Raw genomic sequence first — 72,089 nt, forward strand, 5'->3', positions numbered from 1 at the left:
AGCTGTGAGAAGGGGACCAGATATGCTAGTTACATGTAGAGTGCCACTTCTACCAGGATCCGCACCATACCTGGTTAGCATATGTCCTAAAGTTGAGTCATGCCTATAACCGACCCCATCACTCATAAAAGTATGGGACTGGTGGGGCTATGCAATAATAGCCTCTACTCCTCCACATTTTAAAAATAACTGAATTGGTTGGATACTAATACCAACAGGCTTAACATTTCTTGAAAAAATATGTATATCAATGGCAACAAATGGCATGTTGATGTTACACTTTTTAATAATAAAAAAAATATATGAATTGCCGTAGTGTATGAAATGTGTACTCAAAGTGTCCTTATCCACTATGTACAGTGGCTATAGTCTTGTTTTGTGCTGAACTTCAGTAATGTTTACAGGGCTGGATTATAGGTGGGGTGACAGAGGCTGCCATCCTGGGGCCCCCACATAATAGGGGCCACTACACATTCACCGTGATGGGGGGAGTGGAAGCGGTGTTGTTAGATCTCCTGTGTTTAACCTTGTTGGCTGTAGAAGGGAAGTCACAGGGAGATCGGGATGGGCTCTGACCAGTGCATGATATTTCTAAACTCACAGCGACAAAATCGGTACTGCAGGGAAGCAGCAGCAGCCTCAAAGTGACCGCCATCAGCCGGGGACAGTTTTGTGTGCTGCATCCCCCCCTCCCCCCACCGAGTGAGTCCTCCCATCCATCACTGCACACCAGTGTCTGTATCCCAGTGATCAGCACCAGTACAGTGCGACAATTACTGGTAATAATGGGGGTGTCCCGCCCCACCATACACTTGCTATTATATATATATATATACATATAGTTAATAGAGGCACTCTCCAGATTTTTCTAATATGTAAAAAATATTCTCATTTATTTTGATATACGTTACATAGTCCACTTGGTCTCATGAGATAGTGTCCTCAAGCGCTTTCGGCCCACAGCGGGCCTTCCTCAGGAGGCTATACACAGTAACTGCATAACAAGTGATGAAATCAAGCAGCAAATAATCCCAGGCATCCAGCCAGGGCCGGCTCTACCATTAGGCAGCTTTAGGCGGCTGCCTAGGGGCGCCAGCTCCTGAAGGGCGCCACTGAATTCATCTAGCAAAAAACTGAAGGATGTCCCTGTATGCAGCCTCCTCCTTCTACACTGTGCTGGCTGCTGCTGCGGGTCTAATCAGGTGCAGCTACCACTATCAGGCTGTACCACATAATGCCTCAGCGCTTCCTTTGTGCCGACATGAGTTACATCAAGTCATGTGAAGGCACATAGGAGGCAGATGTAACTATGGCTCCCGAGGGGCGCCCCAATGGCCGCTCCTCATAGCCCTGATGCACCTCCTGCAGGGGGGCTGCAGGTTAGGGGGCACCAGGTTGAAGCTTTGCCTAGGGTGCATAGAGACCTTCCACCGGCCCTGCATCCAGCAGTAAAGATGGTCATACCTGACTGGCTCTATATACACCTTTTCCCAATTGAAATTGGTGCAAAAAAAGCCCCCTCATGACATCATAATAATGCGACTTATCATACAACAATATATATCCTGTATCCAGGCAACAAGCCGCCTCAGTGAAGAAAAAAATAGCTCAATGCACATTCGTGTTGTATATCAGAGAAATACCACTTACAGAGCAATGTAATCCCGCCACAGAGTCCGTGGTAAGTTCACACGCGCGGCCCCTCCAGTCCATGAGATGCTCGCGTCATCAGGACAGAGGAGGGACAGCACCGCCTCTCACCAACCGCTCCTAGGCAACGCGGACCACTTACGACCCGTGAACCGCATATGTCACCTGGGCAGAAGTGAGGTCGCGCCATGTGGAACGCAAATAGAGAGTGTCTCCGCAGCATCATCATTGTGCAGGAGGTTTTATAATCAGTAAGAAACCAACTGCACTTTATCCATTATATCAAAACACATAGGTATAATTGCCATCCACTTATTTTATTTATATCATAGCAACACGAATGCACAATACTATTCCAGGTGTTAGAGCCAGTCAATACAGTTAAAAACAATCCCCATACAATATTAAACACTACACTGTGGCTACCAATGGGAAGGTCAAAGGGCACTTCCATACTAATCTTGAAGAAACTTTCTACCAAAAAACTTTATATAGCTAAATAGCAAATATCTCATAATGGCGTGAAAAAGCCACGAGCAGGGCCCTCTTCCCTCATGTGCTTATCCTTTCTTACTTTAATAATCTTCAACTGCATCAACTCCAGCAATCTTCTGCCACCTGATACTTATTCCAGTGTCATCTGCTGATGTAACTATGTTTATTTACCCTGTACTTGTCCTATACTGTCATCAACTGTAAGTTGCTGTTTTCCTGTTTGATTATTTATGTACTCTGTAATTGGGCGCTGCGGAACCCTTGTGGCGCCATATAAATAATAAGAATTTACTCACCGGTAATTCTATTTCTCGTAGTCCGTAGTGGATGCTGGGGACTCCGTAAGGACCATGGGGAATAGACGGCTCCTCAGGAGACTGGGCACACTAAAAGAAAGATTTGGTACTACCTGGTGTGCACTGGCTCCTCCCTCTATGCCCCTCCTCCAGACCTCAGTTAGGATACTGTGCCCGGAAGAGCTGACACAATAAGGAAGGATTTTGAATCCCGGGTAAGACTCATATCAGCCACACCAATCACACCGTATAACTTGTGATATTTAACCCAGTTAACAGTATGAAATACAACTGAGCCTCTCAACAGATGGCTCAACAATAACCCTTTAGTTAGGCAATAACTATTTACAAGTATTGCAGACAATCCGCACTTGGGATGGGCGCCCAGCATCCACTACGGTCTACGAGAAATAGAATTACCGGTGAGTAAATTCTTATTTTCTCTGACGTCCTAGTGGATGCTGGGGACTCCGAAAGGACCATGGGGATTATATCAAAGCTCCCAAACGGGCGGGAGAGTGCGGATGACTCTGCAGCACCGAATGAGAGAACTCAAGGTCCTCCTCAGCCAGGGTATCAAATTTGTAGAATTTAGCAAACGTGTTTGCCCCTGACCAAGTAGCAGCTCGGCAAAGTTGTAAAGCCGAGACCCCTCGGGCAGCCGCCCAAGATGAGCCCACCTTCCTCGTGGAATGGGCTTTCACTGATTTAGGATGTGGCAATCCAGCCGCAGAATGCGCCAGCTGAATTGTGCTACAAATCCAGCGAGCAATAGTCTGCTTAGAAGCAGGAGCACCTATTTTGTTGGGTGCATACAGGATAAAAAGCGAGTCAGTTTTCCTGACTCCAGCCGTCCTGGAAACATAAATTTTCAAGGCCCTGACTACGTCCAGTAACTTGGAATCCTCCAAGTCCTTAGTAGCCGCAGGCACCACAATAGGTTGGTTCAAGTGAAAAGCTGATACCACCTTATGGAGAAACTGGGGACGAGTCCTCAATTCTGCCCTATCCATATGGAAAATCAGATAAGGGCTTTTACATGACAAAGCCGCCAATTCTGACACACGTCTGGCCGAAGCCAAGGCCAATAACATGACCACTTTCCACGTGAGATATTTGAGATCCACGGTTTTAAGTGGTTCAAACCAATGTGATTTTAGGAAACTCAACACCACATTGAGATCCCAAGGTGCCACAGGAGGCACAAAAGGGGGCTGAATATGAAGCACTCCCTTTACAAAAGTCTGAACTTCAGGCAGTGAAGCCAGTTCTTTCTGGAAGAAAATCGACAGAGCCGAAATCTGGACCTTAATGGAACCCAATTTTAGGCCCATAGTCACTCCTGACTGTAGGAAGTGCAGAAAACGACCCAGCTGAAATTCCTCTGTAGGGGCCTTCCTGGCCTCACACCACGCAACATATTTTCGCCAAATGCGGTGATAATGGTTTGCGGTTACTTCTTTCCTGGCTTTTATCAGCGTAGGAATGACTTCCTCCGGAATGCCCTTTTCCTTTAGGATCCGGAATTCAACCGCCATGCCGTCAAACGCAGCCGCGGTAAGTCTTGGAACAGACAGGGCCCCTGCTGTAGCAGATCCTGTCTGAGCGGTAGAGGCCATGGGTCCTCTGATAACATTTCTTGAAGTTCCGGGTACCAAGCTCTTCTTGGCCAATCCGGAACCACGAGAATCGTTCTTACTCCTCGCCTTCTTATTATTCTCAGTACCTTTGGTATGAGGGGCAGAGGAGGGAACACATAGACCGACTGGTACACCCACCGTGTCACTAGAGCGTCCACAGCTATCGCCTGAGGGTCCCTTGACCTGGCGCAATATCTCTTTAGCTTCATGTTGAGGCGGGACGCCATCATGTCCACCTGTGGCCTTTCCCAGCGGTTTACCAACAGTAGGAAGACTTCTGGATGAAGTCCCCACTCTCCCGGGTGTAGGTCGTGTCTGCTGAGGAAGTCTGCTTCCCAGTTGTCCTCTCCCGGAATGAACACTGCTGACAGTGCTAGTACGTGATTTTCCGCCCATCGGAGAATCCTTGTGGCTTCTGCCATGGCCACCCTGCTTCTTGTGCCGCCCTGTCGGTTTACATGGGTGACTGCCGTGATGTTGTCTGATTGGATCAGAACCGGCTGGTTTTGAAGCAGGAGCCTTTCCTGACTTAGGGCATTGTAAATGGCCCTCAGTTCCAGAATGTTTATGTGCAGGGACGACTCCTGACTTGACCAAAGTCCCTGGAAATTTCTTCCCTGCGTGACTGCGCCCCAGCCCCGAAGGCTGGTATCCGTGGTCACCAGGACCCAGTCCTGTATGCCGAATCTGCGGCCCACTAGAAGATGAGCACTCTGCAGCCACCACAGTAGAGACACCCTGGTCCTTGGAGACAGGGTTATCAGTTGATGCATCTGAAGATGCGATGTCCAAGAGGTCCCACTGGAAGGTCCTGGCATGGAACCTGCCGAATGGAATTGCTTCGTACGAAGCCACCATTTTTCCCAGGACTCGTGTGCAGTGATGCACCGATACCCGTTTTGGTTTTAGGAGGTCTCTAACTAGAGATGACAGCTCCTTGGCTTTCTCCTGCGGGAGAAACACTTTTTTCTGTTCTGAGTCCAGAATCATCTCCAGGAACAGTAAGCGTGTGGAAGGAACCAGTTGTGACTTTGGAATGTTTAGAATCCAGCCATGCTGTTGTAGCACTTCCCGAGATAGTGCTACTCCGACCAGTAACTGCTCCCTGGACCTCGCCTTTATTAGGAGATCGTCCAAGTACGGGATAATTAAAACTCCCTTTTTTCGAAGGAGTATCATCATTTCTGCCATTACCTTGGTAAACACCCTCGGTGCCGTGGACAGTCCAAACGGTAGTGTCTGGAATTGGTAATGGCAATCCTGTACCACAAATCTGAGGTACTCCTGGTGAGGAAGGTAAATTGGGACATGCAGGTAAGCATCCTTGATGTCCAGGGATACCATGTAATCCCCCTCGTCCAGGCTTGAAATAACCGCCCTGAGCGATTCCATCTTGAACTTGAATTTTTTTATGTATGTGTTCAAGGATTTCAAATTTAAAATGGGTCTCACCGAACCGTCCGGTTTCGGTACCACAAACAGTGTGGAATAGTAACCCCGTCCTTGTTGAAGTAGGGGTACCTTGACTATCACCTGCTGGGAATACAGCTTGTGAATTGCCTCTAGTACAGCCTCCCTGCCCGAGGGAGTTGTCGGTAAGGCCGATTTGAGGAAACGGCGGGGGGGAGGCGCCTCGAATTCCAGCTTGTACCCCTGAGATACTACTTGAAGGATCCAGGGATCCACCCGTGAGCGAACCCACTGATCGCTGAAATTTTTGAGGCGGCCCCCCACTGTACCTGGCTCCGCCTGTGGAGCCCCACCGTCATGCGGCGGATTTGGAAGAAGCGGGGGAGGACTTTTGTTCCAGGGAACCTGCTGCGTGGTGCAGCTTTTTTCCCCTTCCTCTGCCTCTAGACAGAAAGGACCCGCCTTTTCCCCGCCTGTTTTTCTGGGGCCGAAAGGACTGTACCTGATAGTATGGCGCTTTCTTAGGCTGTGAGGGGACATGGGGTAAAAATGCTGACTTCCCAGCTGTTGCTGTGGAAACCAGGTCTGAGAGACCATCCCCGAATAACTCCTCACCCTTATAAGGCAAAACTTCCATGTGCCTTTTAGAATCTGCATCCCCTGTCCACTGCCGAGTCCATAAGCCTCTCCTAGCAGAAATGGACAATGCACTTATTCTAGATGCCAGCCGGCAGATCTCCCTCTGTGCATCTCTCATGTACAAGACTGAGTCTTTTATATGCTCTACGGTTAGCAATATAGTGTCCCTGTCCAGGGTGTCAATATTTTCCGACAGGGAATCTGACCAAGCAGCAGCAGCACTGCACATCCACGCTGAAGCAATAGCTGGTCTCAGTATAACACCAGTGTGTGTATATATAGACTTTAGGATAGCCTCCTGCTTTCTATCAGCAGGTTCCTTTAGGGCGGCCATATCCGGAGACGGTAGTGCCACCTTTTTAGACAAACGTGTGAGCGCTTTATCCACCCTAGGGGGAGTTTCCCAACGTGACCTATCCTCTGGCGAGAAAGGGAACGCCATTAGTAATTTTTTTGAAATCACCAATTTCTTATCAGGGAAAGCCCACGCTTCTTCACACACTTCATTTAATTCTTCAGATGGGGGAAAAACAATTGGTAGTTTTTTCTTCCCAAACATAATACCCTTCTTTGAGGTACCTGGGTTTATATCAGAAAGCTGTAAAACCTCTTTCATTGCCTCAATCATGCCACGAATGGCCCTAGTGGACATTAAATTTGACTCATCGTCGTCGACACTGGTATCAGTATCCGTGTCGACATCTGTGTCTGCCATCTGAGGTAGTGGGCGTTTTAGAGCCCCTGATGGCCTTTGAATTGCATGGGCAGGCACGAGCTGAGAAGCCGGCTGTCCCGCATTTGGCATGTCGTCAAATTTTTTATGTAAGGAGTCGACACTTGCACGTAATTCCTTCCATAAGTCCATCCACTCAGGTGTCTGCCCCGCATGGGGTGACATCACATTTATAGGCATCTGCTCCGCCTCCACATAAGTCTCCTCATCAAACATGTCGACACAGCCGTACCGACACACCGCACACACACACAGGGAATGCTCTTAAAGGAGACAGGACCCCACAAAAGCCCTTTGGGGAGACAGAGAGAGAGTATGCCAGCACACACCAGAGCGCTATATAATGCAGGGACTAACTGAATTATGTCCCCTATAGCTGCTGTAATATTTACTGCGCCTCAAATCTGTGCCCCACCTCTCTTTTTTATCCTTTTCTGTAGTGTAGACTGCAGGGGAGAGTCAGGGAGCTTCCTTCCAGCGGAACTGTGAGGGAAAATGGCGCCAGTGTGCTGAGGGAGATGTTTCCCCCCCTTTTTCGGCGGACTTTTCTCCCGCTTTTTTCTGTATTCTGGCAGGGGTAATTATAACCTCTGGGGCTATATATTGTGGTTATTTTGCCAGCCAAGGTGATATTATTGCTGCTCAGGGCGCCCCCCCCCAGCGCCCTGCACCCTCAGTGACTGGAGTGTGAAGTGTGTATGAGGAGCAATGGCAAACAGCTGCAGTGCTGTGCGCTACCTTGGTGAAGACTGAAGTCTTCTGCTGCCGATTTTCCGGACCATCTTCTTGCTTCTGGCTCTGTAAGGGGGACGGCGGCGCGGCTCCGGGAACGAACACCAAGGACGGGTCCTGCGGTCGATCCCTCTGGAGCTAATGGTGTCCAGTAGCCTAAGAAGCCCAAGCTAGCTGCAAGCAGGTAGGTCCGCTTCTTCTCCCCTTAGTCCCTCGTTGCAGTGAGCCTGTTGCCAGCAGGTCTCACTGTAAAATAAAAAACCTAATATATACTTTCTTTCTAGGAGCTCAGGAGAGCCCCTAGTGTGCATCCAGCTCGACCGGGCACAGAAATCTAACTGAGGCCTGGAGGAGGGGCATAGAGGGAGGAGCCAGTGCACACCAGGTAGTACCAAATCTTTCTTTTAGTGTGCCCAGTCTCCTGCGGAGCCGTCTATTCCCCATGGTCCTTACGGAGTCCCCAGCATCCACTAGGACGTCAGAGAAAAAGGATAATAATAATAATAATAATATACAACCACACATATATGTAACAAAATCCACATATACATAATTACACACATATAAAACTATATGTGTGTGCCAGTGTGTGCCGGTCAGGATCTATAAATAGCAGCTTAGAACATTTCCCTACAAAAAAGAGAGAAAAGAGTGGAAAAAATAAAAAAAAGGTCCTTCCTCAACGCAAAAAGAAATTTAAAGGATTAGATTCATTAAGTCCATTGGGTACCACAGAACCCAGTCTGTGGATCCACCTTGCTTCTAATTTCTTTAAAGGAGTGATTGAGCTCCACCCCTTTTGGGCACTGGAACCCAATCAATAATTTTGGCACCTGAGAGAGGCCACTTGATGTCCTGCTGCCAAAAAATGTTGAGCAACCGGCTTATCAGTACGTCCTGTCTGGAGTGCTTGATGGATCGAACTACGGTGGTTCGCCATCCTTTCCCTGAACGTGCAAGTGGTCATCCTCACATAAGGAAGGCCACACGGACATACTAGCATATATATTACATGATCAAGACAGCAGTGTAGTCGAAATCTGATGTTAATAGGTTTCCCACTCAAGGGATGCGGGAACTTCTCTCCAACCAGCATGGAACGACATGTAACATATCCTAGGCACTTGACGCAGTCCTTCTTCTGTGGATTTAGCCAACCACTTTCTATATTGCCAGCTTGTCTTGCCGGATGCATCAAAAGCTGCTTCAAATTACATCCGTGTCTATATGCCATCATTGGTGGATGTTCAAACATACCTTAAGTTTAGGGTCAGATTTTATTATTGGCCAATGTCGTCTCAATGAGGATCCAATGCTAGTTGATTTCTCATCAAATTGTGTAACGTATATAATTCGTGCCTCCTTTACCGGTTTTGGCTCAACACATCTTAAACGTGCCTTCTCCAAGCAAGCATTGATCGCTCTTTTTTTGTATCCCCTGTCCAGGACCTGACTTTCAAAAGGAAAAAGTTACAGGCTGTGAATCATGATTATGCTACCCATCAGGTGTACAGATGGCTTACAGGTGGAGCTGGTAACACCAGAAGGTTTAGACAAAATAGACCGTTCCGGAATAGGTCTCAATTGAGTACTGACTCATCTACATCACATTCAGCTTCAGACTCTGAATCTTTAGGTACAAGACCGCAGAGTGGTTTTTTAGGCGAGAGGTTCACGGGTAGGTACAACAAAAAAACGTGGAGAAGTAGAAGACCCCACCCTAGGAGGGGCGGCTTTAAAGAGAAGAGGGCGAAGGAAGAAGGAGTAAACAGTCTATTTAATTTATCTGATCATTATCTCACTGAGGGTGAGACTTCCCTTCTGTCACTGGGTTTATCTTTTGTGCCGACATCTAGACGTGATGATTTTAACCTAGTGGTTGATCATTACAAATTTGGATGGAAGCTGAGGTTAAGAGAGTTTTTCAATGATCAATCCAATGACAGGGGGGAGGAAATGATTCGATCCTCGTTCTTTAAAAGGCCTAGTGTGTTTGATACGACGACCTGTAGCCCGAGTATACGCACCTTTTTGAGAATGACTGAAAGTGACTTTAGAAACACTGCTGGGAAGAATTTGGGTAATTTGACGCCTGAACAACGCATTTCTTTATACTCATTACGTAATAATGACAAAATTGTCATTAGGCCCGCCGATAAAGGCGGTGCCGTAGTTATTCAGAATTCTATGGATTATGATGCAGAGGTCAGACGCCAATTATCTGATCCAGGTACCTACATCAGGTGTGAATATAATCCGATGCCACTTATCAAAAAGAGATTTGACTCAGTCTCTGGTTGATAGATCGGTCAGTCAGGGATGGTTGACTGAGCAAATATCTCTTAATGCATGTTATGTATCATTGTAGCAATGCAGTACGTATCCCTTCCTCCACTTGTTACGTATCCCTTCCTCCACTTAGTGTAAAATGTGCCTTATATGAAACGATGATGGTGATACATGCTATGTACTGCTTGGATGTTTTACTCAATAAGTCGTAATATGCTCCTTTTACCAGCTATGTGTCATGGTTACCATGGTGAAGTGGGGTGTGTGATGATGACATAAAGCCCCGCCTGGATGCGGCATGTGATCTGTTTGCATCATCAGCGTTGCGGCGCCGAATGGGTGGGAGGTCCCGGTACCGGCGTCTGCCGCGTGTGGGGATGAATCACTTAAATAGGTGAGTGGTTTGTATTGTATTGTCTGAGGAAAGTGCCGTATAGTCGTATAGTCAATAAAGAGGCACTGAAACGTTACTGTCTATGCCGACTACAGTCTGAATTTGTGAGCCTGCGAGTGCCGCACTTGGAATCTTTGTATATATATTAGAGATGAGCGGGTTCGGTTCTCCGAGATCCGAACCCCCCCGAACTTCACCTATTTTACACGGTTCCGAGGCAGCCTCGGATCTTCCCGCCTTGCTCGGTTAACCCGAACGTGCCCGAACGTTATCATCCCGCTGTCGGATTCTCGCGAGATTCGTATTCTATATAAAGAGCCGCGCATCGCCGCCATTTTCACTCGTGCATTGGAGATTGAACGGAGAGGATGTGGCTGCGTTCTCTCCCTGAAAAGCTCCGTAATCTGTGCTCAGTGTGCTGCAAATATCTGTGCTCAGTGTGCTGAAAATATCTACGTTCTCTGCCTGAAAACGCTCCATATCTGTGCTCAGTGTGCTGCAAATATCTGTGCTCAGTGTGCTGCATTGTGGGGACTGGGGACCACCAGTATAATAGTAGTACAGTACAGTAGGCCATTGCTGTATCTCGCAGCTCTGTGTCACTACAAGTATCCATTCCATATCTGTGCTGCATTTTTGTGAGCAGTATATATAGTATTACAGTGCAGCATTTTGGTGACCAACAGTATATAGTTGTACAGTAGGCTATTGCTGTATCTTGCAGCTCTGTGTCACTGCAAGTATCCATTCCATATCTGTGCTGCATTATTGTGAGCAGTATATACAGGTTGAGTATCCCTTATCCAAAATGCTTGGGACCAGAGGTATTTTGGATATCGGATTTTTCCGTATTTTGGAATAATTGTATACCATAATGAGATATCATGACGATAGGACCCAAGTCTAAGCACAGAACGCATTTATGTTTCATATATACCTTATACACACAGCCTGCAGGTAATTTTAGACAATATTTTTTATAACTTTGTGCATTAAACAAAGTGTGTGTACATTCACACAATTCATTTATGTTTCATATACACCTTATACACACAGCCTAAAGGTCATTTAATACAATATTTTTAATAACTTTGTGTATTAAACAAAGTTTGTGTACACTGAGCCATCAAAAAACAAAGGTTTCACTATCTCACTCTCACTCAAAAAAGTCCGTATTTTGGAATATTCCGTATTTCGGAATATTTGGATATGGGATACTCAACCTGTAGTAGGACAGTGCAGCATTTTGGTGACCAGCAGTATACATATATAGTACAATACAGTAGGCCATTGCTGTATCTTGCAGCTCTGTGTCACTGCAAGTATCCATTCCATATCTGTGCTGCATTTTTGTGAGCAGTATATATAGTATTACAGTGCAGCATTTTGGTGACCAACAGTATATAGTTGTACAATACAGTAGGCCATTGCTGTATCTTGCAGCTCTTTGTCACTGCAAGTATCCATTCCATATCTGTGCTGCATTATTGTGAGCAGTATATAGTAGGACAGTGCAGCATTTTGGTGACCATCAGTATATAGTTGTACAGTACATTAGGCCATTGCTGTAGTATCTTGCAGCTCTGTGTCACTGCAAGTATCCATTACATATCTGTGCTGCATTATTGTGTGCAGTATATAGTATTACAGTGCAGCATTTTGGTGACCAACAGTATATAGTTGTACAGTACATTAGGCCATTGCTGTAGTATCTTGCAGCTCTGTGTCACTGCAAGTATCCATTCCATATCTGTGCTGCATTATTGTGAGCAGTATATATAGTATTACAGTGCAGCATTTCGGTGACCAACAGTATATAGTTGTACAACAGGCCATTGCTGTATCTTGCAGCTCTGTGTCACAGCAAGTATCCATTCCATATCTGTGCTGCATTATTGTGAGCAGTATATAGTAGGACAGTGCAGCATTTTGGTGACCATCAGTATATAGTTGTACAGTACATTAGGCCATTGCTGTAGTATCTTGCAGCTCTGTGTCACTGCAAGTATCCATTCCATATCTGTACTGCATTATTGTGAGCAGTATATATAGTATTACAGTGCAGCATTTTGGTGACCAACAGTATATAGTTGTACAGCAGGCCATTGCTGTATCTTGCAGCTCTGTGTCACTGCAAGTATCCATTCCATATCTGTGCTGCATTTTTGTGAGCAGTATATATAGTATCACAGTGCAGCATTTTGGTAACCAACAGTATATAGTTGTACAGTACAGTAGGCCATTGCTGTATCTTGCAGCTCTGTGTCACTGCAAGTATCTATTCCATATCTGTGCTGCATTATTGTGAGCAGTATATATAGTATTACAGTGCAGCATTTTGGTGACCAATAGTATATAGTTGTACAGTAGGCCATTGCTGTATATTGCAGCTCTTTGTCACTGCAAGTATCCATTCCATATCTGTGCTGCTTTATTGTGAGCAGTATATAGTAGGACAGTGCAGCATTTTGGTGACAAACAGTATATAGTTGTACAGTACATTAGGCAATTGCTGTAGTATCTTGCAGCTCTTTGTCACTGCAAGTATCCATTCCATATCTGTGCTGCATTATTGTGAGCAGTATATAGTAGGACAGTGCAGCATTTTGGTGACCAGCAGTATACATATATAGTACAGTACAGTGCTGTATCTTGCAGCTCTGTGTCACTTCTAGTATCCTGATCAGTGCTCAATATCTGCTGCATTGTTGTGACCAGTATGTGTACTGTACTGTGCGACGTGTGTTATACACCTGGTGATTATACATCCTGTAATCTGTACTGAGCAATGTGTGAGATACACCTGGGGATTATACACCCTATATACTGTACTGTGTGATGTGTGAGATACACCTGGGGATTATACACCCTATATTATTATTATTATACTTTATTTATATGGCGCCACAGGGGTTCTGCAGCGCCCAATTACAGAGTACATAAATAATCAAACAGGAAAACAGCAACTTACAGTTGATGACAGTATAGGACAAGTACAGGGTAAATACACATAGTTACATCAGCAGATGACACTGGAATAAGTATCAGGTGGCAGAAGACTGCTGGATGTGGTACAGTTGAAGATTATTAAAGTAAGACAAAGGATAAGCACATGAGGGAAGAGGGCCCTGCTCGTGAGAGCTTACAATCTAAAGGGGAGGGGTAGACAGACATGGGTGACACAGATGGGGTACATGGAGAACGTGGAACAAAGGGTTAGGATGAGATTTGGCTGGGTTTGGTGAAGAAGTGGAACCCCAGAAGGCACTAATCAATACTTAACATTGCAACATTTTACTAAGCTATGCAGGAGAAAATTAAAAATAGCAGAAAAAAAAAAAAAAGAATCGATAACTTTTACCGCTTTCAAAAAGGTCAATGGAAGCTGAAATAATGGACAACTACCTCATGGAAGCCAGATACAGTATACCAAACAGTACTTAGCAGAGTTAGGAAGGAGTGCTTATGAAATACAGTAACATTTTGTCATAATATTTCAGAAACTGCATGGCTGGTCTCTTGCACTCTTTTGCTCTAATACACCACCTGCTTTAGGATTTATATTTAAAAACATTATGTCTCCATAATCCCCAAAACGTCAGTCTTCTTGGAAAGAGGTTTGTTCCTTTGTAAGGGAAAGAGAACAAAAACGTTCTCAAACAACGGTTTCTCAATTTCTTTTTCCTCTGGGAAGGGATTGAGGATTCGCAGGAATATCTGAGCATTTCTGTAATCAGAAAGCAGCGACTTTCTAAAAATGTTTACGAATAATTCTAGTGATTTTGTCATTTTCTTCCAGTGATTTGGACCAATAATACCATTGATTAGAACAAATAATTCCAGTGATTTTGTCATTTTCTTCCAGTGATTTGGACCAATAATACCATTGATTAGGACAAATAATTCCTGTGATATTGAGGTGTTTGTGTCGCTTAGCTTAGCCGTCCAGCGACCACAGTGCACCTCTTTTTCTCTTTTCTTTGCATCATGTGCTGTTTGGGGCCAATTTTATTAAGTGCCATCCTGTCTGACACTTCTGTATATGTCCAGTGGTACTGCCATTTGATATAATTCCCGACATTACTGCCATTTAATTCCAGTGATTTTGTCATTTTCTTCCAGTGATTTGGACCAAAAATACCATTAATCATGTGCTGTTTGGGGACTATTTTTTAAATCTGCCATTCTGTCTGACACTGCAGTGCAACTCCTAGATGGGCCAGGTGTTTGTGCCGCCCTCTTGGGTCGCTTAGCTTAGTCACACAGCTACCTCATTGCACCTCTTTTTTTCTTTGCATCATGTGCTGTTTGGGGACTATTTTTTAAATCTGCCATCCTGTCTGACGCACTCCTAGATGGGCCAGGTGTTTGTGTCGGCCACTTGGGTAGCTTAGCTTAGTCACACAGCTACCTCATTGCACCTCTTTTTTTCTTTGCATCATGTGCTGTTTGGGGACTATTTTTTAAATCTGCCATCCTGTCTGACACTGCAGTGCCACTCCAAGATGGGCCAGGTGTTTGTGTCGGCCACTTGGGTCGCTTAGCTTAGCCATCCAGTGACCTCGGTGCAAATTTTAGGACTAAAAATAATATTGTGAGGTGTGAGGTGTTCAGAATAGACTGGAAATGAGTGGAAATTATGGTTATTGAGGTTAATAATACTATGGGATCAAAATGACCCCCAAATTCTATGATTTAAGCTGTTTTTGAGAGTTTTTTGTAAAAAAAACACCCGAATCCAAAACACACCCGAATCCGACAAAGATTTTTCAGGGAGGTTTTTCCAAAACGCGTCCGAATCCAAAACACGTCCGCGGAACCGAATCCAAAGCCAAAACACAAAACCCGAAAAATTTCCGGTGCACATCACTAATATATATATATAGCTCCAAAGAAAGAGGACGGCACTCACAGGGTTTTAATTATAGCATTTGTAATCCAAAAATGATAAAACTTCATCGGATTTTTGGATTACAAATGCTATAATCAAAACCCTGTGAGTGCCGTCCTCTTTCTTTGGAGCTATTGTCATGTGGACACGTGTTTGGACTGTGTCACGATCCGGGTATCTGGACGCCATTACTTACCCTTCAGATGCCTCCTAAGGCTGGCTCAGCGCTCCAGGACCGGATTCCATCTGTTATCCTGATGTTTACATTCCTGCATCCTCTCCTGTCTCTCTGAGACGCGGTCACAGTAAACGCCATATTACATCTGGCATGGGGTCTCCCGCGGCCTCCGCCGCCGTCCCTGAGTTTCTGCATGCAAAGTGTCAGAGTGGCGATTACGTCAGCCGCGGCCTCCGCTGTGCCCGCGTGGTTTGGATGTGCATTCATCAGTCTGGCATCTCCTGTCTCCTGTGGCCGGCGCCGCCATTGCTGCTTCAATTCTCACATGGATTACAAACCAAACTTCCCTCCAAGTGTCTGCATGGGCGCAGCCATCTTGGATTTTGTCATCTGATCATTTCCACCAATCTGCTGTCTGTATTGTTGATTTGCATAATTGCCTAGCCAACCCCTTCCTTGCTGCAGGTATAAGTAAGCTGTGCCTGAGCAAGGAAGGCGTCAGTGCTTTGGTTGTCTAACCTAGTTCCAGTTTGTCTCTCTCCTGTGGTTGTCTTCCAGGTTCCAGCTCCTGTCTCCAGACTTCTGCTATAGAGACCCGCACCAGCATTCCATCTGCGGTGTAGCCTGACTCTCCGATCCATTCTGGACTCACCTGTTTCCAGTTATCAATCACCTGCTTCCAGCCCAGCTTCCAGCAGTGTACAGCTTCTCTTAATGGGCCGGTGTCCTTTCTGCAGTTTACCACTCTCCACCGGTATTATTATTTCACCGCTCTCAAACTCCAAACTTCATTATCAATCACCTGCTTCCAGCCCAGCTTCCAGCAGTGTACAGCTTCTCTTAAAGGGCCGGTGTCCTTTCTGCAGTTTACCACTCTCCACCGGTATTATTATTTCACCGCTCTCAAACTCCAAACTTCATTATTATTTCATCGCTCTCAAGTTCGTTTATTATTTAACTGGTTCCAGCCAGTATCCACTCCGTACCAACAACAGTCTGGTTCCAGTCAGTATCTTCAGCAGCCCAGCCTTTCCTGGAACACCAGCTGGTACGATCCTGGGTTCTCTCCATTGCTACAGTCAGGCCTGGTAAGGACTTTCCAACTAGAAGATTATAAGAACTGTCTCACACTACCAGTGCCTGTGGCCCTTGCCACCCTGTAGTACCCAGGAATTGTATTTATCCTCTGTTGACTTTTATGTTTCCTTTACTGCTGCTGTGTTACGGAGTTTGTCATAATAAACATCATTGACTTTTATCCTGGTTGTCGTGGTCACGCCTTCGGGCAGTTATTCTACATGTTACTTACATGTCTAGGGGTCTGATACAACCTCCCAGGTTCCGTTACATCTCAGCCCCTACAACTGAGGCTGCCTCCCGTCAGCTCAGGCCCTCAGTTGTGACAGTAAGCACTGACCTAATGAATCCAGCCGGAGACCAGGATCAAGCGGCCAGGCCAATGCAAGAACTGGCAGCCCGACTTGAACATCAGGAGGCTGCACAGGGCCACATCATCCGCTGTCTCCAGGATCTCTCTACACGGCTGGATGGGATTCAAACGACCCTCCGTGGACCTGGCACGTCCGGTGCGTCCACTACAGTGACACCAGCTGTAACCCCACCCACCTTACCCATTTCCAGTCCACATCTTCATCTTCCAACGCCAGCAAAATTTGATGGATCTCCAAGGTTCTGCAGGGGATTTCTCAATCAATGTGAAATCCACTTTGAGCTTCTACCTGGCAATTTCTTCAGTGACCGTACCAAAATTGCCTATATCATCTCCCTTCTCAGTGGCTCAGCCCTTGACTGGGCATCACCTTTATGGGAGAAGTCTGATCCCCTGCTATCCTCCTATACTGACTTTGTAGCTACATTCAGGCGCATCTTCGACGAGCCAGGCCGGATAACATCTGCTTCATCTGAGATTCTCCGTTTACGCCAGGGAACACGTACTGTGGGACAGTATCTTATACAGTTTAAAATCCTGGCATCCGAACTGGCATGGAACGACGAGGCCCTGTATGCTGCATTCTGGCATGGCTTATCAGAACGCATCAAGGATGAGTTAGCTACCAGAGACTTGCCCTCTAAGTTGGATGAGCTAATTTCTCTTTGCACGAAGGTTGATCTACGTTTCAGAGAGAGAGCAACTGAGCGAGGAAGATCATCTACTCCTAAATCTTCTGCTCCTCCTCCTCGTCAACCATCTCCATCCAAGGATGAGCCTATGCAAATTAGTCGTTCCCGTCTATCTCCCGCTGAGCGCCGAAGACGTCTCTCTGAGTCTCTCTGTCTCTACTGTGCAGCTCCGTCGCACACTATCAATGCCTGTCCCAAACGTCCGGGAAACTCCAGATCCTAGCTCGCCAAGGAGAGGGCCGGCTAGGAGTAATGATCTCCTCTCCATCTCCTCATTACTGTAACCTCCCAGTGTCGCTCCAAATTGCTCAACGTTACAGGAACGTCATTGCCCTCCTTGATTCCGGAGCAGCTGGGAATTTCATAACCGAAGCTTATGTTAAACGGTGGTCCCTACCCACCGAGAGACTGTCCTCGTCCATCTCTTTGACTGCCGTGGATGGCAGCAAGATTTTTGACACAGTCATTTCCTTAAGGACTCTTCCAGTTCGTCTGAGAGTGGGAGTTCTTCATTCTGAGTATATTTCTTTTTTAGTGATTCCAAGAGCCACACATCCAGTGGTTTTAGGCCTTCCATGGCTCCGTCTCCACAACCCATCAATTGACTGGACGACTACGCAAATACTGGCATGGGGTCCCTCCTGTGCTGAGACTTGTTTAGCCAAAGTTCTTCCTGTTTGTTCTTCCTTCCCCAGGTCATCTGATGTTCCGCCTCCTCCATATCAAGACTTCACGGACGTGTTCAGTAAAGCCTCTGCTGATATCCTTCCTCCTCATAGAGAATGGGACTGCCCAATCGACCTCATTCCAGGGAAGGTTGCACCGCGAGGCCGAACTTATCCGTTGTCTCTGCCTGAGACACACTCCATGGAAGAGTACATCAAAGAGAACCTGGCGAAGGGTTTCATCCGACCATCTTCTTCTCCAGCCGGCGCAGGCTTCTTCTTCGTTAAGAAGAAAGACGGTGGTCTGCGTCCGTGCATCGACTACAGAGGTCTGAACGACATTACCGTCAAGAACCGATACCCTTTACCCCTGATTACCGAGCTCTTTGATAGAGTTAGTGGTGCAACTATTTTCACAAAGCTGGACTTGAGGGGTGCCTACAATCTCATCCGAATCCGTGAGGGTGACGAGTGGAAGACCGCCTTTAACACCCGTGACGGACATTATGAGTACCTCGTCATGCCCTTCGGATTGAGCAACGCTCCAGCAGTCTTCCAGCACTTCGTGAATGAGATTTTCAGGGACATCTTGTACCGCCATGTCGTGGTTTATCTAGACGACATCCTCATCTTTGCTAATAATCTCGAAGATCATCGTTTCTGGGTAAAAGAGGTTCTTTCCCGTCTCCGTGTCAATCACCTCTATTGTAAATTGGAGAAGTGTGTGTTTGAAGTTAAAACCATTCCGTTTCTAGGTTACATTGTGTCCGGTTCCGGACTAGAGATGGATCCTGAGAAACTCCAAGCAATCCAGAATTGGCCTATACCCTTAAGCCTCAAAGGGGTCCAGAGGTTCTTAGGGTTCGCCAATTATTATAGAAAATTTATACGAGACTTTTCCACCATTGTGGCGCCTATCACTGCATTAACCAAGAAAGGTGCTAATCCGTCCAAGTGGTCCGAGGAAGCTACACAGGCCTTTCACCTTCTGAAGCAACGGTTCATCTCTGCACCAGTTCTGAAACAGCCCGACACCGACTCTCCTTTTATCTTAGAGGTAGATGCCTCCTCCGTTGGAGTAGGAGCAGTGTTATCCCAGAGGGCCAAAGATGGACATCTACATCCTTGCAGTTTCTTCTCCCGGAAGTTCTCCCCAGCTGAGCGCAACTATGCCATTGGCGATCAGGAGTTGCTAGCCATCAAGCTCGCTCTGGAGGAGTGGAGATACCTGTTGGAGGGAGCTTCCCACTCAATCACCATACTTACCGACCACAAAAATCTTTTATATCTCAAAGGCGCACAATGTCTGAATCCTCGTCAGGCCAGATGGGCACTTTTCTTCTCTAGGTTTGACTTTAAACTCCAGTTCTGTCCGGGTTCTCAGAATCGTAAGGCCGATGCCCTTTCCCGCTCATGGGAGCAAGAAAATGAGTCCGAGTCTGCAGACAAGCATCCTATTATTAATCCGTTGGCATTCTCCACGGTAGGGATGGACTCTACGCCTCCACCAGGGAAAAGTTTTGTTAAGCCAGTTCTAAGGAAGAAGCTCATGCATTGGGCCCATGCTTCCCGTTTTGCTGGACATACAGGCATTCAGAAAACCCTTGAATTTATTTCTAGGTCCTACTGGTGGCCAACTCTGAAGAAGGACGTTATGGAATTTATTGCCTCCTGCCCAAAGTGTGCCCAACACAAAGTCTCCCGCCAGTCGCCTGCGGGGCAACTGGTTCCATTATCTGTTCCCCGTCGACCTTGGACCCATTTGTCGATGGACTTTGTTTCAGATCTACCTATCTGCAACAAGTTTAATACCATCTGGGTGGTAGTTGACCGGTTCACCAAGATGGCACATTTCATCCCTCTCACCGGTCTTCCGTCAGCTTCCAAGTTGGCTCAAGTGTTTATACAAGAGATCTTCCGACTTCGCGGTCTTCCTGAAGAGATCATCTCGGATCGTGGAGTACAATTTGTAGCCAAATTTTGGCGAAGTTTGTGTCAAGCCCTCCAAGTCAAGTTAAAGTTTTCCACGGCTTACCATCCTCAGACCAATGGTCAAACCGAGAGGGTGAATCAGGACTTGGAGGCCTTCCTCCGTATATATGTGTCTTCCTCTCAAGATGACTGGGTTCAACTCCTTCCTTGGGCCGAGTTCAGCCACAACAATCAATACCATTCCTCATCTTCTTCTACACCATTCTTCATTAATTATGGATTCCACCCTAAAGTCCCAGAATTCCAACCGCTTCCCGCAACTTCTGTTCCAGCAGTGGATGTCACCTTGCGTCAGTTTTCAAATAACTGGAGGAACGTCCGCGCAGCCCTGCTTAAAGCCTCATTCAGGTATAAGAAGTTTGCCGATAGGAAGCGTAGAGCGGTTCCTGCTCTCAAGGTGGGTGATCGTGTGTGGCTGTCCACGAAGAATTTGAGGTTGAGAGTTCCCAGCATGAAATTTGTACCTCGCTACATCGGACCCTTCAAGATTGAACAAGTCATCAATCCTGTTGCCTATAGGTTACAGTTACCATCCTTCTTGAAAATACCCAGGACATTTCATGTTTCTTTGTTGAAACTGCTGATCCTGAATCGGTTTCATTCCGCACTTCCTCCAGCTCCCAAAGTTCAGACTCAATGGGGAGTCGAGTACGAGGTGGCCAAGATTTTGGACTCACGTTCCCGTTACGGTCAGTTACAATACCTCATTGACTGGAAGGGCTATGGTCCTGAAGAACGCTCTTGGACCAATGCCTCAGAGGTCTATGCTCCTGCCTTGGTCCGAAATTTCCACGCAAAGTTTCCTTTAAAGCCTAAGAAGTGTCCTGGGGCCACTCCTAAAGGGGGGGGTGCTGTCACGATCCGGGTATCTGGACGCCATTACTTACCCTTCAGATGCCTCCTAAGGCTGGCTCAGTGCTCCAGGACCGGATTCCATCTGTTATCCTGATGTTTACATTCCTGCATCCTCTCCTGTCTCTCTGAGACGCGGTCACAGTAAACGCCATATTACATCTGGCATGGCGTCTCCCGCGGCCTCCGCTGCCGTCCCTGAGTTTCTGCATGCAAAGTGTCAGAGTGGCGATTACGTCAGCCGCGGCCTCCGCTGTGCCCGCGTGGTTTGGATGTGCATTCATCAGTCTGGCGTCTCCTGTCTCCTGTGGCCGGCGCCACCATTGCTGCTTCAATTCTCACATGGATTACAAACCAAACTTCCCTCCAAGTGTCTGCATGGGCGCAGCCATCTTGGATTTTGTCATCTGATCATTTCCACCAATCTGCTGTCTGTATTGTTGATTTGCATAATTGCCTAGCCAATCCCTTCCTTGCTGCAGGTATAAGTAAGCTGTGCCTGAGCAAGGAAGGCGTCAGTGCTTTGGTTGTCTAACCTAGTTCCAGTTTGTCTCTCTCCTGTGGTTGTCTTCCAGGTTCCAGCTCCTGTCTCCAGACTTCTGCTATAGAGACCCGCACCAGCATTCCATCTGCGGTGTAGCCTGACTCTCCGATCCATTCTGGACTCACCTGTTTCCAGTTATCAATCACCTGCTTCCAGCCCAGCTTCCAGCAGTGTACAGCTTCTCTTAAAGGGCCGGTGTCCTTTCTGCAGTTTACCACTCTCCACCGGTATTATTATTTCACCGCTCTCAAACTCCAAACTTCATTATCAATCACCTGCTTCCAGCCCAGCTTCCAGCAGTGTACAGCTTCTCTTAAAGGGCCGGTGTCCTTTCTGCAGTTTACCACTCTCCACCGGTATTATTATTTCACCGCTCTCAAACTCCAAACTTCATTATTATTTCATCGCTCTCAAGTTCGTTTATTATTTAACTGGTTCCAGCCAGTATCCACTCCGTACCAACAACAGTCTGGTTCCAGTCAGTATCTTCAGCAGCCCAGCCTTTCCTGGAACACCAGCTGGTACGATCCTGGGTTCTCTCCATTGCTACAGTCAGGCCTGGTAAGGACTTTCCAACTAGAAGATTATAAGAACTGTCTCACACTACCAGTGCCTGTGGCCCTTGCCACCCTGTAGTACCCAGGAATTGTATTTATCCTCTGTTGACTTTTATGTTTCCTTTACTGCTGCTGTGTTACGGAGTTTGTCATAATAAACATCATTGACTTTTATCCTGGTTGTCGTGGTCACGCCTTCGGGCAGTTATTCTACATGTTACTTACATGTCTAGGGGTCTGATACAACCTCCCAGGTTCCGTTACATCTCAGCCCCTACAACTGAGGCTGCCTCCCGTCAGCTCAGGCCCTCAGTTGTGACAGACTGGGAGCACCGAGGTATTTGTGTTTTATTATATTGAGTGCCGATCTGCTGGAAGATATATATATATATATATATGGATGTGGACAGCCGGCACTCACTCCAACCACATGAATAAACACCTAGGTGCCTTCTGTATAGGTTTGGCAACCAAATGTAGGAAAGGAAAGCAGCGGCACTCTCAGGTTTTCGATTCAAAGTAAACTGGACACAGTGGTCTCTGGTTCAAATTTCAACGTTTCGATACTTTACTATCGTCATCAGGATAAGAACATAGTGAACAAAAAACATTTAAATAGCCACTCACCCCACCTCGTGTAGACGGACCATCATCGCGGGCACCGGGTCCAGTGACGACACTGCATAGCGCCGCGCACTTCCTGTGCGCCCGGCCGCACAGACGGTCTCCTAGCAACCAAATTAACAAATAAACAATGAGCATATGCGTGTGTTAAAACATCAGAAATAAGTCAACCCACAGCGGATACAACAATAGTACATAGCAGACTGTAACAGATATAGGCTTGGTACAAAAAGCGCTAAACATAAAGAGAACTATCGTGATCGGCAGGAATTAAATGAACAACCCACATCAATATTAGTAAATGTGACTAATGGGCAACACATATCTAGATTATCCGCGGATGGTAAGAGTAATATCTCAAAAAGCATAACTTGACACATAAACTTTATAGGAAGCAATTTAAGGGAAGATACTCATTAAGACCTTTAGGTGCTATGGTACTTAAACGATGTATCCATCTTGCCTCTCTTTGTAGAAGAGCTTTACTCCTATCCCCCCCTCTCAATCGCTTCGGCTCAGCATCAATGATTTTATATCTCAAAGTGGCCAGACTATGATTTAATAATTTGCACACTAGACATTGTCAGTCTATACACCAATATCCCACACTCTGGGGGGTTGGAGGCTGTCTTTCGACTGCTTGTTGCTAGTCCACTATACTCAGGCCCGGATTTGATGTTTTTCATTAAACTTCTAGAGCTAACCCTCAAGAGAAATTATTTTTTGTTTGATGCCCGCTGGTATGTACAACAGCAAGGCTGTGCCATGGGGTCTTGCGTGGCCCCGGCATTTGCGAACAGCTATATGTTCGAGATGGAAAAACAAGCCTTCTTCAGTGATGAAAAGATTGCCAGTAAAATACCATTCTACACACGCTATATTGATGATTTACTATTAATATGGACAGGCTCGGAACTAGAATTTGTAGAATTGATGACTTCCATTAATTCTACCGAGAGCACGATCAAGTTCACGTACCAAATGAGCACGCAGTATGTTAACTACTTGGATGTCAAAATTTCTTTGTCCAATAGCAAAATCAAGACGGCTCTCCACAAAAAAGAGACGGACAGAAACACCATTCTACACTACAGCAGCCAACATCCTGTCTCTACAAAGAAGGGGTTACCCTTCTCTCAATTTCTACGGATTCACCGTATTTCCGATGATCCCAGTGAAACGGTGAAAGAAATAGACATTATGATCAGACAGTTTTTGGCCAGAGGATACAACTATGAGAGCCTGGTTGCCGCAAAGGACAAGGTATTGGCCATTCCTCGGACAGAGACATTGACTGGTACAGTTGCTGCAAGGAAACAGAAAATGGACATTGTACCGTTTGTCCAACAGTTTAACACTGCCAGCCCTACCATCTCGAAGTCAGTGAAGAACCTGTGGCCAATAGTCACCTCGGACCCTGATCTTTCTATGCTGAAAAACTCCAAAGTGATGGCCAGTTATACCAGGAATCGTAATTTGAAGGACTGGCTGGTAAAAAATGACATTTCTGAGAGAAAAGCAGTGGGCCCTACCACCTTTCTGACCAGAAAGGCTGGATGCTACCGGTGTACAGGGTGCATTACGTGCAGCTACCTGGAGCATGGCAATTCCTTCTCCCACCCACATTCGGGGGAGCGGATAGCCATTCGGCAGGTGCTGACATGTAGTAGCACCTTTGTGGTGTACATCATCCGCTGTCCGTGTGGTCTTCTCTATGTAGGGAAGACCACTAGACAGTTCAAAGAGCGCATGTCGCTCCACAGGTCAGCCATTCGACATGCCTTAGAGGGTGGAAAGGATGCCATGAATCAACCGGTGGCTAGACACTTCAAATTATTAAATCATAGTCTGGCCACTTTGAGATATAAAATCATTGATGCTGAGCCGAAGCGATTGAGAGGGGGGGATAGGAGTAAAGCTCTTCTACAAAGAGAGGCAAGATGGATACATCGTTTAAGTACCATAGCACCTAAAGGTCTTAATGAGTATCTTCCCTTAAATTGCTTCCTATAAAGTTTATGTGTCAGGTTATGCTTTTTGAGATATTACTCTTACCATCCGCGGATAATCTAGATATGTGTTGCCCATTAGTCACATTTACTAATATTGATGTGGGTTGTTCATTTAATTCCTGCCGATCACGATAGTTCTCTTTATGTTTAGCGCTTTTTGTACCAAGCCTATATCTGTTACAGTCTGCTATGTACTATTGCTGTATCCGCTGTGGGTTGACTTATTTCTGATGTTTTAACACACGCATATGCTCATTGTTTATTTGTTAATTTGGTTGCTAGGAGACCGTCTGTGCGGCCGGGCGCACAGGAAGTGCGCGGCGCTATGCAGTGTCGTCACTGGACCCGGTGCCCGCGATGATGGTCCGTCTACACGAGGTGGGGTGAGTGGCTATTTAAATGTTTTTTGTTCACTATGTTCTTATCCTGATGACGATAGTAAAGTATCGAAACGTTGAAATTTGAACCAGAGACCACTGTGTCCAGTTTACTTTGAATCGAAAACCTGAGAGTGCCGCTGCTTTCCTTTCCTATATATATATATATATATATCACCATTCCTCTGACCCAATTGGACATCTGGAGCTGTGTTCCTTTACAGTGCTGTTAAGCTCCATAGTTGTCCCTGTTTTTGATATTTTTCTTTCTCATCTCTCTCTCTCGCCCTCATATCTCTTTCTCTTGCCCCCATCTCTCTCTCGGCCTTATCTCTCTTTTTCTCATCTCTCTCTTTCGTCCTCTCCCTCTCATCCACTCCCTCTCTCTCTCGCCCTCATCTGTGTCGCCCTCATCTCTCTTTCTTGCACTCACCTCTGTCTTGCCCTCATCTCTCTCTCTTGCTCATCCCCATCTCCCTCTTTTCTCCATCTCTCTCATTCCCATCTCCTTCTCTCTCTGTCTCTCTCTCTTTGTGTGTGTTTGTGTGTGTGTGTGTGTGTGTGTGTGTATATGTATGTGTGTATATATATATATACATATATATATATATATATTCACTGGGTGTCTCTCTTTTTTTAGGCAAGTTGTTGGAACACTGGGCGGACTTCTCAGTCAGGAACCATCTTTTTTGTTGCAATGAATTGCACCTGAATGAGGAGGGGGCTGCGGTGCTGAGGGGCAGGATGGTTAGAAGGTTGGAGGAGCTTTTAAACTAGGAGCCTGGGGGGAGGGTTTAGCTAGAAGCTACGGGTCAAACAGTGAGAACAGTAAGGATGGGGGTAGTGAACAAAATGGGGGTGGGGAAGGGGGGAGGGAAAGATCAGCCGGCAAGGGTAATTTCAGGAGTATTGACACAGGAATTACTGACAAATGTGTTGCCCAAGGTATTCCCAAATTATTAACTGGCTCAACAGTACAGCATTTAGAAAATTATGTCCATAGCATAAAGGAAAATACCTACATCGGGTGGGGTGTTTAGAAAGACCTAATAGGTCAAATAGGGATAGTAGTAAAAAAGGCTGTATTAAGTATGATGAGGGTGCTAAGGGAGGGAGGAGAATAACAGTTGTTAAGTTCAATTCTAGAAAGGCACTTGTAAATAATGATAAGATACCACTAAAACAAATGGGCAAGGGAAAAAGTAAGCTAAAATGTATGCTTGCGAACGCAGGAAGCCTATCAGGTAAAATGGGGGAATTGGAATGGCTTGTATTGAAAAATCAATGATATTATAGGAATTACGGAAACATGGTGGGACGACTCCCACGACTGGGTTGCAAATTTGGAGGGATATTCACTTTAGAGGAGGGATAGGGCTACCAAAAGGGGAGGAGGGGTATGTATCTATGTTAAACCATCTCTAAAACCAAATTTAATAGATGTTATTTACAAGGGGACTGGAGATAACGTGGAGTTGCTATGGGATGTGATCACAAGTGGGGGCATTGAAGCAAAAAACTAGTCATTGGCACGTGTTACAAACAACCGGATATTAGCATACATGAGGGGGAACAACTCTTGCAGTAACTTGAAAAAGCTGTGGGAATGGGAACATCCTAGTGATAGGGGATTTCAATTATTCTGATATAAATTGGAGTAACGATTCATGTGTAAAAGCTAGGAACAGCAGGTTCTAAACACATTAAAGGATCAATACTTGTCTCAATTAGTCGAGGACCCAACCTGAGGTAATAATATTCTGGACCTAGTTATTACCAATAATGTGGACATTATATCAAACATTACACTTGGGGAGAACTTGGGAAACAGTGATCACTATATGATCACATTCGACATCAGTTTCAAGAAACATAGCTATAAGGGATCAACCAAAACATTAAACATTAGAAAAGCTAACTTCAATATGCTGATACAGGCACTAAACAACATTGATTGGGAAGTTCTGTTTCATGGTAAGGACACATCGGAAATGTGGGATGCTTGATAGCAATATTCACAAATTCATTCCCATGGGCAGTAAACACAGGAGTACGAAACACAAACCAATGTGGCTTAATAAGGAGGTCAAAAAAGAAATGGCTAAAAAGAGGCGTGCTTTCAAAGCATTTAAATCATTGGAGGGGAGGAGTAATTCCAGTATTACAAGATGCAAAAAAGTAAGAGCAGCTAAAATTGTAAACAAAAGGCAAATCGCTATAGAGAGTAAAGCTAATCCTAAAAAGTTTTATAAATACTGTACATAAACAGTAAAAGATTAACGTAGGCCCATTAATAGATGAACTGGGAGCCTTGATAAACGATGACAAAATAAAATCGGATATACTGAACAATTATTTTCCATCAGTATACAACAGGGAGGATCAGAAGGTGATAGTAGTGCATAACGACAGTGAAGGTAATGATTTTTGGCTAGATGCTTGTTTAAGTGAGGAAGTAGTCCTGGAGAGGCTAAGCAACATAAAGATTAATAAACCACCGGGCCCAGATGGTTTTCACACAAGTGACAATGCTAAATTCCTTTGTCGTATAAACAACCCTTTTATGAAGTCTAAGAACACTGTACGCTGTTTACTTAAGAAGTACCGTACGGGTACGCTGGTTGCGTAACGATCGCTCCGCCGTAGGCGAGACGCTCAAGCGTCACGTTCGCTCACGGCCCAGCGATCACAGGACAGCACGTTAAGGGCTATGACTAGAGTAATGATTCGCTATGGCGTAGCGGACGCTCGAGACCACGAGGAGATCACCAGCGGCGCTGACGCTCACAACGCTATACCTTTATGTCTAAACCTTATACCAATGAAATACACAGAATACCTTAATGTGAATACAGGGTGTAAGTGCAACCTTGTGTAACCTGACTAACTACAAAGCTGCTTGAGCGTCACCGACGCTCAAGTGAACACTTAACACTATAGGAAATACACAGATACTGGTTTAGGGTCCAAAGCCTATTAACTGTATTATATCTAATATACTTGTAAAAGGGGATAACAGTACAAATGATACACTACAATATAACAGAGACTTCCTAACCAAAATACAATACTATCTAATACAATTCAATACTAGTCTAGGGGAGATGTGAGAGAAAAGAGAAAGGAGAGAGAGAGAGAGAAATGGAGAGAGATGAGAGAAATTGGCTCACAGTAAGACAATGATTACGGAGAGAAACTTACGCACAAAGGGTATGATCGCATGCGCCTCGATATCCAGCTCCCGGTTATCAGCAGAAAACCGTTGATGAGAGAGTGAAGTTGGATATGGTCGGCCTGCCTATTTATGCCCCTCACACAATGCAATCTCATAGTCCCTACAATCCCATTGTCCATTGGACGTCGGAATTCGGCCCTGTATCATAACAAAAGGTCATAGGTTGATTCATACAGGTGGGCTGTGACGATTTCAAACAGCTCAGGTGGGTGGGAAACTAGGTTTCCCGCCGCATACCTGAGTATGAGTAAATAATAGAAATGGACATAAACTTCTTATGTCCATAACTATTCGCACGAGCGATTAATACGCTCCAAACCAACACCGGAATATTGCTAATTAAATACTCTTCCGATGGGTACCAAACACTGCTGCATGACTCTTGTTAGACCCTTCCCACAATACAAAGAGGGATTCCTCAGCTCAGGGACATTCTATATTAACTAAACTTTCAGAAACTATCAAAGGGACCATGATCTACAAACTACATTAATTGTGAAAATATGTAACGATTGGGTCGCTCGCTACGACTACATACTCTTTACCGTAAATACGCATACCGATGCGAGCGGGTGCACGCATCAGCGGGTATGCGCTATCACGGGAAAGCGCACGCATGCGCAGCACGGACCAGCATGAGGTGCAAATATGGCAGCGTGTATAGGGATATTTTTCTGACTTTGACAGTCCACCCTTTGGCAGTCAATAATAACTGCCACCTTCAAAAACATTTCAAAAGGAGAAAAATATATGTCAGGGGTTAATTCATTTCCATGGTTGGGTGAGGGAGGAGAGAGGAGTAGGTGTGAAGAGGGTATGACCTAGTGTGATAGCAGAAGCATGTGTGTATGAGTCCATGTTTGGAGGGTCATGTATCATCGTGCCGTACGTGTTGTAAATCAAGCTTCGAGGTATTGCGAAGTATACATTTGAATTCCTTCTTATCCCGTGGTACGGGTCTGTGGATGGGCTGTCAAACTTTACCGAGCTCATTTCGGCTTTCAGTTGTAACAAAATGGGGATGCACATTTTAGTTGATGATACATGAATGGGGGAGGTATGTGGTTGCTGATATCTGTGCCTGTATTCCCTATCGTCTATGTGTGTCATTACCTGAGGGTTGTAGAGATGAAGATAAAGAACACTTATGGAAAATGCAATGATATTCTATGTCAGGGAAATGTACATCTGTCGTTGAAGTTGTGTTCGGTATCTGTTGAGAGTCGTCTTCTTTGCGCTGTATTGCTCCTTGGGCATGAGCAAATAGCTTTGTCAGTGCCATCAGATTTACAAAAAATGTTGGGCTAGCGTGAGTTTAAAAATACTAGGGAAACTGGGGATCCATGGCAAAGTTCATCAAGTGTCCATATCATAGGTTGTCAAAACTTCATCTTTGGTGCTTGTCTGTTGTCTGTATAGCGTCTCGTCAACTTCCTCATCCAAGGGGGTCTTTGTATCTTGGAGAAAAGCAGAAAAACAGGTTAAAGAAACGGACCGTATAATCGCATTTTCATCACATTCTGGTTTCTATCATTGGGTCATAAATCAAATCCAGGTTAATTACAGTTTCCTCACTCCTCAAACTCATCACTTTTGTACTTTGTTTGCACCTCATTAAAGCCTGCCCGCATCTAAATATCAATCCAATCGATATAACGACACCCAAGATACATAGTAGAAACTTTCCAACATCCATTATGACTCCTTGAGCCCAGTCTCCCAAACCGGAGAACCAATTTCGCGGGTTCAACCATGACACCCAACCAGTCAGCTCATTACCTACAGCAGCAAGGGTGAGATTGTGTTTTCGACGAAATTCCCACTTCAATTGGAGAATATCGTCCATCTTTTGGTCTATGACCTCTACCGGATCCTCGGTGCTATTTGTGATATACATGCAACACTTTATGCCGTACTGTGTTGCCAATGTAACACAATATCCGCCTGTTACTGCTGTAAGATAATTAAGAACCATCCTATGCTGAACTAGTTCTGTTTTATAAGCTTGAAGTTCTCTTCCAGTGTATCTAAACGTGTCATCATACATTTCAGTGATATTATCTAACAAATTGGCGAGTGCGGAAATGTATTTATAGTTCATCACTCCTCGAGCGGTGCGAGTGAAATCTAACGCTACCAGAACCTGAATCCCGGTGGATTCATGGATAAGATCAGAGGCCGGATGCTCTAACCTTTCTGACAGTTGTCTTTTAACTCGGTGCTCGTAATGAGTGTGAGTATAAGGAGCTTGGGCACCACGGTGTATGTCCTTCATTTTGTCATGTGTAACAGTCATCACTTCAGGCAATACTTTTCCAATATAACACAATCCTTCAGAGTTTGGGGCAAGCCACTTGTACGCCTTTCTCCCGCATATGAAATATGCATCATCGGGGAGAACATATGGGACGGAGAAGGACATTACCATGTTACAAACCTTCCAGGTTAAATCTCCTGACCCTAATTCTTCCATCTGCTTAATGCACGTATCAGTTTGTACGATATGTGCACAGTATCCTGGTGATACCTCTCCAACTCTAGTAATCCTATTTCCTAAGGTATATCGATACCGGAAAGATTTTCCTCTACTGGCTATGTGGCGTACAAGCTCTGTATCTGTAGGCATTCTATCTGCTCTGTGTGAAAAGGTCATGGTTAAATTGCTCCACGACACTTCCCAATTTCCCGGTTTTCTGGGATTGGAGATGTTGAAACATAAGAGGGACCTATCCACATGGTATTGGTGGAGCTTCAAACTAGGAGGGCTGGAGATATTAAACCTCCGGTCCACCGGTCTCCCACCACTTAGCTCAAGTACCTCCCCTAACGTTAAAGGAAATGGTACTAGCCCTGATTTACTATGACCCTGAGGTACTTGAGAGCATACCCAACAATCTGTTTGGTTTAATACGTTACCCACTAAGGAGTGATAGTCACTCAATGGATGCCGGTCCATATGGATATTAAAACTGGATTGGCATTTCTTTATGCATCCATCTTCAACCAGATTATCACAGAGCCTACAGATACAGTTTTCTTCAGCTAACAATCCGTCACAATTTCTTCTATGATCAATGCTATCGGATCGTTTTCTGATACTCGCCTTTGCTTGTTGGTTTGGTTGATCTTGGAAAACTACGCCTCCATCATCATAATCGGAACCCATTCCAGAACCTCTCTCGACCTCTATGGTACTCTCGCCGGAACAGACTGCTCTGGTCAACATCATGGTCAACATCATAATCCGGATCACAGTCTCTTGGGGCAAGTCCATCTTTGAGGAGGAAATGGAGAAGAATGAGAAGGGGGAAAAGAAATTTTAAGGGAGAGGGGATGGGAAGTGGAGAAAAACAATAAAAGGGAGAGGGGAGTCGACAACTGCTTTCGGTCCTCAAGGCTCAGGTGCCGCCTCAGTCCTCCTGGAACAGACACTCCAGTGATACAACCTCTACCGTCTGTTCCTTATCACGGGACTTCTCTGGATCAGCAACCTTTTTGCAGTGGGATGAATGGACCCAAGTCTCTCTCTCAGCAACCTTCAATGCTGTGGTGCTAGTCAATAAGACCTGGTATGGTCCTTCCCATCTATCAATAAGACAACCTGAGCGTAGAAAATTTCGTATCATTACATAATCCCCAGGTTCAATGTCATGACAATTACTATCTGGTAAATCAGGAATCACCAACTTCAGATTATCATTTTGATTCCTTAACTGTTTACTCATGTTAATTAAGTACTTTACAGTTACTTCATTGTTACATTTCAAATCATCCTGAGGGTTAATCATGACATGCGGTTGTCGACCAAACAAGATTTCAAAAGGAGACAGATTAAGAGGGGACCTGGGAGTGGTTCTGATGCTATACAAAACGATGGGTAAAGCTTCTGGCCACGTCAGTCCTGTCTCTGCCATTACTTTACTCAATTTATTTTTAATAGTGCTGTTCACTCTTTCGACCTTCGCACTCGCCTGTGGACGGTACGGAGTGTGCAGCTTGCTATCAATACCCATTAATTTACACATTCCTTGAAAGACATCACCTGTAAAATGGGTACCCCTATCACTTTCAATGATTCTAGGGATACCATATCTACATACAAATTCCTGCACAATTTTCTTAGCTGTAAACATAGCGGTATTTGTAGCTGCTGGAAATGCTTCGACCCAATTCGAGAAAACATCTATACAAACAAGTACATATTTCAAATTTCGACATGGGGGTAATTGAATGAAGTCAATTTGTATTACCTGGAAAGGGCCGCCAGCAGGTGGGATATGGGATGGTTCTGTAGGTATTGCCTTTCCAATATTCTTTCTCAGACAGGTAAGGCATGACATTGCTCTTTTACTCGCATGAGAGGAGAATCCTGGGGCGCACCAGTATGCTCTTACCAATTTGCACATTCCCTCCTTGCCTAGATGGGTCAGCCCGTGAGCTGCTTCAGCCAGACATGGAAGATATGCTCTGGGGGCCACTGGTTTACCATGTCCATCCGTCCAGAGCCCTGAGGACTCCTGGCCATATCCCTTTGCCTTCCAGATTGCTCTTTCCTGTGTGGAACACAAATTCTGCATCTCACACAACTTTTGTGTGTTGATGGTATGAAATACCATCAGTTGTGTGGTGTCTGTCTGTATGGGGGTAGCAGCTGCAAGCTTTGCGGCTTCGTCTGCTCGGCTGTTACCAAGTGACACTGGGTCTTGACTATATGTATGTGCTTTACATTTGATAACAGCCACTCTGTCGGGTTCCTGTATCGCTGTTAGAAGCCTTTTTATGTGAGCTGCATGCGCTATCGGTGTACCAGCTGCCGTCATGAAATTTCTGAGGCGCCATAGGGCTCCGAAATCATGTACTACCCCGAAGGCGTATCTAGAATCGGTGTAGATATTGGCTGACTTGCCCTTAGCCAATTCACATGCTCTGGTTAGGGCGACCAGTTCAGCAACCTGGGCTGAGTGAGGTGGGCCTAGCGGTTCCGCTTCTATGGTGTCTTGGTCATCTACGACTGCGTATCCAGTACACAAGTCTCCCGAGTCTGACTGTCTATGACAACTACCGTCAGTGTAGAACGTGAGTTCTGCATCTTCCAGTGGATTGTCACTGATGTCAGGCCTTGCGGTAAAATTTTGGGTCAAATATTCCATACAATCATGTGTATCTTCATTAAATCCTCCTTCCCCATCACTCTCACCTTCCACCCTTTGTGTCTGACCTGGCACACCTGGTAGAAATGTTGCAGGATTTAATGCGCTGCATCTCCTTATGGTGATGTTTACTGGGGCCATTAATGCCAATTCCCATCTTGTAAACCTTGCTGATGAGACGTGTCTGGTTTGGGCAGAATTCAATAAGGCAGATACCGCATGTGGTGTATGGATTGTGAGGTTGTGGCCTAGCACGACATCTTCGCTTTTTGTCACTAGCAATGCTATCGCCGCAACGCTACGCAAGCATGTGGGGAGAGATCGCGCTACCGTGTCTAGCTGGGCGCTGTAGTATGCGACTGGCCTGCTGGCGTCACCGTGTTTTTGGGTTAGTACACCTGCTGCGCACCCAGCACTTTCTGTTCCGTATAGTTCAAAGGGTTTCCCATAGTCTGGCATACCTAGTGCTGGTGCCTGCGTTAGGCATTGCTTAAGTCTCTCAAATGCTGCTTCGGATTCGTCTGTATGCGAAATCCGATCAGGTTTGTTTGAAGAGACCATTTCCTGCAAAGGTAGCGCCAATATGGAAAACCCTGGGATCCAATTACGGCAATACCCACACATTCCTAAAAACGTCCTGATCTGTTGCTGGGTTTGTGGCAGTGTCATGTCTCTAATGGCTTGGATTCTATCAGCGGTCAGGTGTCTCAGTCCTTGTGTTAGACAGTGTCCCAAATATTTTACCTTAGTCTGGCATAATTGTAACTTGTCTTTGGAAACCTTGTGACCTGTGTCTGAAAGATGAAACAGGAGCTGTTTCGTATCCTTCAGAGAGGCTTCCAGTGAATCTGAACACAGCAGTAAATCGTCCACGTACTGTATCAATACTGATCCACTCTCCGGTTGGAAAGACTGTAAACAATCATGCAAAGCCTGAGAAAATATACTTGGACTATCTATGAAACCTTGGGGTAACCGAGTCCACGTGTATTGGACTCCTCTGTATGTAAAAGCAAACAAATATTGGCTGTCAGGGTGCAGAGGTACCGAAAAGAATGCGGAGCAGAGGTCAATAACAGTGAAAAATTTGGCAGTGGGAGGAATTTGCATTAGGATGACAGCTGGATTAGGCACTACGGGGAACTGACTCTCAACTATTTTGTTAATCCCCCTTAGATCCTGCACTAGCCTGTAACCCCTCCCCCCACTCTTTTTAACAGGGAAGATGGGACTATTTGCTGTGCTGGACGTTCTTACTAGAATGCCCTGTTGCAGCAAGCGTTCTATTACTGGGAAAACTCCTAACTCCACCTCTGGCTTCAGAGGATACTGTGGGATTTTTGGAGCTATCCTACCATCTTTTACTTGTACAACTACTGGAGCTACGTTTGCCATTAATCCAGTGTCCTGTCCATCTTTTGTCCAAAGTGACTCTGGTATCTGAGATGTCATCTCTTCTACTTGGGATGGATTCCTATTTGTCATAATGGAATGTGACATTAATTTTGATGGGGAGTCTAACATGTCTCGTACCTCCTGAGCGTGATTCTCAGGAATGTCCAAGAATACACCTTCAGGAGTACAATAAATGACGCAACCCATTTTACATAGTAAGTCTCTACCCAGGAGATTAGTTGGTGCCGATGCAGCCAGCAAAAAGGAATGCTTGGTATGCAAAGGCCCTATTGTAATCTCGGCTGGTTTGCTAACAGGGTAGTGCTGGACTACTCCTGTTACTCCCATGGCTGGAATTGTCCTACCCGTGGTTCTCATGCCCACTGTCGAATTTATCACTGACTTGGCCGCCCCTGTGTCTACAAGAAAGTTTAAAGTTTTACCAGCTACATTGATTGCAATCTCTGGTTCGCTTCCAAGACTGGCAATCAACTTAACTGGCTGCAGATTACAGGTATGGCCACACCCCTATTGGGTATGGTGACCTGCCTGTACCCCGCTGGCAGCGACTACTTGTGAGGGAGTTAGCTGGGAACTACCAGAGGCATGCCAGTCTCTGTTCGGGGGATATCTTTTTGTTTCCCCTGTATGTGGCTCAAAACTCCGCCTCTGTGGACCCTGCTCCCAATGTCGTGTGTCGTGTCGTTGTCTAGGGGGTTGAAAAGATCTTTGTACACTCTTTGTTCTACATTCTCGTGCATAGTGTCCTGGTCTGTTACAGGAATAACAAGTTATTACAGTTGATTTACTTACAGGATTCGATGGTACATACGCAGGCTGCCTTGTGGTCAGCGCCTGTATACTTACTGACATTAACTTATCACTTTGCGACTCCCTGTGTCTAGTGATGTTTCTGTCGTGATCAATAGCAGCCTCTCTCAAAGTGGACACCGACAGACCTCGCCAACATGGTTGCGTGGTCTGTACCCTAGTCTTTAATGTTTCCTTTAAACCATCCATCAGTACAGATACTGCTACGTCTTGATGGTTTGGGTTGGTCTTAATGTCTTCTATTCCAGTGTACTTTGCCATTTCTAATAGTGCCCGGTGAAAATATTCTGATGCCGTCTCGGACTCTTTTTGTCTAATGGAGAATATCTTGTTCCATTTAACAACGGCTGGGAAATACTCCTTTAGCTGTAAATTTATCCTTTTTACATTATCCTTGTTGTACACGTCTGTAAGCGGTACATCTTTATCCAATGCACAGTCAGCTAAAAATTGAGTTGCGTCGACATTGGAAGGTAAACAAGCTCTTAGCAGTATCTGCCAATCCTTGTTGTTGGGTTCTACAGTGTTGCCTAGATCCCTGATGTATTTTTGGCTAGCAACTAAGTCCTTCCTGGGGTCAGGAAATTCAGACACTATTGTTCTTAATTCCATTCGGGAAAATGGAGTGTACATGGCAATGTTCCTTATGGGAGTGGCTCCAGACACATCTGTTTTTCCATTGGGAACTGCTATTACCCTTACAGGAGCAAGTCTAACAACCTCATTCTGTGTAGATTCTACAACTTGTGGTGAAATTGTTTCAGTGTAGTGCATGGTGCCGTACTTACCCGTTGACACGACCTCACCTATCCCTCCGCTAGGGGCTTTCGCTAATCTCGTGGGTGTTGTTGTGCCTACTGTGGTCTCTGCTATGGTGGCCGCGAGAGAGAGAGCTGAAATTGTTGTTGAATCGTCTTCTTGATCACACTCCTGAGGAAGGTTCAAAACAGGGTACATCTTGCACGGGTTAATAATTGCATGAGTTACTTGGTTAACATCGTTAACATTTACAGGGTTACTAAGAGTTTGTGTTTTACAACCCAGTGCGTTTCTCTCCGCAATCAACTTCTCTCCTGCAATGTATGGTGGAGGAGGGGCTGTGGCTATCAGCTTCCTGACTGCCCCAGATCCTGCCGCCAGAGCCAAACCTCTCTGTATCTCACCTTCCTGGTGCCATAACTGTAAATAATCATGATGCTGAATTCGTCTCTTTGTTGATTTTAGGAGACATATCCTCCTCCTTAAATTTTGTAACACTTCTGGACTGAAGCTACCTATTCTTGGGAATTTGTCCCTGTCTTGTACAGTCATTCTCTCCCATTCATCACATAAAGATTCTGTGTGACTTCCGTATTTTTCACACATGATGTACCTTGCCGACCCGACGGGTCGGTTCTCTGAATCAACCCGAACCAAGGTTGATCGCCCCCTACCTGAACAATTGGCCCCCATAATCTGCAGGTGTTGCTTACTACTCCTGTGATCTTTATATCACGGTCTTCAGCGAACCCTTACAGCAAACCAAATTGTCCAAAAATAGGCCGGCGGTGGCGGTTTACCGAGTACCCCACTCACTCGCCCACCTCGACCAATACGACCTGATCACACCGATATGGTGCTGGCGTACTCGATACAGGGCCCCTATGGAACCTTCTGTTTACTGGAACATATGAGGGTTACCCGCAGGACACTTACTCTTTCCAGTAAAGGTGGGGTTGTTAGATAGTTCCTGAGTGACCAGCGAACTTCCCTTCCAAAAATAAAAAATTACACAAATCACGTCAGAATGTACAAATAGCGTTTGTGACCACTTTACTCTAATGGTATTAGGTCAGATTACTAACTACTGCACACAATTACGTGCGGTACAATCGTTCAGTACATAAGCACTACTTGTCATGTACTGAAAGATCAATGGAATCGATGTTTCCGGCCGCGATTCCTTCAGCAAGAGCTTGTATGGCCTATATGGGTTCTGCACCAACACCCCAGGCGTTGTGCCTCTTGTACCTTTATAGCGGACCTCTTTGTCTATTTAACCTGTTACCTTATGACCTCCTGGTCTGTTACCGTCTGTTAATGACCTCCTGGTCTGTTACCTTATGACCTCCTGGTCTGTTACCTTATGGTCCGCTATACTCTAATGCTCAAATATTATTTAACCAGGGATGCCTCCCTAGCCACCGTATATGTCACTTACACGTATGTCCTTTGACGAGTACCCGACTTTCCTTTTGGTTCAACCTCTAAGTTATATAAACTTATGTGATAAAAACACACTCACTCAACACATGTACACTTTGTTTCTATATCTATTTCTGCGCAGAAATTTTCTTCAGCCCAGCTGTGTTACCAATTAGGAGCAGGATCTGTTAAACTAAATTTCAGATTTTTCCAAAAATAGATTTGCGTTATTTACCGCGTCGCGTTATCTACCGCTGTGCGTTACTTATCGCCTTTGCGTTAATTATCGCTTTGCGCTAAAATCCAACTTTTCGTGACTTGAGCTACGTGGGCGTAACCGGACGCTACGTTGCGTAATGAACGCTGCGTGCGTCTGCCTTTGGATTGCGTACGCTAGTCTTTGTTAGTGACACGTGTACGCAAAACAAAGATCCACCGTAACACAATTTCTACTTTTATCAATGTAGATGATCCCTGATCATCTACCGCACACCACACTGACTGCCTTATCTCCCAGACAAGCCGTGTGTTGGTCTATACTTTAACTATTACCTCTACTATGAAATAACAGCAAATCTCTTTTAGCACTTTCTATCAACTATAAAAATTGGCAAACAGGAATAGTGATATACGAAATTTGAAAAAAGAAATGCAGATATATATGTATGCGTGCGTGTATACGCAAGACAGAAGAGAAATAAACAGTTTTAAAAGACACAAGCGTTTTGTTCTTACTTCCGGTTCCCGGATTCCTTCAGCACTCTTTGTCTAAGCGAAGCAGACGCTTATCCCGTCAGCACAGCACTGCGAGACAACCTCCCACCCTTTGCTGGGGGGATAATGTCTGCTGATCTACCTAGTGCAGATATGAGAAGGATAGGACGAGTCCCCAATTGACAATGCTAAATTCCTTTGTCGTATAAACAACCCTTTTATGAAGTCTAAGAACACTGTACGCTGTTTACTTAAGAAGTACCGTACGGGTACGCTGGTTGCGTAACGATCGCTCCGCCGTAGGCGAGACGCTCAAGCGTCACGTTCGCTCACGGCCCAGCGATCACAGGACAGCACGTTAAGGGCTATGACTAGAGTAATGATTCGCTATGGCGTAGCGGACGCTCGAGACCACGAGGAGATCACCAGCGGCGCTGACGCTCACAACGCTATACCTTTATGTCTAAACCTTATACCAATGAAATACACAGAATACCTTAATGTGAATACAGGGTGTAAGTGCAACCTTGTGTAACCTGACTAACTACAAAGCTGCTTGAGCGTCACCGACGCTCAAGTGAACACTTAACACTATAGGAAATACACAGATACTGGTTTAGGGTCCAAAGCCTATTAACTGTATTATATCTAATATACTTGTAAAAGGGGATAACAGTACAAATGATACACTACAATATAACAGAGACTTCCTAACCAAAATACAATACTATCTAATACAATTCAATACTAGTCTAGGGGAGATGTGAGAGAAAAGAGAAAGGAGAGAGAGAGAGAGAGAAATGGAGAGAGATGAGAGAAATTGGCTCACAGTAAGACAATGATTACGGAGAGAAACTTACGCACAAAGGGTATGATCGCATGCGCCTCGATATCCAGCTCCCGGTTATCAGCAGAAAACCGTTGATGAGAGAGTGAAGTTGGATATGGTCGGCCTGCCTATTTATGCCCCTCACACAATGCAATCTCATAGTCCCTACAATCCCATTGTCCATTGGACGTCGGAATTCGGCCCTGTATCATAACAAAAGGTCATAGGTTGATTCATACAGGTGGGCTGTGACGATTTCAAACAGCTCAGGTGGGTGGGAAACTAGGTTTCCCGCCGCATACCTGAGTATGAGTAAATAATAGAAATGGACATAAACTTCTTATGTCCATAACTATTCGCACGAGCGATTAATACGCTCCAAACCAACACCGGAATATTGCTAATTAAATACTCTTCCGATGGGTACCAAACACTGCTGCATGACTCTTGTTAGACCCTTCCCACAATACAAAGAGGGATTCCTCAGCTCAGGGACATTCTATATTAACTAAACTTTCAGAAACTATCAAAGGGACCATGATCTACAAACTACATTAATTGTGAAAATATGTAACGATTGGGTCGCTCGCTACGACTACATACTCTTTACCGTAAATACGCATACCGATGCGAGCGGGTGCACGCATCAGCGGGTATGCGCTATCACGGGAAAGCGCACGCATGCGCAGCACGGACCAGCATGAGGTGCAAATATGGCAGCGTGTATAGGGATATTTTTCTGACTTTGACACAAGGGTTATTATGGCATTTAGGGCACAGCTAGCAAGACCCTTATACTTGATTTTCCATAGTTCAATTAGATCAGGTATGGTTTCAATCACTGTGCCGTGGCACACTAGTGTGCCCTGAGCAGTCTCCAGGTGTGCCGCCAGAGAAGCAGTGCCAGGCCCATCAGTGTTTTGCTGCTACTGAGGCCCTGGAAGGATCAATACTGGTGGGTTTAGCTGTTGCAGAGCCAGTTCTAATTTTGGGCAAGGGCAGTGTTGGGCTCTTCTAGCTTTCTCAGATGTGGCTCAGGCGTTACCTATAGAGAAGCTGAGACATGACATCCTAAGACACTCAACTGCACCATGCATCACCATTATATTTGAGTGTTCCTTGGCAATATTTAAATCTTGTTCAGTGTGCCGCGAGTTGTTAAAGGTTGAAAATCTGTGGTTTAGAGGGATTAGCATATTGCTGAGGTAGTGCCATTATTTAAAAAGGGATCTAAAAATCATCCTGGGAACTATAGACCACTTAGTATAACCTCTATAGTGGCTAAAATATTGGAAGGAATTTTGAGGGATAGCATAGAGGATTACCTGTGGAATACTAAGTTTTTTTAGCAAGAGTCAGCATGGGTTTGTGAGTGACAGATCGTGTCAAACTAACGTAATTAGCTTCTACGAAGAAGTGAGCGATAATCTTGACCAGGGCAAAGCTGTGGATGTGGTCTTTTTAGATTTAAAAAAAAAGCCTTCGATACAGTGCCACACAGGAGACTGATCATCAAATTAAGGGAACCTGGACTAGGAAATACTATTTGTACATGGATAGGTAATTGGCTGGATAACACAAACAGGGTACAACGAGTAGTGGTTAATGGGATGTTCTCCAGCTGGGCACCAGTAGTCAGTAGAATAATTCAAGGGTCCATACTTGGGGGGTAATTCTGAGTTGATCGCAGTAGGAAATTTTTTAGCAGTTGGGCAAAACCATGTGCACTGCAGGGGAGGCAGATATAACATTTGCAGAGAGAGTTAGATTTGGGTGTGGTGAGTTTAATCTGCAATCTAAATTGCAGTGTAAAAATAAAGCAGCCAGTATTTACACTGCACAGAAACAAAATAACCCACCCAAATCTAACTCTCTCTGCACATGTTATATCTGCCATCCCTGCAGTGCACATGGTTTTGCCCAACTGCTAAAAAATTTCCTGCTGCGATCAACTTGGAATTACCCCCCTGGCCCGCTACTGTTCAATATATTTATTAATGATCTAGGAATAGGCCTGGGAAGCACAGTGTCAATCTTTGCAGATGATACTAAACTGTGTAAGGTAATTAATTCAGAAATCGATGTGGAGTCTCTACAGAATGACTTACTTTAACTTGAAACCTGGGCGTCTAAATGGGGCATGAGGTTCAATATTGAAAAATGCAAAGTTATGCACTTTGGGATTAAAAACAAACTTGCATCCTACACACTTAATAGGGAAAATATAGGGGTAACAGTAATGGATAAATATTTGGGGGTGCTAATAGATAATAGGCTTAATAACAGTACACAATGTCAAAATGCAGCAAAGAAGGCAAGTAAAGTCCTTGCGTGCATAAAATGGGGCATTGAGAAAAGGTATGAGGATGTAATCCTGCCTCTGTATAAATCATTGGTACGTCCACACCTTGAATACTGTGTTCAATTTTGGGCACCATATTATAAAAAAAGATCTCTGGGAGCTCGAAAGAGTTCAAAGGCAAGCTACTAAACTGATTAAAGGGTTAGAGACAGTGCAGTATGAGGAAAGGCTTACTAGGTTAAATATGTTTTCCCTTGAAAAGAGGAGACTAAGAGGAGACATTATTAATATCTTCAAATATGTAAAGGGTCAATACAAAGAGTTAGCAGAGGATTAAACAGACACCCAACTGACTTTTCAAACAATTGAATACCACCCTAAGTATATGGGAGTGATACGGAATATAGTTGTCAATTGGTACGAAACCATCACTTCAGCTGGTGCAATATAATGTGCACTTCTTAATATAGAATACAGGTTGAACCTGATGGGCATTTTGCCTCTTTTAACCTTATTAATTATGTTACTATGTTACTATGTAATCTTTGTTTTAACAAAAGTTTATTGAATTAAGCGGAAACGTTAACAAACATGAATGGTGCTGGATGCCTGAGTTTATTACTGACAATATCAAGTCCTCTGAGTGCCGCAGGGGTCCCCACAGACCTTAATCAAGCCATGAATATTTAGCATATCAATTCAACAAGGACTACTGAGATTACAGGGCAATGAGACACAACATGATGTTATCATACTTGATTCGATAAATTGCCTTCTCATGAATACTGGTTCAGTCCTGAAAAAGCTTATACTTTAGCTCAGATGCAATGTTATAGTATTAAGCCAACATCAGACTCATGCTGTCAGCTGTACCTTTGACCAGTCATAAAAGCTGCATCTACAATGTAACTTCAGGACACTGTATTGTTAAGGTTACTTGCTGATTTCTAGTATGACATAGCAATTAACGCAATACATTGTCATTGTCTGTTCTAATGGAAGTTCAGAGCTGACTATCAGCCATAAGTGTCTGGAGAATAGTCTAATCATAGCCCATTTGGTTGGAGATTTATTACCTATCAAAACAAAATGTTCACAGAACATAAAGTTAAATGTACTGAAACTCAGACACACTGATTCTTATTAAGGGCCCAACTGCTGCCCTTCTGTATTAGAAGTATTTGTGTCTACAGTATGTTAGGGATTCAGTGAAATGAGAAAAGATTTAAAACTGTAATAATATGGATAGTTGATTTTAATCTATTCAAAGACAAAGGTTGTTTCATTAACACAGTGTTTCATATATGCACAAATAATTATGCACAGTTTTAAGTGGGAACATATTACTTTTCTATTTTTTAAAATTACTCTACTGCTGATATAATATACCTCATATAGCATCTGTCAAGCAGGTGCTATATGAAGCATCTGTCAAAACAGTCCCAGGTTGGAATGCTTTAGATCAGGGGTGGGGAACCTCCAGCCTGCTAAGCCGTTTGTTCCGGCCCACCCGCTTGTTTGTCAGCGAGACGCTGCCACTCAGTCCGGCGGCAGCATGTCTCAGATGTCAGGGCAGGGAGGAGAGCGCAGCTATATGTCCGGCGGCAGCAGCGGGTAGGATCTCAAACCAGCCGCAGGTTTGTGAGCCAATCAGAGCTCGTGGACTGGCAGCCAATCAGGAGCCACTGCTGCCGGTCCACGAGCTCTGATTGGCTCACGAACCAGTGGCTGGTTTGAGATCCTACACGCCACCGCCACTTGACATAGCCACGCTCTCCTCCCTGCCCTGACCCTCTGATAGCTGAGATATGTCACCCCCAGACGGAGCCGCAGCCGGGCGGAGCAGCAGCGGTGAGCAGCACAGTGTGGGGGGGGGGGGGATTTGTGTATCTGGCACTGTGGGGGCATTTGTGTATCTGGCACCATGAGGGCATTTGTGTATCTGGCACTGTGAGGGCATTTGTATATCTGGCACTGTGGGGGCTTTTGTGTATCTGGCACTGTGGGGGCTTTTGTGTATCTGGCACTGTGAGGGCATTTGTGTATCTGGCACTGTGGCAGCATTTGTATATCTGGCACTGTGGGGGGATTTGTGTATCTGGCACTGTGGCAGCATTTGTGTATCTGGCACTGCACTGGCATTTGTGTATGTGGTACTGCACTATTGGGGGCATATGTGTATCACATACGATTTTAATTAGCCACACCCATTTTTGGCGAAGTACCTCTAAGGGGCATAACTACTGGGGCATAACTACTGGGGGGCAGGGTCATTTTTAAGTTGATAATTTTGTATGGCCCCCGAAGGATTTCATAAATATCCAAATGGCCCTTGGTAGAAAAAAGGTTCCCCACTCCTGCTTTAGATACTTCAACTATGCATATGACCCGACTGGAGATGCTCAAACAGGTTGAAACCACAGTCAAACTAGTAGGAACATGTTCCTTCCTGTTCAATAGTTCTGAAGCCAGGACTCATGCGTGATTATCTAAAATATCTAAAATACAGAGGGTATTTTCATGAGGCAGTGATAAGAGTGAAGAAATAAGCCAGTGAATAAGTTACACATGGCAACCAATTAGCTTTTAAGTAATGTTTATCAAGTGCTTTCTATAAAATTATGTGTGGCAGCTGATTGGTTGCCATGGGCAGCTTCTTCACTGGCTCACTTCTCCGCTCTTTTCACTGCTTCATGAATAGGCCCAGAATGAATTTTTAAAAAGTCACTCATACCCCTTTCAGACATGCTCCAAATTCCCGGGATTTTGCGCATGAACACGTGTCAACCCAGGATTTTGGTATGTCTGAAAGGCACCGACCCGGGTCGCCAACCCTGCAATTGACTTGGGATTTTACCTGGTCTTTCTTCCCAGGTTGGTTTCCCGGGTAAAGTTTGAAAGGTGCGACCCGGGAAATTGCTCTTTGTCTGCATGAAAATGTTTTCATTGGGCAGGAAGGTCTACCTGATGCCTGCTGATGACCTCATCAGCTGCAGCCAGAGAGGAACAGATGCCACAGCCACATGAGAGGAAGCAGAGAGCTTTGCTGTAAATTGTGGCAGTGCCAGAGTGCAGAAGGTACACAGAGCTGTGCATGTATGTGTGCCAGTGCCAGAGAAACACAGAGCTGTGCAGAGAAGTCTGCAGAAGTCTGCAGAGAAGTGTGCCAGAGGGTGCCAGTGAAGAGACTGCCAGTGAAGAGGTATTGTGAACAGCAAGTTCTTAACAAACTAAAGTCCCTTAAGAAACAATGGGGCAGATTTATTAAGCTTGGTGAAGTGATATAGTGGAAGGTGATAAAGCACCAGCCACTCAGCTCCTAACTGTCATTTTTCAAACCCAGCCTGTGACATGGTAGTTAAGATCTGATTGGCTGGTCCTTTATCACCTTCCACTTTATCACTTCACCGAGCTTAATAAATCTGCCCCAATATACCATGGTCCATGACAACAATCAAAATCACAGTGGTATGGGAAGGATGTAGTGGCAATTATATGAACTGTGCAGTACCATGTTTGGCTATACAGCACTTAGCAAGCCCTTTGCCCTATCATCATCTAGTGATGCTGGCATGCTGTCTGCTATACCATCAGCCACGGCTCCATCATCTCCAGAATGCAGCTGTCACGATCCGAGTACTAAGACACTATCTCCCTTCTGGTTGTACGCCCTCCGTGGCCTCCGCTGCCTTCCACGTGTCTCAGCATGCACTTGTTGTTTGGCGTCTCCTGTCCTCTGCGGCCGGAGCCGCCATTACTACTATGTTTCTACATTGTGTTCCAAACCAGGTTTTCCATCTGACTTCCAGCATGGGCGCAGCCATGTTGGATGCAATCACATGTTCCAGCTCCTCCAATCTACTGGCTCTGAAATCTACATAATTGCCCAGCCAATGCCTGCATAGCTGCAGGTATAAGTATCCTGTGTCTGGGCCAGATAGAAGTCAGTGCTTCATTTGTCTCCAGTGGTTCCTGTGTGCAGTTTTCTACAGATTCTCCAGTGAACTCTCCTGCATTCAAGCCTGACTCCTCTGTGTTACACTCTGTGGTGTAACACGACACCTCTCTGATTAACCCTCTACAACATCACCTTACTCACCAGTGTCTGTATTCCGGCTTTCCAGCAGCCACTCTTCAACAACTACAGTTTTCCAGCGCACTCCAGCTTCTATTTCAATTTTCCAGCGAACCCTGGCTTCATTTACAGTTTACAGAACTTTTCTCTACATTCCAGGTTACTGGTATTAACCAGTTGCACACCTAAATTTCCACTTGTGACTTTCTATTGTTTTTGCACGTTTTATGACTTTCATTTAATAAAATCACTGAAAGATATTTCCAGTTGTCGTGGTCACGCCTTCGGGCATCCTTGCTACTGTCTTTACGCATGTCCAGGAGTCCCATCGCTCCTCCAACATTCAGGTACCCGTCAACCCCTACAACTGAGGCTCCCAGCCACGGTCATCAGCCCTCAGTTGTGACAGTAAGCACTGACCTAATGGATCCAGCCGGAGACCAGGCTCAAGCGCTTAGGCTGATTCAAGAATTGGCAACCCACCTTTAACGTCAGGAGGCTGCTGTAGGCCATGTTGGTCGCTGTCTCCAGGATCTTTCCTCCCGGCTGGATGAAATTCAAGCGGCCCTCCGTGGATCAGGGGCGTCCAGTGTGCCGACTCCAGCGCCTCCGGTGGTGTCCCCACCCACCATACCCGTTCCTGCTCCCTACCTTCATTTGCCGACTCCTGCTAAATATGATGGATCCCCTAAAGCCTGCAGGGGTTTCCTAAACCAGTGCGAGATCCAATTTGAATTGCAACCCAGCAGTTTCCCTACTGACCGCATTAAGGTGGCATACCTTATTTCTCTACTCACTGGTGCCGCTCTAGACTGGGCCTCACCTATATGGGAAAGGTCTGATGTCCTGTTGTCATCCTATGCTAACTTCGTGGCAACGTTCAGACGAATTTTCGATGAGCCAGGTCGAGTGACATCAGCTTCCTCAGAGATCCTTCGACTGCGTCAGGGGACGCGAACTGTCGGTCAGTATTTGGTGCAATTCCAGACCTTGGCATCTGAAGTCTCCTGGAATGATGACGCTCTTTATGCAGCCTTCTGGGGAGGGCTATCCGAGCGTATCAAAGATGAGCTCGCTGCTAGAGACTTGCCTTTAACTTTAAACGAGCTCATTTCCCTTTGCACTAAGGTCGATTTACGGTTCCGTGAAAGGGCTGTTGAACGAGGAAGATCCACATTTCCCAGGATTCCTACTGTTTCCATTCCTCGTCAGCCATCTCCGTCTCGGGAGGAACCTATGCAGATAGGTCGCTCTCGTTTATCTCAGGCAGAGCGTAGTAGACGTCTTGCTGAGCGTCTCTGTTTGTATTGTGCCGAATCTTCTCACGTTATTAAGTCCTGTCCCATGCGTCCGGGACAACCTCAAGTCCTAGCCCACCAAGGAGAAGACCAGCTAGGAGTGACGAATTTCTCTCCATTTCTAAGTAACTGCAATCTCTCCGTTTCTCTGCAGGTGGCTCTGCGTACTAAGAATCTCACTGCCTTATTGGATTCCGGAGCAGCCGGAAACTTTATTACAGAGAGTTTCGTTAAGCAGTGGTCTCTACCCACTGAGAGACTGTCATCACCGATATCTCTAACTGCCATGGACGGCAGTAGGATTCCTGATGCGGTGATTACCTCCAAGACCCTACATATCCGTCTGAAGGTAGGGGATCAGCATACAGAGTTGATTTCTTTCCAGGTTATCCCCAGGGCCACCCATCCTGTGGTCCTAGGCCTTCCATGGCTACGTCTGCATAACCCTCAAGTTGATTGGAAGTCGACCCGTATCCTGGCATGGGGTCCTTCCTGCTCTGAGACCTGTCTCCAAAAAGAGCTTCCAGTTCGTCTATCCTCCTACAAGTCTTCTGATGTCCTGTCTCCTCCGTGCCAAGACTCCAAACTACAGTTTTGTCCAGGGTCACCGAATCACAAGGCTGATGCCCTTTCCCACTCCCGGGAGCAAGAAAATGAGTCTGAGTCTACTGTCAAGCATTATATTGTTGATCCAGTGGTGTTCTCCGCAGTGAGGATGGACTCTATGCCCCCGCCAGGGAAAAATTCAGTGAAGCCGGCTTTCAGGAGGAAGCTCTTGCATCGGGCACATTCCTCTCGCTTTGCCGGACACGCGGGCATACGCAAGACCTTAAAATTCGTTTCCAGGTCAAATTGGTGGCCGACCCTAAAAAAGGACATTGCTGAATTTGGGGCCTCCTGCCCAAAATCTGCCCAACACAAAGTATCCCGCCAGTCACCCACTAGGCAACTGGTTTCCTTGTCTGTTCCTCATCGTCCGTGGGTTCATTCCTCGATGGATTCTGTCATGGATTCCCCACTTCCAAGTTGGCACAAGTCTTCTTCCAGAAGTTCCATTCCAGAAGGCCAGGAAAACTTAAGAAGTGTCCTGGGGCCACTCCTAAAAGGGGGGGTACTGTCACGATCCGAGTACTAAGACACTATCTCCCTTCTGGTTGTACGCCCTCTGTGGCCTCCGCTGCCTTCCACGTGTCTCAGCATGCACTTGTTGTTTGGCGTCTCCTGTCCTCTGCGGCCGGAGCCGCCATTACTACTATGTTTCTACATTGTGTTCCAAACCAGGTTTTCCATCTGACTTCCAGCATGGGCGCAGCCATGTTGGATGCAATCACATGTTCCAGCTCCTCCAATCTACTGGCTCTGAAATCTACATAATTGCCCAGCCAATGCCTGCATAGCTGCAGGTATAAGTATCCTGTGTCTGGGCAAGATAGAAGTCAGTGCTTCATTTGTCTCCAGTGGTTCCTGTGTGCAGTTTTCTACAGATTCTCCAGTGAACTCTCCTGCATTCAAGCCTGACTCCTCTGTGTTACACTCTGTGGTGTAACACGACACCTCTGTGATTAACCCTCTACAACATCACCTTACTCACCTGTGTCTGTATTCTGGCTTTCCAGCAGCCACTCTTCAACAACTACAGTTTTCCAGCGCACTCCAGCTTCTATTTTAATTTTCTAGCGAACCCTAGCTTCATTTACAGTTTACAGAACTTTTCTCTACATTCCAGGTTACTGGTATTAACCAGTTGCACACCTAAATTTCCACTTGTGACTTTCTATTGTTTTTGCACGTTTTATGTAGAGATGTGCACCGGAAATTTTTCGGGTTTTGTGTTTTGGTTTTGGGTTCGGTTCCGCGGCCGTGTTTTGGGTTCGAACGCGTTTTGGCAAAACCTCACCGAATTTTTTTTGTCGGATTTGGGTGTGTTTTGGATTCGGGTGTTTTTTTCAAAAAACCCTAAAAAACAGCTTAAATCATAGAATTTGGGGGTCATTTTGATCCCAAAGTATTATTAACCTCAATAACCATAATTTCCACTCATTTTCAGTCTATTCTGAACACCTCACACCTCACAATATTATTTTTAGTCCTAAAATTTGCACCGAGGTCGCTGGATGACTAAGCTCAGCGACCCAAGTGGCCGACACAAACACCTGGCCCATCTAGAAGTGGCACTGCAGTGTCAGGCAGGATGGCCCTTCCAAAAAATACTCCCCAAACAGCACATGACGCAAAGAAGAAAAAAAAGAGGCGCAATGAGGTAGCTGTGTGAGTAAGCTAAGCGACCCTAGTGGCCGACACAAACACCTGGCCCATCTAGGAGTGGCACTGCAGTGTCACGCAGGATGGCCCTTCCAAAAATCACTCCCCAAACAGCACATGACGCAAAGAAAAATGAAAGAAAAAAGAGGTGCAAGATGGAATTGTCCTTGGGCCCTCCCACCCACCCTTATGTTGTATAAACAGGACATGCACACTTTAACCAACCCATCATTTCAGTGACAGGGTCTGCCACACGACTGTGACTGAAATGACGGGTTGGTTTGGACCCCCACCAAAAAAGAAGCAATTAATCTCTCCTTGCACAAACTGGCTCTACAGAGGCAAGATGTCCACCTCATCATTATCCTCCGATTCATCACCGTGTACATCCCCCTCCTCACAGATTATCAATTCGTCCCCACTGGAATCCACCATCACAGCTCCCTGTGTACTTTGTGGAGGCAATTGCTGCTGGTGAATGTCTCCATGGAGGAATTGATTATAATTAATTTTAATGAACATCATCTTCTCCACATTTTCTGGAAGTAACCTCGTACGCCGATTGCTGACAAGGTGAGCGGCGGCACTAAACACTCTTTCGGAGTACACACTTGTGGGAGGGCAACTTAGGTAGAATAAAGCCAGTTTGTGCAAGGGCCTCCAAATTGCCTCTTTTTCCTGCCAGTATACGTACGGACTGTCTGACGTGCCTACTTGGATGCGGTTACTCATATAATCCTCCACCATTCTTTCAATGGTGAGAGAATCATATGCAGTGACAGTAGACGACATGTCCGTAATCGTTGTCAGGTCCTTCAGTCCGTCCCAGATGTCAGCATCAGCAGTCGCTCGAGACTGCCCTGCATCACCGCCAGCGGGTGGGCTCGGAATTCTGAGCCTTTTCCTCGCACCCCCAGTTGCGGGAGAATGTGAAGGAGGAGATGTTGACAGGTCGCGTTCCGCTTGACTTGACAATTTTCTCACCAGCAGTTCTTTGAACCCCTGCAGACTTGTGTCTGCCGGAAAGAGAGATACAACGTAGGTTTTAAATCTAGGATCGAGCACGGTGGCCAAAATGTAGTGCTCTGATTTCAACAGATTGACCACCCGTGAATCCTTGTTAAGCGAATTAAGGGCTCCATCCACAAGTCCCACATGCCTAGCGGAATCGCTCAGTGTTAGCTCCTCCTTCAATGTCTCCAGCTTCTTCTGCAAAAGCCTGATGAGGGGAATGACCTGACTCAGGCTGGCAGTGTCTGAACTGACTTCACGTGTGGCAAGTTCAAAAGGTTGCAGAACCTTGCACAACGTTGAAATCATTCTCCACTGCGCTTGAGACAGGTGCATTCCACCTCCTATATCGTGGTCAGTTGTATAGGCTTGAATGGCCTTTTGCTGCTCCTCCAACCTCTGAAGCATATAGAGGGTTGAATTCCACCTCGTTACCACTTCTTGCTTCAGATGATGGCAGGGCAGGTTCAGGCGTTTTTGGTGTTGCTCCAGTCTTCTGTACGTGGTGCCTGTACGCCGAAAGTGTCCCGCAATTCTTCTGGCCACCGACAGCATCTCTTGCACGCCCCTCTCGTTTTTTAAATAATTCTGCACCACCAAATTCAAGGTATGTGCAAAACATGGGACGTGCTGGAATTTGCCCATATTTAATGCACACACAATATTGCTGGCGTTGTCCGATGCCACAAATCCACAGGAGAGTCCAATTGGGGTAAGCCATTCTGCGATGATCTTCCTCAGTTGCCGTAAGAGGTTTTTAGCTGTGTGCGTATTCTGGAAAGCGGTGATACAAAGCGTAGCCTGCCTAGGAAAGAGTTGGCGTTTGCGAGATGCTGCTACTGGTGCCGCCGCTGCTGTTCTTGCGGCGGGAGTCAATACATCTACCCAGTGGGCTGTCACAGTCATATAGTCCTGAGTCTGCCCTGCTCCACTTGTCCACATGTCCGTGGTTAAGTGGACATTGGGTGCAACTGCATTTTTTAGGACACTGGTGAGTCTTTTTCTGAGGTCTGTGTACATTTTCGGTATCGCCTGCCTAGAGAAATGGAACCTAGATGGTATTTGGTACCGGGGACACAGTACCTCAATCAAGTCTATAGTTGGCTCTGCAGTAATGATGGATACCGGAACCACGTTTCTCACCGCCCAGGATGCCAAGGCCTCAGTTATCCGCTTTGCAGCAGGATGACTGCTGTGATATTTCATCTTCCTCGCAAAGGACTGTTGGACAGTCAATTGCTTGGTGGAAGTAGTAAAAGTCGTCTTACGACTTCCCCTCTGGGATGACCATCGACTCCCAGCAGCAACAACAGCAGCGCCAGCAGCAGTAGGCGTTACACGCAAGGATGCATCGGAGGAATCCCAGGCAGGAGAGGACTCGTCAGAATTGCCAGTGACATGGCCTGCAGGACTATTGGCATTCCTGGGGAAGGAGGAAGTTGACACTGAGGGAGTTGGTGGGGTGGTTTGCGTGAGCTTGGTTACAAGAGGAAGGGATTTACTGGTCAGTGGACTGCTTCCGCTGTCGCCCAAAGTTTTTGAACTTGTCACTGACTTATGATGAATGCGCTGCAGGTGACGTATAAGGGAGGATGTTCCGAGGTGGTTAACGTCCTTACCCCTACTTATTACAGCTTGACAAAGGCAACACACGGCTTGACAAATGTTGTCCGCATTTCTGTTGAAATACTTCCACACCGAAGAGCTGATTTTTTTGGTATTTTCACCAGGCATGGCGATATTCCTCCCACGGACAACAGGTGTCTCCCCGGGTGCCTGACTTAAACAAACCACCTCACCATCAGAATCCTCCTGGTCAACTTCCTCCCCAGCGCCAGCAACACCCATATCCTCCTCATCCTGGTGTACTTCAACACTGACATCTTCAATTTCACTATCAGGAACTGGACTGCGGGTGCTCCTTTCAACACTTGCAGGGGGCGTGCAAATGGTGGAAGGCGCATGCTCTTCACGTCCAGTGTTGGGAAGGTCAGGCATCGCAACCTACACAATTGGACTCTCCTTGTGGATTTGTGATTTCGAAGAATGCACAGTTCTTTGCTGTGCTTTTGCCAGCTTAAGTCTTTTCATTTTTCTAGCGAGAGGCTGAGTGCTTCCATCCTCATGTGAAGCTGAACCACTAGCCATGAACATAGGCCAGGGCCTCAGCCGTTCCTTGCCACTCCGTGTGGTAAATGACATATTGGCAAGTTTACGCTTCTCCTCCGACGATTTTATTTTAGATTTTTGAGTCCTTTTTTTACTGATATTTGGTGGTTTGGATTTTACATGCTCTGTACTATGACATTGGGCATCGGCCTTGGCAGACGACGTTGATGGCATTTCATCGTCTCGGCCATGACTAGTGGCAGCAGCTTCAGCACGAGGTGGAAGTCGATCTTGATCTTTCCCTATTTTTGGAACCTCAACATTTTTGTTCTCCATATTTTAATAGGCACAACTAAAAGGCACCTCAGGTAAACAATGGAGATGGATGGATACTAGTATACTTATGGATGACGAGTGACTGCCGACACAGAGGTAGCTACAGCCGTGGACTACCGTACTGCGTCTGCTAGTATAGACTGGATGATAATGATATAAAAAATATATATATATCACTACTGCAGGACAGGTATATATTATGTAATGACGGACCTGCTGGACACTGTCAGCAGACTCCTAAACTACTAGTATGAAGAAGATAGGAAAAAAAAACCCCACCACAGGTAGGTATACAATTATGGACGAGCACTGCCGACACAGAGGTAGCTACAGCCGTGGACTACCGTACTGCGTCTGCTAGTATAGACTGGATGATAATGATATACAAAATATATATATATCACTACTGCAGGACAGGTATATATTATATAATGACGGACCTGCTGGACACTGTCAGCAGACTCCTAAACTACTAGTATGAAGAAGATAGAAAAAAAAAACCACCACAGGTAGGTATACAATTATGGACGAGCACTGCCGACACAGAGGTAGCTACAGCCGTGGACTACCGTACTGCGTCTGCTAGTATAGACTGGATGATAATGATATAAAAAATATATATATATCACTACTGCAGGACAGGTATATATTATATAATGACGGACCTGCTGGACACTGTCAGCAGACTCCTAAACTACTAGTATGAAGAAGATAGAAAAAAAAACCCACCACAGGTAGGTATACAATTATGGACGAGCGACTGCCGACACAGAGGTAGCTACAGCCGTGGACTACCGTACTGCGTCTGCTAGTATAGACTTGATGATAATGATATAAAAAATATATATATATCACTACTGCAGGACAGGTATATATTATATAATGACGGACCTGCTGGACACTGTCAGCAGACTCCTAAACTACTAGTATGAAGAAGATAGAAAAAAAAAACCCACCACAGGTAGGTATACAATTATGGATGAGCACTGCCGACACAGAGGTAGCTACAGCCGTGGACTACCGTACTGCGTCTGCTAGTATAGACTGGATGATAATGATATAAAAAATATATATATATATCACTACTGCAGGACAGGTATATGTTATATAATGACGGACCTGCTGGACACTGTCAGCAGACTCCTAAACTACTAGTATGAAGAAGATAGAAAAAAAAAACCCACCACAAGTAGGTATACAATTATGGACGAGCGACTGCCGACACAGAGGTAGCTACAGCCGTGGACTACCGTACTGCGTCTGCTAGTATAGACTGGATGATGATATAAAAAACATATATATATCACTACTGCAGGACAGGTATATATTATATAATGACGGACCTGCTGGACACTGTCAGCAGACTCCTAAACTACTAGTATGAAGAAGATAGAAAAAAAAACCCCACCACAGGTAGGTATACAATTATGGACGAGCACTGCCGACACAGAGGTAGCTACAGCCGTGGACTACCGTACTGCGTCTGCTAGTATAGACTGGATGATAATGATATAAAAAAAATATATATATATCACTACTGCAGGACAGGTATATATTATATAATGACGGACCTGCTGGACACTGTCAGCAGACTCCTAAACTACAGGTATGAAGAAGATAGAAAAAAAAAACCCACCACAGGTAGGTATACAATTATGGACGAGCGACTGCCGACACAGAGGTAGCTACAGCCGTGGACTACCGTACTGCGTCTGCTAGTATAGACTGGATGATAATGATATAAAAAATATATATATATCACTACTGCAGGACAGGTATATATTATATAATGACGGACCTGCTGGACACTGTCAGCAGACTCCTAAACTACTAGTATGAAGAAGATAAAAAAAAAAAAAAACCCACCACAGGTAGGTATACAATTATGGACGAGCGACTGCCGACACAGAGATAGCTACAGCCGTGGACTACCGTACTGCGTCTGCTAGTATAGACTGGATGATAATGATATAAAATATATATATATATCACTACTGCAGGTATATATTATAATATAATGAATGACGGACCTGCTGGACACTGTCTGTCAGCAGAATGCGTTTATAGAATAAAAAAAAAACACCACACGAGTGTTTAACTTTTTCAGGCAGACAATATACTGGTGGTCACTGGTCAGTCACACTGGCAGCAAAAGTGTGCACTGTTATGTACTCCTGCTATAACTGCTCCCCAGTCTCCCCCACAATTAAGCTGTGTGAGCAGTGAGCACTCAGCACAGTCAGATATACATAGATGATATTATCATGCAGCACACTGAGGCTGAGCACAGATATGGTATGTGACTGTGTATCGTTTTTTTTCAGGCAGAGAACGGATTTTAAATAATAAATAAAACTGGTGGTCACTAGTATAACTATCAGCAAAACTCTGCACTCTCTGAGTACTCCAGTCCTAATGCTCCCCAAAATTACTAAAATTAAATGACTAGTAAATCAAGTGTCTCACTCTCTATCTAAACGGAGAGGACGCCAGCCACGTCCTCTCCCTATCAATCTCAATGCACGTGTGAAAATGGCGGCGACGCGCGGCTCCTTATATAGAATCCGAGTCTCGCGATAGAATACGAGCCTCGCGAGAATCCGACAGCGGGATGATGACGTTCGGGCGCGCTCGGGTTAGCCGAGCAAGGCGGGAAGATCCGAGTCTGCCTCGGACCCGTGTAAAAAGGCTGAAGTTCGGGGGGGTTCGGATTCCGAGGAACCGAACCCGCTCATCTCTAGTTTTATGACTTTCATTTAATAAAATCACTGAAAGATATTTCCAGTTGTCGTGGTCACGCCTTCGGGCATCCTTGCTACTGTCTTTACGCATGTCCAGGAGTCCCATCGCTCCTCCAACATTCAGGTACCCGTCAACCCCTACAACTGAGGCTCCCAGTCACGGTCATCAGCCCTCAGTTGTGACAGCAGCCAGTAGAGCCCGGCATCATCGCAGATCCTATTTGATGATGATCCAGACAGTGATTCGGATGTCATCATCATCATCGATCCAAACAAGGTCACAGGGGGATTATTCCCTACCACAGACCCAGGGAGACAAGCCTGCCCTACGCTCAAACAGTAAGTTTCCTGTATTATCATTGCCAGAGACATATTTAACATATAGTATATGACAATAGTTTTATGTAGTATACTAACAGTAATTACTATGATATTATGTGACATAATAAGGTTTTATTATTAAACTGTACCTGTTGCTGCATTCAAATTGTGCTAGCGTATGGTAACCGCAAGCACAGATGTATTAATATTTTTTATAAATCTATTTGTCCAATTTACACTTCTGTGCCATATCCCATTTTTACCTTTGAGATGGTCCAAATAATTTCTGTTTTGTTTTTCAATATACACAGTCCCAGCTCGTAAGAAAAAGAAGACCAAAACTGAGGTCGCTACAAAAGACATGACCAATATCCTGTGCGAGCAACTACGCAAGCTTTATTCAGATTGGCAGAGTCAAGAGGATGCAAGATTGCAAAAATGTATGGACAATGAACGTGAACTGCAGACAGGCTTGGACTGGCCCACAGGGGTACAGGGGAAACCACCGGTGGGCCCATAGGCGTGCGCACGGGGGGTGCGCACAGGCACCCCCTAATGTCCGGCACCCCCACACACACGCCTGCTGTACTGATCGCCGGCACTCACAGTGGGAGGAAGGAGTGCAGCGTCAGGCGTTCATTGCCTGTCCTCCCTGATCCCCAGTCTAGCAGGTGACGGGCTCCAGTGCTGGCGCGCAGGGAGGGGATGGGGGCAGGTAGATTGGCTCTTTTCCCTGCCTGCTTAACAGCAGCGTGGTTGGGGGGAGAGCTGTGAGTGTACCTGCCATGCAGAGGCTTCTTCCCGCGGCCGTGAAGGGAGGGGGGGGTCGCGGGTGCCTTTCGCTGTCAGGGCAGTCTATGCTGCTGTGCCTGAGTCTGTTCAGTGCAGGTCTCCCCTTTGATCTCCTGGCTGCTGCTGTGAATGGACACTTTGGCTTCTGGTCCCTGCGCAGAAACCCCCCATCTGGTCATTTCTTATTACTTCTTGCTGCTGCTGTGGAATGCTCCTGTTGCTGCAGGCAGACCCTTATCTTATCTACACCACCTCTAAGGTATTGTTTTACCCCACTTCTAACCACTCTCCTATTGTGCACCAGTCTTCCTGCACCCTGAAACTGACCCCTGCACCTTGAAACTGCCTTCCCTGCAAATGACACCCCTGCATCTTATATCCCTGTACCCTACATGTACCCACCAACAATATGCACCTTCAACCAGCACCCTACACCTTCCCTCCCTGCACCCTTTACCTGCCCACCTCTGCACCCTATGCCTTCCCTCCCTGCACCCTCTAACTGCCCACCTCTGCACCTTACGCCTTCCCTCCCTGCACCCTCTAACTGCCCACCTTTGCACCCTATGCCTTCCCTCCCTGCACCCTCTAACTGCCTACCTCTGCACCTTACGCCTTCCCTCCCTGCACCCTCTAACTGGCCACCTCTGCACCTTACGCCTTCCCTCCCTGCACTCTCTAACTGGCCACCTCTGCACCTTACGCCTTCCCTCCCTGCACCCTCTAACTGCCCACCTCTGCACCCTACGCATTCCCTCCCTGCACCCTGTATCTGCCCTCCTCTGCACCCTACGCCTTCCCTCCCTGCACCCTCTATCTGGCCACCTCTGCACCTTACGCCTTCCCTCCCTGTACCCCCTAACTGGCCACCTCTGCACCTTACGCCTTCCCTCCCTGCACCCTCTATCTGGCCACCTCTGCACCTTACGCCTTCCCTCCCTGTACCCCCTAACTGGCCACCTCTGCACCTTACGCCTTCCCTCCCTGCACCCTCTATCTGGCCACCTCTGCACCTTACGCCTTCCCTCCCTGTACCCCCTAACTGGCCACCTCTGCACCTTACGCCTTCCCTCCCTGCACCCTCTATCTGGCCACCTCTGCACCTTATGCCTTCCCTCCCTGTACCCCCTAACTGGCCACCTCTGCACCTTACGCCTTCCCTCCCTGCACCCTCTAACTGCCCTCCTCTGCACCCTACGCCTTCCCTCCCTGCACCCTCTATCTGGCCACCTCTGCACCTTACGCCTTCCCTCCCTGTACCCCCTAACTGGCCACCTCTGCACCTTACGCCTTCCCTCCCTGCACCCTCTATCTGGCCACCTCTGCACCTTACGCCTTCCCTCCCTGTACCCCCTAACTGGCCACCTCTGCACCTTACGCCTTCCCTCCCTGCACCCTCTAACTGCCCACCTCTGCACCTTACGCCTTCCCTCCCTGCACCCTCTTTCTGGCCACCTCTGCACCTTACGCCTTCCCTCCCTGCACCCTCTAACTGGCCACCTCTGCACCTTACGCCTTCCCTCCCTGCACCCTCTAACTGCCCACCTCTGCACCCTACGCATTCCCTCCCTGCACCCTGTATCTGCCCTCCTCTGCACCCTACGCCTTCCCTCCCTGCACCTTCTAGCTGGCCACCTCTGCACTTTACGCCTTCCCTCCCTGCACCCTCTAACTGCCCACCTCTGCACCCTATGCATTCCCTCCCTGCACCCTGTACCTGCCCTCCTCTGCACCGTATGCATTCCCTCCCTGCACCCTGCAACTGCCCACCTCTGCACCCTACGCCTTCCCTCCCTGCACCCTGTAACTGCTCACCCCTGCACCCTACGCCTTCGATCCCTGCACCCTGTAACTGCCCTCCTCTGCACCCTATGCCTTCCCTCCCTGCACCCTGTAACTGCCCTCCTCTGCACCCTACGCCTTCCCTCCCTGCACCCTGTAACTGCCCACCTCTGCACCGTATTCCTTCCCTCCCTGCACCCTGTAACTACCCTCCTCTGCACCCTACGCATTCCCTCCCTGCACCCTGTATCTGCCCTCCTCTGCACCCTACGCCTTCCCTCCCTGCACCCTCTAGCTGGCCACCTCTGCACCTTACGCCTTCCCTCCCTGCACCCTCTAACTGCCCACCTCTGCACCCTACGCCTTCCCTCCGTGCACCCTGTAACTGCTCACCTCTGCACCCTACACCTTCCCAAATATGTTTTATAACAGTTCATTGTCCATACCTATTGCAAGTGCGGCTAGTAAGAAGGGATTTGGTAAGGGGTAACCTGTATAAGGGATGCTACTGTGCGGTGTCATGTGAACAATGGACACTACTGTGCAGTTTAATGTAAGGGCCACTACTATGTGGTGTTATGTGTGAATTGAAGGGGGATGGTGAGAGATGCAGATGGGAGATGATGGCGTGACTGAGAAACAATGCAGGGAAGAGATAATGGTGTGGCTGAGAGGCGCATGGAGGAGATGATGGTGTGGCTGATAATGCAGGGAAGAGATGATGGTGTGGCTGGGAAACGCAGGGAGGAGATGATGCTGTGGCTGAGAGACTCAGGGAGGGGATGATGGTGTGGCTGAGAGATGCAGGGAGCAGGAGGTGACACAAGTCTGCTTGAATCTCTGTTGCATGATGATGACATTGGTTATATTCCTACACAAACAGGCATCTTCCGTACCATGTGATATCCTACATGAATAGTGAATACTGACTGAAGACACCGTCTGTCCAGGGAGGACATTTCTTCAGAGGTTCCCCATTGTGAGAAGCCACCATATAGGTAAGGTGCGTATGGAATGAAAAGGAATGTCAATAGGCGGTGCTAGATACGCCTGAAAGGTAGTGCAAGACACGCCCAGTAGGTGGTGCTAGACACGCCCCTCTAACGGTGCACTCCCTAATAAAATGTGCTGCGCACGCCTATGGGTGGGCCCTACTGCCTGGGGCCGCACCTCCTGCTCTAAGGATCAGGTTCCAGACTGTGCACTTGAATTATACATTATACATATGTTACCTTATACCGGACTATGGTGTATTTTCTATAGTGCATTGCTGCATAATCTGGTACATTATCATGCATGTAGCAGCTGAATTGACTGTATATATTTATGAAGGAAGTCCAGAAGTTGCACTCTCTAATGGTTAGTCAAACCAATGTGGCAGGCCACACCCCCTGTGCAGACTGGCCACGCCCCTACCACTGCATTACCCCGGTGGGCCCTACATGCCCCAGTCCGACAATGACTGCAGAGGAATTTGCTGACGCAAATGGTAGCTATGCAGGATAAGATCAGTAGCAAAAAACGTGAATTCCTAGTTCATCTTGTTTCCAAAATGACCTCTACATCACAATTTACAAACACTCATTCTGACCTACAATCACCTTCTCACACCTCATTTGGCCAAAAATAAGGTATGCACAGCAAGCCCAGTCTCCCCTTCTTTTCAGCCTACATCCCAGTATGTGCAGCAAGCCCAGTCCCCCACCTCTTTTGGGGTGACTCCCCAGTATATGCAGCTAGCCCAGTCTCCTGCCTCTTTTGGGGCTACATTCCAGTATACGCAGCAAGCCCAGTCTCCCACCTCTTTTGGAGCTACATCCCAGTATATGCAGCAATCCCATTCTCCCACCTCTTTTGGGGCTACATCCCAGTATACACACCAAGCCCAGTCTCCCACCTCTTTTGGGGCTACATCCCAGTATATGCAGAAATCCCAGTCTCCAACCTCCTTTATTTCGACCTCCAATACATTGAAGAATAGACAAAAAGGTCCAGTATTTGGAGATTCATTACCTAGTACCAGTGGCGTCACAAGGCGGGTGCGGGGGGTGCGGCCCGCACCCGGGTGTGACACCTGGAGGGGGTGACACCAAATGTCAGCTCCTCCGCAGTGACAGGAGCCAGGTGCTGCAGTGTGAAATTCCGCTACAGCACCCGGCTCCTGTCATAGCAGAGGAGCCGACCGCACACTGAGACCGTCTCTGGGGGAAGCCCAGCATCTCCGGAGATGCTGGGCACGCCCCCAGAGTGACGATCCCGGTATCCCCGCGAAGCCACGCCCCCTAGCTGTAAGGCCACGCCCCCTTTTTGCCGCGATCGCGGCAGTACATCAGGGGTGCGCACCGGGTGTCACCACACCTGGTGACGCCTCTGCCTAGTACAACACCAGAGGAATGTAGTCCCAACAATAAACCACAGTACCAAATTCTGTAATTTATACTGTGCACATATATGTTTAATCTCTGTTTATTGGGTGGGTATTGTGCCCATAAGTTTATCTTTGGTTAACGTTTTGTTTGTGAAATGCATTTGTTTAAAATGCATATGTTTGTTTTCAAAAATTCAGGGATTGCGCATACGCTCATAATTATGAGTACATCATACACCTTGGTCTTATGATAATCTCGTTTGTATTTTGCACTGCAATATCGCAGCACTTGTTTTTTTATACAACAGGGGTCTTCAACCTTTGCCCTGCAGCTATTATGGAACTACACTTCCCAGCATTTTCTGCCACCGTTTAGCATGGGCTAAGATTTAAAATGTGGATGGGCATGCTGGGAACTGTAGTTCCATAAAAGCTGCATGGCAAAGGTTTAAGACCCCTGTGATACACCATGCCCTTCGGCAAAACTACTATTTAGCACTGCAATACTGCAGCACTTTTATGTTATGGCTAAAGTGGGTGTAATGCGCATGTCATTCATAAAAAGGTTCTGTACTATAACATATATGGCCTCATAATTCGGAGGATCTCATTAAAGATGTAAAAGATTTGCACACACGTTTTACAACTTGAACAAAAACTTTTATTCTTTCTAGAATAAACAATTTTGGAAAAGAAAAACTGGTCTGCTATTTATTGATAATAGGATTTTAATTACCTACCGGTAAATCCTTTTCTCGTAGTCCATATGGTATACTGGGGTCATTACTTAATACGATGGGGTATAGAGGGTCTCCGCAGGAGGCAAGGCACATAAAGTCTTCAGCAGGGTGAGCTGGCTCCTCCCCTCTATGCCCCCTCCCCTCTATGCCCCCACCCACAAGCCAGTTAAGGTAAAACTGTGGAGGATGGACATACTTGAGAGAAGGAACATAAGTGCAATATGTGGTGAGATTTATACCAGCACACCATAACACACAAACCAAAACAACTGGAATTACATTTTTAACACATTGGCCAGAACATGTGGCAACTAGTCTAGCAAACAATAATACTGAACAGGATAACATGAACAAGAACCTGCAGAAAACTCTGCATCGAGGCGGGTGTCCAGTATCCCATATGGACTACGAGAAAAGGATTTACCGGTAGGTAATTAAAATCCTATTTTCTCTAACATCCATATGGGATACTGGGGTCATTCCTTAATAGGATAGGGATGTCCCAAAGCTTCCAGAATAGACGGGAACATGCAGAGACTTCTGCAACACCGCCTGCCCAAACTGGGTAAACTTGTAAAACTTTACAAACGTTTTCTTCCCCGACCAGGTAGCCGCTCGGCAAAGTTGTAAGTCTGAGACTCCTCTGGCAGCCGCCCAGGAAGATCCCACGGCTCTTGTAGAGTGGGTTTTCAGAGACTTAGGCACCGGTAATGCTGCTGACACATGCGCTTGTTGAATGGTCATCCGAATCCAACGAGTAATAGACTGCTTTGATACAGGGCAACCCTTCTTTTGTGCATCGTAAAGCACAAAGAGGCAATCCATCTTCCTAGACCGAGCCGTTCTATTGACGTAGGTCTTCAAGGCTCTAACAGCATCCAGCGATTATGGGATGTAAGGGTACCCTAAACTAGACGGAACTACGATAGCTTGATTGAGGCAGAATGCCGAGACCACCTTCAGCAGGAACTGTTGCCATGTTCTGAGCTCTGCTCTATCCTCGTGGAAATCAAATAAGGACTCTTACACTAAAAGGCTCCCAATTCTGAAACACATTCCAGGGCCAGCAACATTACCGTCTTCCATGTAAGGTACTTGTCTTCCACTGACATCAGAGGTTCGAACCATGATGACTGTAAGAAATTCAACACAACATCCAGCTCCCATGGTGCTCTTGGAGGCACAAAGGGAGGTTGTATATGTAGAACCCCTTGTAGAAAGGTCTGCACTTCAGGCAGAACTGCCAATTTCATCTGGAAGAATAGGCCGAAATCTGAACTTTAAGAGATCCCAGACACAGGCCCAAATCCATGCCAGAGAAAAAAGTGTTCAGCGCTCTCCCTTTCCCCTTCCTGAGATATTATATATACAATGTATTAAATAATTTTCACAATCGAGAATGGTGTATAAAAAATATATATTTTTATTTAAAGTATATGTAAAAACAATGAATATAGATTCCTCTCAAATAATTGATCAATTAATTAATTAAGATGTAATTAAAATAGATGAAGAGGACTTTTATGGTAAAAAAATATATATAAACCTATACTAATATCCAGTTGATGTCAGATATAACTAAAAATTGAACCAATTAAAATAATGACTTTGTTAAAGTGACCTGAATAAATATATTACACACCTAATACCGGTATACAAAAACAGAAACAGACATGCAACACAAATGTGGACACAAGTGGATGCTGCAGTACTTTCACCTGTGGGTACACTAATTAGCGTTTTACCCCATTCGGTGCAGGTAAAGTCTCTATAAGGTACAGTAACCTATGGGCAGTCTGTAGTAATAGCGTTGATGGAAATCACTTAGATCTTTAAAAGTGGAGATGTTCCAGGAACAAGGTACTGAATTCCTTGCTTGGAATTAGTCTTTGTTGGTACCTTAATCCGTTGGTGGAGTGGTGAGGTTCTCGTGGTCTGCCGGCAGACACCCGCTGCTCCGTGTCCCTAAAATCCCGGACTCCGTGCAGGGATCGATTGTTCCGCAATCGACGCGTTTCGCCTGTTTTTTGCTCTTTAGGGGACACAGCTGTTTCTCTTGAAAGACGTGAAACCTTTTATTTTGCTTCAGTGTTCTTGGGTGATAACTTGGGTGAGAACTGCCTGACCCTCTTCAAGAGAAACAGCTGTGTCCCCTAAAGAGCAAAAAACAGGCGAAACGCGTCGATTGCGGAACAATCGATCCCTGCACGGAGTCCGGGATTTTAGGGACACGGAGCAGCGGGTGTCTGCCGGCAGACCACGAGAACCTCACCACTCCACCAACGGATTAAGGTACCAACAAAGACTAATTCCAAGCAAGGAATTCAGTACCTTGTTCCTGGAACATCTCCACTTTTAAAGATCTAAGTGATTTCCATCAACGCTATTACTACAGACTGCCCATAGGTTACTGTACCTTATAGAGACTTTACCTGCACCGAATGGGGTAAAACGCTAATTAGTGTACCCACAGGTGAAAGTACTGCAGCATCCACTTGTGTCCACATTTGTGTTGCATGTCTGTTTCTGTTTTTGTATACCGGTATTAGGTGTGTAATATATTTATTCAGGTCACTTTAACAAAGTCATTATTTTAATTGGTTCAATTTTTAGTTATATCTGACATCAACTGGATATTAGTATAGGTTTATATATATTTTTTTACCATAAAAGTCCTCTTCATCTATTTTAATTACATCTTAATTAATTAATTGATCAATTATTTGAGAGGAATCTATATTCATTGTTTTTACATATACTTTAAATAAAAATATATATTTTTTATACACCATTCTCGATTGTGAAAATTATTTAATACATTGTATATATAATATCTCAGGAAGGGGAAAGGGAGAGCGCTGAACACTTTTTTCTCTGCACCTATATACCTCTAGGGGGTGTGTATAGTACACTCTCCATCTGTTCTATAGCTGCTACCCAGACCCTACAGCCGCATCTAGGAGTGGCGCAGTTCCTCACACAACCCTTCTTTACCAAATCCATGCCAGCCTGCAGAAAATGCAAGAAGCATCCTAGTTTAAAAACCGCAGGTGGAAGTCTCTCCTTCTCACACTAGGATATATATCTCCTCCAGATATGATAGTAATGTGACGATGTCACTGGTTTCAGCGCCTGGAGCATAGTGGATATTACTTCATTGTCCAGGCCCTTTTGAGCTAGGATCTGCTGCTCAACCGCCAAGCTGTCAAATGAAGACGCCGTAAGTCCGGGTAGACAAACGGTCCTTGTTGAAGTAGATCCTCTCTTAGAGGTAGAGGCCAAGGATCCTCGACCAACATGTCCAGAAGATCTGCATACCATGTCCTTCGAGGCCAATCTGGGGCCACCAGGATCGCCTCTGCTCTTTGACTTCTGATTCTCTTTAACACCCTTGGGATTAACGGAATCGGAGGGAACTGTAAATGCTGATTTACATACAGGACTAAAAGCAACACTTTAAAAAGACATTTCATACACTTTAAATGAAGCCGCTGCGGCCGCTATACTTAATCCACAATCTACGTACTTATTACACCATTAGCGCACAGAGTCCCGTACCGTGTACGGACTTTGCGTACAAACGCTGCGCTGGCTGTACAAAGTACACACAGTGTGTACACACCCAAAGTTACACAGTGAACCCTTAACAGGTATGCATGCGATAGTAATACACTTTAAACCTTAGCAGGGAAAGCAAAACACGACACCAGATTTGTATTTAAACTGCTGGGTTCCGACACCACAGCATATTATTACTGAAAGGGGGTTACAATCACAAAGCAATACAATACAATAGAATAATGGCTACAGTCAATGGTACATACTTGTTTGAATTTCGCTGCGCTACCCAGTCTGGTCCTCGGTCATCTAGATAGATAACTTTGTGAGTCTTGAGAGAGAGAGAGAGAGAGAGAGAGAGACCAGGCCTGCAGCTGGCTCCTTTTTATATAATCTTCCAAAACTTAACACAATGGATACTGTAATCTCTTTGTCCATTGGACACAGGGATTGTCAGTTACAGTACAGGAGAGGTCATAGATTGGTTTGAATAGGTGGGCGATGTCTGTTCAAGATGCACTTGTGGGTGGTCTCCTCTGGGTTCCCGCTGCATACCTAATGTACAGTAAATACAGTTTATATCTATATTCTGCTCCTGCACATAACTATTCGCTGGAACGTGCAATCTTCTGCAAACCAACACCGGAATATTACCCTTAAAATACCCTACAGCTGGATACCAAACACCACCTTATAACCTTGTTCTGTCCCCTCCTATCCTGTAAAGGTGAATCCCTTTGTTCTGATACCATTTAAACTGTTGTAACTTGCTGGTGTGATGCAGGGAGACTATGTGTACATTGTGCACTATTTGGATTTAAATATGTAATGTGTTTTGATAGCTTTTCCATGCGTTCACAAACTCTACCGTAAATACTCATACCACGCGCTAATGCGCAGGACCGCGGGAGCGACCATACGCAAATTGCGAATATGCGCACGCACGGCAGAACAAGTACACGCACGGAGGCCATCTGTGTGTAGTTTGTACGTGATGTGTGTACTGCAATTTTTTTCGACTTCGACAGTCCACCCTTTGGCAGCCACCAATAACTGCCACTACCTAATCAATAAACAGAAAAATATCTATACAATATCTACAGAAGCTTGGATGGTCGAGGGAGAGTTGTAGGTGGGAAATGTATGACCTAGTGGAATAGTAAAAGCATGTATGTATGAATCCATGTCTGAGGGGCATGTATCATCATGCCGTATATGTTCTACATCAGCTTCAAGGTATTAAGGGTCTGTAAATGGGCCAACATACACTACCGAGCTCTTTTCGGCTTCTTGTTCCAACAAATGGGGTGCACATTTAGTTGATGATACATGGAGGGGGAAACATATGTGAGTGCTAGTATATGTGGATATCACCTGTCGACTATGTGTGACATTAACTGGAGGTTGCAGAGATGAAGATAAGACACATATATAAAATACATTCACATAAACATTTTGGGTAGGACTGATGTCTTTTCCGGGTGGATGTATCTGGGCAGAAGGGGAGACAAAAGAAAAACGGGTGAAAGAAACAGGCCATGAAATTCATTTGCAATCCTTATCATAACACTGTCTCTATGGATGGGTCGTAAATTAAATCTGCTGCTATAACAGCACCCTCACTCCTTAGACTCATTAAATTGGTGCCGTGCTTGCACTGCATTAGAATTTGAACACACCTAAATATCGGACCAATAATTATGACAACTCCCAGGATACAAAGGAGAAACTTCCCAACACTCATAATGACATTCTGAGCCCACTCTCCTAAACCTGAGAACCATTTGTGTGGGTTCAACCATGAGACCTAGCCGGTCAGTTCATTACTCACAGTCGCTAAGGTAAGGTTGTGCTTCCTCCTGAACTCCCACTTCAACTGCAAGATATCGTCCATCTTTTGATCGATGATCTCCGTTGGGTCGTCAGTGCTGTTTGTAATATAAGTACAGCACTTCACACCATATTGAGTTACCAGAGTAACACAGTACCCACCTGTCACGGCTGTGACATAATTAAGGACCATTCTGTGCTGAATCAGTTCCTTCTTATAAGCTTGCAACTCCCTTCCCGTATACCTGAAGGTGTCATCATACATCTCAGTGATATTATCTATCAAGTTCGCTAGCGCATGGATATACCTATAATTTATAGTTCCTCTGGCAGTACAGGTAATGTATAATGCGAGAAGGAACTGAATCCTGGTGGATTCGTGGATCAAATCAGAGGCTGCATGCTCTGCCCTATCTATGAGGTGTCTCTTGATGATGTGTTCGTAGTGAGTATGAGTATGAGTATAAGGAGCCTGAGCACTGTGGTGAACGTCTTTCATTTTATCATGGGTTATGGTCATGACCTCTGGTAGTACTCTCCCAATATAACACAATGCCTCTGAGCTCGGGGCAAGCCACTTGTACGCCTTCCTCCCACATATGAAATAGGCATTATCTGGGAGAACATAGGGGACAAAATATAACATCACCCTATTACAAATTTTCCAAGTAAAGAAACCAGTCCCTAGTTCTCCCATCTGCTTAGTACAAGTATCGGGCTGGATGATTTGAGCACAATGCTCTGGCGATACTTTTCCAACCCACATGGTCTTGCTACCATGAGTATACCTATTCCGAAAATACCTCCCACTGTTGGCTATTTGGCGTACAAGTTCAGAGTCTATGGGTATCCTATCAGCTCTGTATGAAAAGGTCATTGTCTGGTTATTCCATGCCACTTCCCAATTTCCCGGTTTTCGGTAATTGGACATATTAAAACACAATAAGGACCTGTCTACATGATACTGGTGGAGCTTCAAACTAGGGGGCCTAGTTTGACCACCGGTCTCCCACCCCGCAATTCAAATACCTCATCTATTGCTAAAGGGTATGGTACTAATCCTGACTTACTCTGACCTTGAGGTACTTGTGAGCACACCCAGCATTCTGTCTGGTTTAAGACCTTACCCACTAGTGAGTGGTAATCACTCAACGGATGGCGGTCCATGTTGATATTAAGGTTGGACTGACATCTCTGGATGCACCCATACTCTACTATATTCTCACAATTCCTACAAATACAATATTCATCAGATAACCCCTCACAGTGCCTCCGAGCTCCCTGACTACCAGAACGCTTACTGATGCCAGCCTTTACTAAAGTGATGTGCTGCTCCTGAGATCCTACAAATTCATACTCGCCATCAGAACCCATTCCAGATCCCTGCTCGACCTCTCTGGTACCCTCGCCAAAACAAACTGTCCTAATCAAAACCAGAATCACTGACAAAACCCTAAACGCAGTCTCTTGTGATCGATACATTTCGTTAGGGGAAAGGAGGAAAATAAGAAGGAGAAAAAGAAAGGAAAATGCAGAGGGAGGTGAAAAAAGAAAAATGGTACGATAACCATTCTAGATCTTGTTACTCTCTGTGCTCAGATGCCCTTCAACAGTCCTGCCACTCAACTTTCCCGGAACAGACACTCTAGTGATACGAGATTCTCTACACTCTGCTCTTTGTCACATGTTCTCTCCGGGTCAGCGACCTTCTTGCAGTGGGACAAGTGGACCCAAGTCTCTCTTTCGGCGACCTTCAATGCTGTCGTGCTGGTTAACAAGACTTGGTATGGTCCTTCCCACCTGTCTATGAGGCAACCTGAGCGTAAGAAATTTTGAATCATTACATAATCCCCAGGCTCAATGTCATGACAATTACTGTTCGGTAGGTCAGGGATCACCAGCTTTAAATTTCTTTGTTGATTTCTCAGCTGCTGGCTCATCCCAACCAAATATTTCACAGTCACTTCATTATTACATTTCAAATCATCCTGGGGGTCTATCATTACATGAGGTTGTCGACCAATAAGAATTTCAAAGGGTGATAAGTTAAGGGGAGACCTGGGAGTGGTTCTGATGCTGTACAACACTAGTGGCAAAGCTTCTGGCCACGACAATCCAGTTTCAGACATTAATTTACTCAGCTTGTTCTTAATAGTGCTGTTCACTCTCTCTACCTTTGCACTTGCCTGTGGACGGTATGGAGTATGCAGCTTGCTATTAATTCCCATCAGTTTGCACATGACCTGAAAGACTTCCCCTGTAAAATGGGTACCCCTGTCACTTTCAATTATTCTAGGGATACCATATCTACACACAAATTCCTGCACAATTTTTTTTGCAGTGAACATAGCAGTATTTGTGGCAGCAGGGAACGCTTCTACCCAGTTGGAAAATACATCAATACAAACTAACACATATTTAAAATTCCTACAGGGTGGTAACTGTATGAAGTCGATTTGTATTACCTGAAAAGGTCCGTCTGTAGGAGGGATATGGGATGGCTCTGTTGGTATTGTCTTTCCAATATTCTTCCTCAAGCAAGTAAAGCATGTCATTGCTCTCTTACCTGCATGAGAAGAGAATCCTGTCGCACACCAGTAGGCTCTTACCAGCTTGCACATACCCTCTTTGCCCAGATGAGTCAGACCGTGTGCCACCTCAGCTAGGCTTGGAAGATATGCTCTGGGGGCCACCGGCTTACCTTGTCCACCTGTCCACAGTCCTGAGGATTCCTGGCCATACCCCTTTGCCCTCCAGACTGCCTTTTCCTGTATGGAACACAAATTTTGCATTTCGATTAATTGTTGTGTGTTGATCGTGTTAAATGTCATCAGTGATGTGATGTTCGTTTGTATGGGGGTGCTTGCTGCTGATTTAGCAGCTTCATCTGCACGGCTGTTACCAAGTGAAATTGGGTCTTGGTTGTAAGTGTGTGCTTTGCACTTGATAACAGCCACTCTGTCTGGTTCCTGTATTGCTGTCAAAAGCCTTCTGATGTGGGACGCATGCGCTACAGGTGTGCCAGCTGCCGTCATGAAATTTCTGAGGCGCCATAGGGCCCCAAAATCATGCACCACTCCAAAGGCGTACCTTGAATCTGTGTATATATTAGCTGACTTACCCTTGGCCATTTCACACGCTCTGGTTAGGGCGACCAACTCAGCAACTTGTACTGAGTGTGGTGGGCCCAGGTGTTCAGCTTCTATAATACCTTTGTCATCTACAACTGCATATCCAGTGCACAAGTCTCCCGATTCTGTCTGTCTGTGGCAACTACCGTCAGTGTAGAAGGTAAAGTCTATTCCTTCCAGTGGGTTGTCACTGATGTCAGGTCTTGCTGTGAAAGTCTGATTCAGGTATTCCATACAATCATGAGTATCAGTGTCTGTACTAAATCCTCCTTCACCAACATTCTCATCCTTCACCCTTTGTGCCTGTCCAGGCACACTTGGCAAGTAAGTTGCAGGATTTAGTGAGCTGCATCTCTTAATGGTGATGTTGCCATCAGTGATAATTCCCACTTTGTAAACCGAGCAGATGATACATGTCTGGTTTGGGCTGAGTTTAGTAAGGCTGATACTGCATGAGGTGTATGAATGGTCAGGTCATGTCCTAACACTACGTCCTCGCTTTTACTTACCAGCAAAGCTATCGTTGCAACACTTCGCAAGCAAGTGGGGAGAGACCGCGCTACAGTGTCCAACTGGGCACTGTAGTAAGCTACCGGTCTGCTGGCATCACCATGTCTCTGAGTTAAAACGCCTGCCGCGCACCCTGCACTTTCTGTACCGTACAATTCAAAGGGCTTCTCATAATCTGGCATACCTAATGCAGGTGCCTGTGATAGGCACTGTTTGAGTCTCTCAAATGCCAGTTCGGACTCATCTGTGTGCGAGATCCGTTCTGGTTTGTTCGAGGAAGATCATTTCTTGCAAAGGTAAAGCCAGTATAGAGAACCCTGGAATCCAGTTTCGACAGTACCCACACATTCCAAGGAAAGTGCGGATCTGTTGCTGCATTTGTGGCAGAGTCATGTCGCGAATCGCCTGTATTCTATCAGCAGTGAGGTGTCTCAGTTCTTGAGTCAAGCAATGTCCCAAATATTTGACCCTGGTTCCGGCACAACTGCTACTTATCCTTTGAAACCTTGTGTCCTGTTTGCGAAAGATGAAACAGAAGCTGTTTCGTGTCTTTCAAGGACGATTTGAGTGAGTCAGAACACAACAATAAGTCATCAACATACTGTATTAGTACTGATCCACTCTCAGGTTGAAAGGATTGTAAACAGTCATGCAAAGCCTGGGAGAAAAAAATTGGGCTGTCAAGGAAACCTTGGGGGAGACGAGTCCAGGTGTACTGTACTCCCCTGTATGTAAAGGCAAAAAGGTACTGGCTGTCAGGGTGAAGAGGGACAGAAAAGAAAGCAGAACAGAGGTCAATGACAGTGAAGAATTTTGCAGTTGAGGGAATTTGCATGAGGATGACAGCTGGATTGGGCACTACGGGGAATTGGCTCTCAACTATCTTGTTTATCCCCCTTAGATCCTGCACTAGTCTGTAACCCCTCTCCCCACTCTTTTTCACAGGGAAGATGGGGCTATTGGCGGTGCTGGATGTCCTGACTAGGATGCCCTGCTGTAGCAGCCGCTCTATGACGGGGTACACTCCTAATTCTACCTCTGGCTTCAGAGGATACTGAGGGATTTTTGGAGCTATCCTACCATCTTTTACTTGTACTACTACTGGAGCTACATTCGCCATCAATCCAGTGTCTGTCCATCTTTGGTCCAAAGGGAACCCGGTATTTGTGAGATAATTTCCTCTACCTTTGATGGACACTTGTCTATAACAGTAGAATGCGATATTAGCCTTTGAGGGGTGTCTAATATATCTTGCACTTCTTGAGCGTGGTTCTCAAGTATATCCAAGAAGACACCCTCAGGAGTACAGTATATGACACACAGCATTTTACACAATAAATTTCTGCCGAGTAGATTAGTCGGAGCCGATGCAGCCTGCAGAAAAGCATGTTTGGTTTGCAAGGGCCCTATCGTAATCTCTGCAGGTCTACTCAAAGGGTATTGTTGCACCGTTCCTGTTACTCCCATTGCCGA

Source organism: Pseudophryne corroboree, chromosome 8, assembly GCF_028390025.1.
Source record: "Pseudophryne corroboree isolate aPseCor3 chromosome 8, aPseCor3.hap2, whole genome shotgun sequence".
Taxonomy (NCBI): Eukaryota; Metazoa; Chordata; class Amphibia; order Anura; family Myobatrachidae; genus Pseudophryne; species Pseudophryne corroboree.